The 72,089-nt window shown below is 41.4% G+C and overlaps 1 protein-coding gene across 1 annotated transcript; it reads right to left on the minus strand.

Annotated features, from left to right (window-relative positions):
• Nucleotides 1–35,869: 35,869 nt before the first annotated feature.
• Nucleotides 35,870–55,066, minus strand: irs2b (insulin receptor substrate 2b). Its single transcript, XM_017704694.2, has 2 exons — nucleotides 50,740–55,066; nucleotides 35,870–38,416 (listed from the first exon to the last, which is right to left on the minus strand). The coding sequence occupies exons 1-2, from the start codon at nucleotides 53,972–53,974 to the stop codon at nucleotides 38,412–38,414; spliced, it is 3,240 nt and encodes a 1,079-aa protein (XP_017560183.1). The 5' UTR covers nucleotides 53,975–55,066; the 3' UTR covers nucleotides 35,870–38,411.
• Nucleotides 55,067–72,089: the final 17,023 nt, after the last annotated feature.

Here is a 72,089-nt window from a genome sequence, read left to right on the forward strand (position 1 = left end):
GTAAAATATAGTTGAACTTACTCAGAAAGCAACAGTAGATGTAGTTGTAGATATAGTAGATATAGTCATATGCTTACATTTCTTGGTTGCATTTTAACTCAGACCATGCCCCCAATTTAGTTAGTTTGCCCCTCCTTCCTGCAATCTACAACTTCTCTCACACAGTGCCCCCAAGCCTGTGGCTCGCTCCTCTCAGACTTCTTATCACTGAGGGTTGATGCATCACCAGGATTTGAACTATTGTCTCTTGATGATCAAGCAGTCACAATACTCTGTGATTTTTAACGCTTTGCTCAATTTAAATGATTGATTTACACATTTAAATATTCTTTATATGTGCATAGGTACCTGAGTACTTGGTTAACCGTTCAAAGTACCAGCATTTGAACACTGAAATAACTATTTAGTTAGTCATTGTAGTTCATTTGGTGGCCATTTTGTAGCTGAGCTGTTGTTCCTTCTACACAGTTCTATTTCATAATAATAGCACTTACAGTTGACTGGGGCAGATGTGACTTGAGCCAAAGGTGGTATCCTATGACAGTATCATATTTGAAGTATCATATTTGCCAGTGTTTGTCTGTAGACTATGTGCATGATTGTACACACCAAATAGCATTGAGTTTAACTGCAACACATGAACTGAATATGATGGAGAGATGTCCACATACTTTTGGTAATATAGTGTATTTCTCAGATAAAGAGATAAAGCCAGAGAGGCCAGGTTGAGATGGTTTGGACATGTGTTGAGGAGGAATAGTGGATATATTGGTCAAAGAATGTTGGAGATGGAGCTGCCGGGTAGAAGGAGAAGAGGTAGACCTCAGAGAAGGTTTATGGATGTAGTGAAGGTGGACATGGAGATGGTTGGTGTGAAAGTCGAGGAGGCAGTGGATAGGGCAAGATGGAGGCAGATGATCCACTGTGGCAACCCCTAAAGGGAGCAGCCAAAAGAAGAAGTAGAAGAAGAAGTGCATTTCTCAGACAAATTATTGTGTTGGAATATCCAGTGAGGAGAAAAAAGAAACAGCTGTGGAAAATTTCCATCAGCATTCAGTGCTGTACCTGGAGTTTTAGTTCATCTGAGACATTCTCTCTTATTGTTACTCATCTGACATGAGAACATACCAACTTCCCTTGGCTGTTTTTGAATAATTAAACATGTTTTGAAATCAGCAAGGGATCATGAGATTGCAGGAGTTTGTGAGGAGGAAGCTGTCACAGCCTCCAAATTTTATTTCTATTTTCAGGATAAATTCTGACTAAACTACATTCATAGAATGTTGACTTAAAAATTAAGTAGACCATCCTTCCATTTTTTTTACAAAAACATTTTTTTTACAAGAACATTACACGGATCCAGAGTGGTTTTGCTTAAGTATTGAAAGGCACAGAGGAATTAATGCAGCCTTCACATGCTTTCTGCTGTAAATATGAGATCTTGATCTGAACGTTATGCAAGAATGTCCATTCAAATGGTAACTAAGTCAGAACTTCAGAAATCCAGCTTTCTGAACAGCCAGTAATAGTACGTTTGAACAGGTCCTTGTAAACTTGTGAATTTGAAGTTCCACAAGAAAAGCAAAGTCAGACTGTAAATACAACTGGTAAATAGCAAGTTTCACGTTCCATCACATTGTATAATATAAACCTACAAGTGTTTGAGCTCAACTCCACTGTGTTTGGAACGCAGTTGGCCTGTTATGTTCTATCACTCTGTGTTCTAGATAATAATCTTTCCCAGGAAGCCTCTAGCCTCTGTCTCAGCACTGGCACTCCACAGCACACTCCGTCCCTGAAAAGCAGCTCTGGCCTGTGCCACCAGCTGGCAGCCATTTTACTATGTTCCCTGCTCAGGAACAGAATGCAGTGCCACCGAATGCTGCTGTCACTTCTGTTAACTTTTCACCTATATGCTGGTACCATCTGTTCGTCAGATGTCAACAAGCAAACTTCTAGAAATCTTTTATATATTACAAAGAATGTGGCACAGGGGTTTGGAAAGAGAGTTTTCCTTCAAACAAGGAAAGATTCCAATTAGTTGCATTAGCTACTTTTTATGCATTACCAGACACCACATTCTGTAATGCCACATGGACACAAATAGGCCAAGCTGGTGATGTATATTTGATACGTTTATTAGTTGCTGATTACCACACAAACAACTGGTGACATGACAGTTTTTTGTCTTGAGTTGAAAAGAATCACCCGCATGCACCATAGTTCTGCCTTTATGTGCTATCAGTATTATGGTAAATGCAAGTTCCCTGTGTCAGTTACATAGAGAGGAAAGAGAAGTTACATGTACATTTCCAATGCAAGTTACCCCTGCTTGAAGTTTATTACAGTTCTCTACATTTCATATCCAATTCATTGTCAGACAACACTGCTGCACTTTACAGAAAGGGACAGAGCAGACTCTACCTGCTCAGGAGACTGAGGTCATTTGGAGTGCAGGGGCCACTCCTGAGGACCTTTTTTGACACAGTGGTGGCATCAGCCATCCTCTATGGAGTGGTCTGCTGGGGCGGCAGCATCTCCACTGCAGACAGAAAGAAACTGGACTAACTGATCAGGAGGGCTGGCTCGGTCCTAGGGACTCCTCTAGACCCAGTGCAGGTGGTGGGAGAAAGGAGGATGCTGAACAAGCTAGCATCCATGCTGGAGAACTACTCCCACCCCATGCATGAGACTCTGGCAGCACTGGGCAGTTCCTTTAGTGACCGGCTCCTTCACCCCAAGTGTGTGAAGGAGCGCTATCGCAGGTCCTTCCTTCCTGCTGCTGTACAACCAGCACTGCTCCCAGTAGACCACACACACATACAATATACACTTACATTCAGAATGCGAACATTTTTCATTGTGCAATATGTTAAGTGCAATACAGATTCCTATGCAACTCTTATTTTATTTTATTATTATCCTTATTTTCCTGTAAATAGCCTAGAGATATAGCTTTAATTGTTATTATTTATAATGTTGACAAGGTTTATACTGTTTCCCATTTCTATTACTGAGTGCCTTACTCCTGTTACTCTGCTGCTGCTGTACTACTGTGAATTTCCCCATTGTGGGACTAATAAAGGATCATCTTATCTTATCTTATCTTATCTTATCCCAGATATACACTGTGTGCGATCTGGTTTCTTGGCCTTCATTAAGCCTAAAGAGACAGCAGCACTGGTATATCTTTATTTGCTGGGTAAACTCCCTTCTTATGGTATAATTTTCTATCACATATTAACAGCTGCTATGATTCCCATTCCTCTAGAAGGCTCTTCAACAAGGTACCTAAGTTTAGTTCTGAATTGGGGAGAAAAGCTTTCTTCTGTTTTGCACTTTGATCATGAAATGATCAGAATACCATACATCCCGGTGATTTTGTCTCCTTGTGTGAGTCTCAAGCTTTGATAAAAACTGTAACAATTGCTATTCCTAGGCTGGATTTTGTGTTTTGTGTTATGTATCTGTTGTTTTTCGTCCATTTTGAACATGTTACATGTTCATACGTGTTGAACATGTTTAAATTGTTCCATGTCTATTTTGTTATGCTCAATGTTATAGCTCCAGTAACTGGAAACTGTGTTCTATCTTGGCCAGGTCTCTCTTGTAAAATAAATTTTAATCTCAAGGGACTTCCTGGTTAAATAATAATAATTAAAAAAATAATAATAATAAAAACCACACGAATGACCCGTCTAGTTCAGATATAGGAATTCTATTAGTTTTGGCTGTTTTGGATTAAATGCAGGCATTCACAGACATTCCATCTTATCTTGAATAACCTTGTAAAATGCATATTAAGACACATTTTGCCCTATAGCAGCTTTACAGTGACTCTTTCAGTAAAGAGTTACAGCTGCCTCTGTTTTCCATTTGTGCTTGTAGTCAGTGATACATGTAGGAATTCCAGAGGGCCTTGAGCGAGGTGCTTAATCCTGGTCCTGATGCAGATAATGAAGGGCATCTGATTATCTGAACTGTCCACGGTGGTAATTCACCAGGACCAGGATTGGGCACCCCCTAGAGTGATGTTTTTCTGACAAAATTTGATTTAGGAGATGAATTTCCATTACGAACTTAAAGTTTTCCTCTTTTATTTTCAAGCAAGAGATTTGAGAGATTTCCTCCTTCTTGCTCTGTGGCTGGGGGCAGGGTGCTGAGATCCAGTGCGCTGCGGAGCATGGAGGATAAATCCTCTTTTCTCTGCTTTATTTTCTCTGAAATCAACATCTAGAGAGCAGGCCTGCGGTTTACGGGTCAGCCAGATAACGAGGACAGCCCGGCTCGCCACGCTCCTGCTAACACACCCGTAGCCATGACAACAGGTGCAGTGCCACTCGCCCCGCAGTTAATGCAAGTGTTTACTGTTGGAAGAGTACTACAATGACTCTCTCACACGTGGTCTTTACACAGAAACTGCTCGTTTGACATGTTTGTGTGACCTGAGACTCAAAGTGACCTCCAGCACACTGACTGTTCTGGGTAAAGTTTACTTTTACCTGGTATAGTAGGACATGAAAAGGTTCATGCACTTAAATATACTGTTGAAACACTCCTACCTTGTGAGTACAATAAGCAGTAATATCACATTACATTGCAAATATAAACGATTTGTACGTCCTTAAATGGCCCCAAAAATGTGATTCAAGCATAACCAAAGACAAAAACATTACCCCACGTGGTACCCCCCCCCCTTTTTTTTTAGAGAATATGTGTCCTATATACTGTATGTGTGGAATGTAGAGGAGAGTTGTTTTCGTATGCGTCTAGCTGACGCAGGTGCCTGCAGAGACAGCTGGCGCCCATCCAGGTATGGATTACATGAATCACACTGGAGCAAAACAAGGGAGAGTCAGGCAAAGAGAGAGAGAGGAAATGAGGAAGAGAAGGGATGACAAGAGAAAGACAGAGAGAGAGAGAGAGAGACAGGAAGAATAGATTGATGGTCTAGATGTGTAATGGAGGGAAGAGCTATTTAGAAAAAAAGCATCATATGCACAATAACCCCCCCCCTCCCCTGCCCCACAACACCCCATCCCAACACACACACACACACACACACACACACACACACACACACACACACACACACACACACACACACACACACACACACCTCTTTCCTCTTTGCCAGGGCTTGGCAGACGGACTGAAATGCATTAGCAGTCTGGCTAAAAATAAAGGACTACTCAGATTCCAAGCCTGTCCTCCATTTAACTATTCATTGTATTGACACCCGCAGTCACAATGAGCACATAGAGCTACACTGAGTTGAGCTCATCTTCATCTTATTTAGTATAATAATCTTCTTCCTCCTCTCCATCTTTTCAGCATCACTCTGTATTACTCAGAGCATCACAGTGAGATTAATGTTTGGGAGATTAGACTAGAGCTCTTATTCTGAGTGTTCAAGGACAGTGCAGTTCAGCATTTCATCGCTGTCCAAAGAAAAACATGTCCATTCATTCCAAGATGAATTGAACCGAAACGGTTCTAAATTAGTAGCAATCAAACCTTGTTCCATTAAAGGGGAATATCATATATTTTTTTAGATAGTGTTTTATTCAATGGTTATGATGTAAACAAAGTGAGTTATAGTGGTTTGACGTGAAATGCTCCAATCTAGAAAAAGTCTGAACTGTTTACAGAGGAGGTGATAGGAACCAGATATCTGAAACATTTAATGGCTCATTATGAATATGCAGCCTGTTGCCTGAAATGTTGTTTTTCATAGTTCTGACACAGTAAGCAGTTTCATGGTGGAGAGATGCATGCAAAGCATTGCATGAAAAAAATACCCCCGACCCTCCAATAAATAAATAAATAACACATTTTCTACTATAATCATTATCAACATAAAATATAAGAACAGAAAACATGTACATTCCATAAACATTGCCCCCCAGGTTCCTATAACCACCAGTGTAAAGACATCTGGCTCCATAATACTCTCTACCATTAACCACTGAATGACTTTACAGCTCAACCACTGGATTATTTTAAAATAATAGGAGAAACTCCCCTTTAACATACATTAAAAGTTTCTTCAACACTATGTCTTTTTAACAACATAGATGACGTACGTGTGATAGCTTGTGTGAGTTATTGCTTAGACCTAACAAAAGCAGGTTAATTTACTTGTGACCAAGCTGTAGGTTTCTCTCAGTGGAGCTATTTCAGTGAAGGCAGGAGAGAGCTAGTGGTAAACATTGGAAATCAATCTGGTCTCATAAAGCCAAGAGCTTTTACCAAGGTCCAAGTGCAAAGGAGACGGGGTGGAGTGGAGCCTGAGAACAAGGGGAGACAAGCAGAGCAGCTAAAGAATTACAGACACATGGATATGGGAGGTCAAGAGAGGAAGGGTTATCAGCACAACTTTATTAGCCCCATCAGCAGTGTGATCACTTGTCCAGCCAGTGTTGTAAAAGCAAGAACAAGCCTGCAATCAATCAGAGTGGTGAAATAAAGCTTGGGTAAGCCATCATATAACCATCAGACACTGTTAATCTAGCAACTGAAGCTAAGGAAAACCAACTGAGTATGCATTGTGTAAAAAAATACATAAATACATGGTGAGGTTCATACACTAAAGACTACATGACACAATATACATGATGCAAGTTTTGATTTCCTCCATGCTGATGCTGTGAGACCAGGAATGAAGAATGAAGCCTGGGCTATTCTTCCATCTCCTATCTCTCCCTATCCAAAGCATGTTCTCTTTTCTTCCCACTGGAAAAGCTTGTGTTAACAGCCTAGTGAGGCACCGTTCCAATACACTACTGCTTATTATCTGTCTCATAGTCACACGACTGAGATCACCATCATGAACGGGAAGGGGTTATCAGTGTGGTTCAGCTGCACCGCAGGAAACTCCAGCACAGTCTTGGGAATGCCATGATGCCTCTATAAGTGTCTATTGCCTTTAGAGTCAGTATTGCAAACCATACTGGATAAAGGTATAAGAAACTGTATCTGTCATAACAGCATGAAGGTATCTGAATTAGAAAGAATGAATTAAAAAACATTTATTTTTTCAATTTTAAGAGTGGAATAGGAGATACGCATATCAAGGCCTTCAGGGTGGGGCAATTTGATAGGTTCATTGGTGCACTGGATGACTTGAAAAACAGCTAATATTTCTGTTCTAATTGTGCAGATAAATCTTTAACTGCATTACTGAGATTCTTGTGTGGACATGCTGATGGTGTTAAGCAGGCAAGTCACCCAACTGTTTTGGATGTGACTGCTTTATATGGAAATTACCTTAGTGTCCCCTGTATTATAGTCACTTAATCCAGAAAGCATGGCAAATGATCAAGCTGTCAATGCAGAAAATACGTCCTGCTATGTTCTGCTTATTCCCAAGTACTTGGTACAGATCTCGACTCAGTGCTGTGGGAAGACTTTGTACAAACTGTATGACATGCTCTGTTGGACTGAAGTCTTTTTTAGCTTTGATCCTCATGTCTGTCCTGAGCTCCGTGTGCCCTTTTCTGACAGACAGGAAGGTCTTGGATGTTTACATAAGAGTTGTTTGCTGCTAGAATAATACCGTAAGTGGCATGCTGCTGTCTCCTTAGCTCCTTTAACTCCTGCTGTGATCCAGCAGTAATGCAATAGGGCTAGCCTGGCCAACAAGTGCCGCTGGAAAGGACAGATAAGCCAGACAAATTAAAATTTGCTGTACCAGACAACCAGGCATGGGTGAGGGAGGGCACTCAATGACAAACACAAATGACTCCCAAATGTCAGACATTACGGCACAGGTCAGATGACTCTGATATAAAGATTATTTTCTTGACTGGTTAAAGACTCAATTCCAGGGCCTTTATGGATAGTTTAAAAAAAACTGACACTAATAGTCACACTTGTGCATCTGGCTACACAATTGAATGCTTATCTCAGGCAAATCAAAAGCCCTGTACTATTCATGAAATCAAACCAGTAGGACTAGCCTAAATAGGCAACAAGAGGAATTGTGTGTGTGTATACATGCATGTGTCTTCCTCTTGCTTTAAAACTAACTTTCTGCCCATAATTAGCATTTGACATGATATTTGCCATATTATGCAGCATTGAGGAGTGTGTTATCTCAGGTTCATTGACTTAAGGAATTCATGGTTGTATATCATGTTTTCGCTCATCAATGTTCTTACATTATAAATCCCAGCATGCATTATGTAAACACATCATACTAGCCTAGCTAGTGAGCTATAGGCCAATAAATGCAACCAAGCTAGTAATGATATAAGTTTTACCTTAGACGTCAAGCAAAATCATAAAGATTGATTCTATTTCAACAGAAAACAAATGGATGCCAGAGACAAGTCTGTTACTCTTTCAGCCAAAGAAAATAAGTCAAACTTAGCTTAGGTATCCAGTTGAGTTATTTCTATCATTTGAGTAATCTATGTTATACAATTATTTTTGGCTGTCCTGAAATTGCATTGACTATCGCTCTTTGTTCTACATTTAAAAGCCAGTAAAAAAAAAAAAAAAAATCAAAAACAGCTCAGAACAGCTCTATACCCCAAAGCAGTTTTTTTTTTCAAAATATCCAGAAAGAGGTTTTCCTTGTCTTTAACCGGGAAAGCTTGCTCTAGAGCACCGCTATAGGATGTGAGTAAACATGTTTACGACAGATGTAGGGATGTTTACATTTTTTTATCCCTTTAAGTTAAACTTGTCTAATCACAATAAACGTAGCTCCCTCCTTGTCATGGATCTGCAATAGGCACTTTTACAAGCTCTGTTTCAGACACACACACACACACACACACACACATGACGCAGGCCCACACAAGCAGCATTGTGTATTCTAACAGACATAAATCACAGAGATAGCACCTAAGATTATTACTGTAGTATCTCTACTCAAAGCTGACAGCTTTACTGATTGGATGTAGAGTCTTAAAAGCATTATGGGTTTGTGTGATTAAAGGCTAACATTTGCTGTTTTTGTATTTGTGGGTATGTGTTTATGTGCTGCCTTCCTTAGCAGCATTTGAGCATTCACAAGGCCTACTCTCATTTGGTGATTCATTCTTTCCATCTTAGCTCTTGGAAACAAAGTTATGATATTTCAGGGGTTATGACATTTTATGCATTATTGACTAAGCTCAAGCCATTCTCAGAAGATCAAACCTTCAGCTATGTTTGATAACAGCTACGTCAGGGCTTTGTTGCCACAGCAACGAGTGGTGCGTCTATCTCGCTCAGTGCTGGCTCAGATCCATCCAGAACACAGCACACAGCACCACAGAAACGCTGGTAAAACACCATAGTAACACTATGGCAACGGCAGGGCAGTGAGGCTTACAGTGTCAGAACGTGATCTCTCCTTAACGAGCTGGGAGTGTTATGTTGATGTGTGCTCTGACGCATATTAAGAATGTGTACACACACTGGGACATAGGTTATCAGTCAACCACGGTCAGGGCTCGTCATTCTCAGTAGGAGAGGTCATAGCTGGGGAGTTAGAATACCATGCGAATTCCTGTTTTTTCATCCCTATGTTACAACATGCCAAAAACTACAGTTCATTATGAAAGGTCAAATCTAACAGAGTCACCTCATGTGCAAAAAATGAGGAAAATATAGAACCATGTGTTCTCCTGTAAGCAGAACATCCTTCATAATGGAGCTGCAGTATGAAGTGTTGAATCCAACTTAGTCCATATGCTCACTTTCATGAGTGTCTAAGTGAAAACCAAATGGTATATACAGTATAACTAAACACTGTCTGGCTAATTCTTCATGCAGTGACTAACAAATAGATTGTGTAGCGCAAAAGGCAAGAGACAAAATCACTAAGACATTAGGTGAATAGACAGGGAATACAGATATGTGCATGAGCAATAAGTGTAGGTTAGAAGGCAGAGGTTTGGAAATAAAATATCTAAGACTGAACCCTATCTTTTGCACAGTACTGTATTCAAGAGATGAACAACTGACATGTAAAGTACTTACAAAAAAACCTTTTTTATTTCTACAATAAAGGTGAAATCAATTATTAAATTCTTCTGTGTAAACTTCACCCCCAACAATGTATATCACAAATTCACAAAAATGGCATACAATGTGTTTTGAAACAAAACCCACATATATTATATGTGGGACAATATATGACCCCATGTCCTGACATCATGTTAAAACTAATGTGTATATATGTGCAGGTGTGTGGCAGTGTGAGAGCAGTAAGTGGTGTTGTTCTGGAGGCAGGCCAATTCCCTACAGCTCACTTTCCTCTCATTATTCCAATTGCTTCCTCCAGATGTGTTGAGGGAAAGAAGGGAGATGGGGTGTCCTTGCTGCTCCGCCAACACAGGCACAACACTAATAGCAGCATCTAGACACTAGGCCCACGGTCCTCTTAATGCATCCTAGCATGATATTACATTACATTACATTACATTTACATTTAGCAGACGCTTTTATCCAAAGCGACTTACAAATAATGAGGTACATAGAACAAACATAGTCAGGCCTTAAAGGAGGCCAAAGGGTAATAGCGGGGTAGAGAAGGGAAGGAGGGCAAGAAGGAGATGAGGTTGGTAGTGGTTAGATTTGCAAGAGGCGATTAGAGTAAGTGCTCCCTGAAGAGCTCTGTCTTCAGGAGTTTCTTAAAAATAGCGAGGGACGCCCCTGCTCTGACAGTGGAAGGTAGCTTGTTCCACCATTGGGGAATCAAGTATGAGAACAGTCTCGATTGCTTTGTGTGAATGTTTGGTCTCAGCTATGCTACGTTCATTGGAGGATCGCAGCGGCCGGGCGGTGCTGTAAGCCTATAGGAGCGAGTGCAGGTAGGAAGGAGCCTGCTCTGTTAACACCTTGTAGGCAATCGTAAGAGTTTTAAATTTGATACAAGCAGCAACCAGTAACCAGTGGAGCTCAATGAGCAGTTGGGTGACATGCGCCCGTTTTGGTTGGTTAAAGACCAGACGTGCTGCAGCGTTCTGAACCATCTTCAGTGGTTTTACAACACAGGCCGGGAGGCCCGTTAGTATGGCATTGCAGTAGTCAAGGCGTGAGATGACCACGGCTTGTACCAAGAGTTGGGTGGCTTGTTGTGTTAGAAACGGCCGTATCTGTCTGATGTTGTACAGCGCAAAGTGGCAGGACCGAGCCTCCGATGCAACATGGTGCGTAAAGGAGAGTTGGTCATCTACCATAACCCCCAGGTTCCTAGCAACCTTTGTCGGGGAGAGTGAGAGTGAGTCGATGGTTATGGTGAAGTTGTGTTGAATGGATTGTTTAGCTGGTATAACCAGAAGTTCAGACTTGGACAGGTTTAGTTGAAGGTGGTGTTCCTTCATCCATGCGGATATGTCCGAGAGGCACTGCGATATCCGCACAGAGATCAACGGGTCATCAGGTGGGAATGACAGATAGAGCTGGGTGTCGTCAGCATAGCAATGGTACGAGAAGCCATGTGTGCGGATAACCCGGCCTAGAGAGGTGGTGTAAATAGAAAAGAGAAGGGGTCCCAGTACCAATCCCTGGGGAACCCCAGTGGATAGCAAGTGGGCTGAGGAGAGCTCTCCATGCCATGACACCTTGAATGAGCGCCCAGTGAGGTACGATCTGAACCATAGTAGCGCATTGTCTGAGATACCCATGTTTGATAGAGTAGATAGGAGAAATTCATGATTGACTGAGTCAAAAGCAGCTGAGAGGTCCAGCAGAATGAGTACTGAGGACTGTCCTGCAGCTCTGGCAGTCTTTAGTGCCTCAATCACAGATAAAAGAGCCGTTTCAGTGGAGTGCCCTTTTTTAAAACCTGATTGATTTTGGTCCAGGAGGTCATTCTGGGAGAGGAAACCAGAGACCTGACTGTAGACTGCTCTTTCTATAGTTTTGGAAAGAAAGGGTAGTAGTGAGACTGGCCTGTAGTTATCAACCTGGGCAGGGTTGTAAGAAGGCTTTTTAAGCAATGGTGTGACTTGGGCTTGTTTAAAGACAGTTGGAAACACACCAGTAGTTATGGAAGCATTGATGGTGTGTGTGATAGCTAGGATGATAGCAGGTGCAATGGTTTGTAGTAGGTCGGTAGGAATCGGATCAAGTGGACATGTAGTAGGACGGCTACATGTTACAAGAGTCAGTGCCTCGCTCTCAGTGAGAGGAGTAAACGAGGAGAAGATGGCACCTTTGGTCGAGGGATACAGAGGAGCAGAGCATGTAGTAGGACCGCTACACGTTGCATCAGTGAACTGGCTGGGCATTGGCAAGGGCATTGGCTGTAAGGCAGGTAGCCAGAGGTGGAGGTGGAGGATTGAGCAACGTATTAAACGTTGCAAATAGTTTCCGGGAGTCAGTGAGAGAGTTGATTTTGCTGTGATAGAATTCAGCTTTTGCAGTAGTGAGGCAGGTTGAGAACGAAGCCAGGAGCAGTTGGTAGTTCTTTAGGTCTGCATGTATACGTTTTTCTTTCAGCAGCCTGGAGCCTGGAGTGAGGAGTACTGGTCGGCCGAGAGGTCTCTAAGATTGCGGCCGAACGAGACCATAGTTGGAGCAGCTTTTGGTTTTTCCTCAATACGCACATTTAGTTATATGAATTAGTGATCCGAGAGGTGCAGAGGGGTGACAGTTAGTGAATCAGTGTCACAGTTGCGAGTAAAAATTAAATCCAGATTTTTACCAGCTTTATGAGTTGGAGGGCTTGGAACCTGCTCCAGATCGAAAGAGTGCATGAGGGATATGAAGTCTGTGGAGCACGGACTGTCAAGGTGGATGTTCATATCACCTAGAATGATATTACCAACAGATTCCTCTGTAACAAAGCTTGTGTGAATTATATGGTTGTTTTCATGCATTTTTCAGTGAATAAACACTGTTAATGTTTAAGCATTAGTTCAAAATAGCTCATGATAGCAATGTTTTTGCTCTCTCTCTCGCTCTCTCTCGTTTTCTCACACTAATGAGTCAAATACCCAGTATGAGTGTGAATGGTACTTCATATCTGATCCCAGACTTGGTGATTCATCTACCACTGTAATGGAAATTCCACCAATCTTTCAAAATTTCTGCAGAATTTGATCACTGAGATGTAAACAGGGTCATTCATAGTGGTTTGATGTGAAGTGGTTCATTGTAAAAAACTTTTCTGACTCTGTGGTGCTGATAAGAACCAGGGGTCACTGCAATGCAAATACAGCCAATTTCTTTTCTATCCAACAAGTGAACCTAAACATGTGCTCTGAGTTATGTTGTTTATTATGTTGATGATGGCAAAATAGAGGTAAATCTGGAAAAAAAAGTTCTCATAATGGAATATTTTCCTCATAATATACTGCATGGTCCTCTCTGTCGTGAAAAAATGTAAAAAATACATTTTAGTCCAAAACTTTAGTTTATGAAACAACATCTCAGGCATCAGGTAACGTATTCATAAGCATTTCATGTAATAACTTGTAACATTTATTACTTGCTTCAGTCACCTGGTACCCTGTTACCACCATTGTGACCAATTCTGACTCTTTAACTTTTTCACCTTTTTCAACTTTTTTATCTTGATGATTGAATTATGGAGAAATGAGGAATTTCCATTTACATTATTGGGATCTCGTGTACATTGTTCCATTTAATCTGTCCTTATTCTTCTCTCTCTACAGATAGTAGAAAGGACTAGTCAGGGTCAGTTAATGAGGAAGTGTGGCGTATCTTCTGAAAGCAGAAGAGAGAATAAAAGAGAAATCATAGGAACTGAAATATTTATAGTATGGGGGAAGGCTGGGGTGGCTTGTTACCCCATCACTCAGGGGAGGTAGCCGTCTTTTTTTCTACAAAACTATCGATACATAGTAAAATTTCTGGATGAAAATGACTGTGAAGCACAGCTTTAAATAATTCACAAATGCAACTTGTCAGAGTGACTGAGATTTACAGTGGGTGCACTTTCACTTCTCTGGCTTTTTTCTGCACTTGTCCTCCTCTCATACTGTTTACATGCTAAGAAATGCATATCGTCACTGTCAGAAGAAAAATGTATCCATTTTTTTTTGCCTTTCTACATCATTTGAGCATGACAGCTGTCATTTACAGTTTGAAAAATGTATGATGACTGGACAGTGAAATGGGCCAAAATTGTTTGGAATAAAATCTGTTTACATCAATTTTGAAAGTAAAGAATGTTTTTAACTTCTTCTGTATTTTGAAGATACTCGTTTTGTTTTTTTTTGATAGCAACAATGCACTTGTGGGCTAGGCTGTACTGTGTATACAGTGGGGCAAAGAAGTATTTAATCAGCCACTGATTGTGCAAGTTCTCCTACTTAGAAAGAAGAGAGGTCTATAATTTTCATCATAGGTACACTTCAACTATGAGAGACAAAATGAGAAAAAAAATTCAGGAAATCACATTGTGGGATTTTTAAAGAATTTATTTGTACGTTATGGTGGAAAATAAGTATTTGGTCAATAACAAAAGCTCAACTCAATACTTTGTAACATAACCTTTGTTGGCAATGACAGAGGTCAAACGTTTCCTGTAAGTCTTCACCAGGTTTGCACACACTGTAGCTGGTATTTTGGCCCATTTCTCCTGCAGATCTCCTCTAGAGCAGTGATGTTTTGGGGCTGTCGCTGGGCAACACAGACTTTCAACTCACTCCACAAATTTCCTATGCGGTTGAGGTCTGGAGACTGGCTAGGCCACTCCAGGACCTTGAAATGCTTGTTATGGAGCCACTCCTTTGTTGCCCGAGTGTGTTTGGGATCATTGTCATGCTGGAAGACCCAGCCACGATCCATCTTCAATGCTCTCACTGATGGAAGGAGGTTTTGGCTTAAAATCTCACGATACATGGCCCCATTCATTCTTCCCTTAACACAGATCAGTCATCCTGTCCCCTTTGCAGAAAAACAGCTCCAAAGCATGATGTTTCCACCCCATGCTTCACAGTAGGTATGGTGTTCTTGGGATGCAACTCAGCATTCTTCTTCCTCCAAACACGACGAGTTCAGTTTTTACCAAAAAGTTCTATTTTGGTTTCATCTGACCACATGATATTCTCCCAATTCTCTTCTGGATCATCCATATGCTCTCTGACAAACTTCAGACGTGCCTGGACATGTACTGGCTTAAGCAGGATTTGAGTCCCTCTTGGTTTAATGTGTTACTGAGGATAGCCTTTGTTACTTTGGTCCCAGCTCTCTGCAGGTCATTCATCAGGTCCCTCTGTGTAGTTCTGGGATTTTTGCTCACCGTTCTCATGATCATGTTGACCCCACAGGATGAGATCTTGCGTGGGGCCCCAGATCGAGGGAGATTATCTATGGTCTTATATGTCTTCCATTTTCTTACAATTGCTCCCACAGCTCTTTGGTCCTGGCCATGGTTGAGTTTGGAGTCTGACTGTTTGAGGCTGTGGACAGGTGTCTTTTATACAGATAATGAGGTCAAAGAGGTGCCATTAATAGAGGTAATGTGTGGAGGACAGAAGAGCTTCTTAAAGAAGTTACAGGTCTGTGACAGCCAGAAATCTTGCTTGTTTGTGGGTGACCAAATACTTATTTTCCACCATAATTTACAAATAAATTCTTTAAAAATCCTACAATGTGATTTCCTGGATATTTTTTTCTGATTTTGTCTCTCAAAGTGTACCTATGATTGATAAAAATTAAAGACCTCTCTCATCTTTCTAAGTAGGAGAACTTGCACAATCAGTGCCTAAATACTTTTTTGCCCTTCTGTATGTATATGCATGTGTGTGTGTGTGGGTAATAATCAGTAGGGAATCAATAGGCCTTATATTTTAACTATAAGTATTACAGTAAACGTCTTATTTCAAGTTTTGGTTGGAAACAAGAGTTAAACACTTAAAATGCCTGACAGGAAATTATCCATTCAGGATTTTTTTTCACTGTGGTATCTAGGTAGATGCAGCCAACCAAGCTCTTTCATTAGTTAGGCCTTCAGGAACTGAATAGAAAGCCTAATGTGTTAGATTTACCGCCAATATAATTAGAAACTGACAGTGGAACCAATCAGTCACGATTTGGTTTATGAGATATCTACAGACAAAACGTCAGTCTAAGCCCAGGTCCTAGATATTGTCGTTTTCCTGATTAACAGTCCACTAGAAATGCTTTGAAGTAATGTCAAGTAAACCTTCTTTACATTAACTTGCATTGAAAGTTGAGATAAATTTCGTCTTTCTTTCAACAGCAAAAATATATTAATATACCTGTTATAAGCTTCAGATAAAACATGGAATGGCTTTTACAAGTTTCAAATATCTGTGTTTAGTCTAGAATAACCAACCATCAAATGTGAAACAGTGTTAGTTATCTAACATAGCATTAGAAAACTATAGGGGTGCTAGCACTAACCTCCTACAGTGATTGAAAAAAGGATTTGGTATCTTTAAGTAAATTATCACTTTCCAAACAAACGTTTGCATCTCCATTTTCCCTTGCATTTCTCATTTTTTCTCATTGAAAACATCAGATACTTTTTACTTTCATGATGAATAGACTAATAGACACTGTCCAAATTTGCTTAACAAATTTCATATTTAACTTAGGAATATGTTAAAAGTGTATTAAAGAGAGTAGAGTGCTAGAGATGTTTTCCAAAAAGAAGCTAAACTAGAATATGAGCTCTCTCCCACACTTTGAGAACACATGTGCATACCCGCACAGAACCATAAGTGTCAAGTTAAATAATAAATGTGGATGATGATGTTTTTATTGCCCTTCATGCTGTTTTTCCTGCTTCAGGAATGCTGAGTGGAATTTGTTTGTGATCTGCAGACTCTATAAAAGAAACTCACATTAAGGGAGAGAGAATGATTTCGTACTAAAATAAATGAAATTATATGGACCAAGTCTGGGACAGTGATCAAAATAACCCATTAGAGAGAGAGAGAGCGAGAGAGAGAGAGAGAGAGATATGAGTATCTGTGTGAGTAGATGTGAGCGTATGTGTCTTTGTGACTGAGTGGAATTCCAGCTGCACTTTTCTGCTATCTGCTTCTCATTAAAGTTTGTTTTCAGGTCGGACAAAGATATTATGCAATTCTATTCAACCTGTTGCGATCACATATTCTCTCTCTCTTTCTCTCTCTCTCTCTTTTTTAGGTTTGGTCCACTGGACCCTTCTGCCCGAGAGATGAAGCAAATTGTTTTCAACCATCATTGGAACTGAGGTTACATTTTACTACAAATGCAGAATCCTTTTGTTTGAAGTCTCACTCTCTTTTTCTTGTTTCTGTCCATGCTCCGTTCACTGACCTGCACTCAGAGGATGGGAGTGTGAAGTGGTGATCTTAGTTCAGATCAGGGTCTGCAGAATTGAGCACAGGAGAATTAATTAAAAGGAGGTTAATTCTAACCCCTTTTACTTCATTAACTGGCTTAGAGCTGAAATTCAGAACTCTTGTTTAGACTAAGCTCTGCTAATATAGGACACATTTTGGATTCTGGAGGCCAGACACTGTTAGCTCCAAACTAAGACATGAGTTCTTGGGCACAGAATCTGTCACCTCCACACACACCTGCCATTACTCTGGTTGTTTTCTCCTAGATTTTCCTGGGCTTCTCCATTTTTAACGCTACTCTCATCTGAATGGTTTCTAATGGTTCTTGCAGATTTCAGAACAGCTCACAGTGAAGAGACTGATACCCAATGTATATGTATAGCAAAGTTAAATGTGGATAATTGGTCCATCCTATCTATGAAAGCTAGCAGAGCAGCCTGTTATAAACCTCACAGCATTTTGTTTTGTATGTGTTCATTTCTTTAATGTAGTTAATCTATTTACATAAATAACATAGCAAGCATGAAAGAAAGGAGACATGGAGAGCGAGAAAGAAAGAGAAAGAGAGAAAGATAGAAGGGGGGACGTGCTCTGCAGGTCCATTAGTTAAAGGTGAGCTCAGCATGGGTCTATTCTTCACTCAGAGAGCAGAGCGAGTGATTTGTCCCTGCCAGGTCTGGACGGCTGAGGAATGGAGGCGTACGGTCGGCCTCTTTTGTCTGCCACCCCACACAGAGGACAGTGCAGATGGACGAGGCAAGGGGGATGGGGGAGATAGAGGCTGTGTGTGTGATCAGTAAGAAAGGAGAAGAGAGTGAACTTTCATTTGATCCATCATTCTTACACCATTAGAGCATTTATAATCACGCACCGACGTGTCCGTGTATGCATATATATGTTTTACTTCTTTAAAATGATATGATTAGTGACAACAGTAGATTTACATTTAAATTACAGCGTTCTGTAAAACTTTACAACGGTATCTTGCTATGAAGAGAATGCATTTTTGGGCGAGGCATTTGTGGATAGTTCAATAATTTACATTTATCTGCAGCCAAATTGGTTTCATATCCATTAAAACACTGATTCCTGACTTCTGAACTGTTATGTACTCCCAGCACCTTCAGATCCTTCTCTTCTGTTTGATATTCAGTTTGTGTTTGAGCATGAGCATCCTGAAGGAAGTGCTAGGAGATAAGAGTGCGATAAGAGGGAGCAGATGGTCTTGGCGGCTTTCGCGGTGTGTGTGATCCGGCCTTCTCAGCGGTGCTGGAGTCTGTGTGTGGAAATAAATACGCATCTCTTTATTTTGCTTGTTCTGCCCCATTTGATATCCAAACATTGGCAGGTGACCCCCCCCCCCCCTGTGAGCAGGGCTCGAGAGAATGTCAACAGCGACATGGTGTTGTGTCCACAAAGAGCAGTCAGGCGAGCAGTCCACACCCTAAACCTGGCACACATTCACAATAAACACTCCTGAATACACTAAAGAGATGCGACAGGTCAATCCGTCATGAGAAGTCTGGCAACAACATGTTGAAAATGACAGCAGCTGAAGGTGATAAGCAAGAAACAATGAAACAGAAAAGCCCAGTAATGTGTATTTCAATCAAAGGTCCATGTGGATAATCTAATTTGTAATCTAACTGTTAATCTATAATCTAACTGTTTGTATTTGATATATGTGGTAGCACAAAGTGATGATTGTTGATCTGTTCTATTAAACACAGAAACTTGATGTTCCTGAAACTTCTTGTCCTTGTTCTTGTGGCTTGGTTTCATTTCAGCTATGGGACAATCATGACATTTCCCCCTGAAGCAATGCAAAATCACTGAATCAAGGCCAAATCTGGTTAGAACATCCAGATCTTTCCTTAGAGCAGCGTATGGGGAAACTTTCATGATGGAAAATACTCTTTTAGCTCTAAAAGCTTGTTTATACCATTTTCTAAGAAAAGCAGAAGTGTGATCACTTTCAAAGCTGAAACTGGTAGACGCAACAAAATACTGATGACAGTGATATCCTGATTGATGACCTGAATAGTGAGGTATCTTGAAAAGTGGATATTGATAAATGGTGCTTTTCTATTCATTCACTCCTTCCTATAACAGAGTGTAGATGTTGTTATGTTCTCCACTGGGGCAGGCTCCTCTGTGCAGCTGCAGGCTGAGTTTACCTAATTATTTATTTAGCCCCCTTCCCCCTCCAACCACGGCCTCACACAATAAAACATTAATTCCCCAAAGAACCTCATTCACCCAGCCCCCTCCCTCACTGTGTGTACGTGTGTCTCCCTGCCTGTGAGACTGCTTGTCTCTCTGTCTCTGGAAGTCTATTATAACAGATGACATCACTTCCTGTAGCGAATGTAGGTGTATGTAGTTGGAAAACTGGCTGTGGAGATATACTTCCTCAGTGACATGTGTCCATCTATCTGTTTATATCTATCTCTATCTGTCTTTCTATCTGTTTCCCTGTCTGTTTTATGCCTATCTGTCAATACATATTTCTCTCCATTTGTATGTCTGTCCTGTCTGTCTGTCTATCTAAGATCACAGACTACATTAGTGTGTGTGTGAAAGCTCACAGGCTGAGACTTCTACTGAGCTGCAAAACACCTTAATGAGATGTGGGTCATCAGTTTGGCAGGTCAGCTCTTACATAATCAGCTATTGTGCCACCCAGACTTACATATACATGATTACACTGACTCACACTCATCCACAAAAGCTGCAGTGAGATGGATGAGTGCTGTTTGTGCTGTCTGTACCATGCAATGAGACATTACTGTAGCACGATCAGTACTAGCTGGTCTAATTGACTGTCTGGTAATACATGGCAATATGCACCTTTCAGCTATCAGAAATAATACACCCAGATGACATAATGTCCATTTAAAAGCACATGACCACTCATGAGCCCTCATCAAATCACAAATCATTGCTGGATGATTAAAATCAGTGTAGAAGAGAGGTGAAGCCTGTACTCCTCACAGGGGCTGTGACCTACATTCTTTTCCCCCTGAAATCCACTTACTACATCTGTGTGGGTTTATGTGTCAAAACAGTCATAGTTCATATGTACATGACCATTTTCCAACATCTCTTTATCCCTTATAATTGAACAGGCTGTATTTGTTACTGTGCCTTTAAGAGTGGCATATGTAAATCTCTTGTATGATTGGCTGCCTTGTATTGTGCCTCATTCAGAAAGCAGTCTTGACTGAAACACTCCTTGTAACGTTAACGTGAATAAGCAGGGCTAAGCTGTTCTCTGTCTCTGTCTCTCTCTCTGTCTCTCTCTCTCGTCTTTGTCTATGCCTCTTTTCATTTCTGTCTCACAAACACTTGTCCGGCTCCACGTTACACAATCTGACCCAGATGCTCTGGGCTGTCTAGGAGGTACGCGCTGTGCCGAGGGCTGGAGGGGACCATGAGGGGGTGGAAGGAAGAGGGGAATAGATTAAAAGGAGAGGAGCGAAGTGCAGAGAGATGGAGATAGACAAGATTGTGGAAGGAGAGAGAAATAAGGGTCAAATAGCAGAGGTCAGGGAAGTATGGAGACTGTGGACTCATGAATCTCATGATTCTTTAGGCCTTATTAGTACATGTTCTTTGCTGGATGCTAAATTAAGAGGAACATTCCCATAAACACATAAACACACACATACACACACACACACACACTCATTGATACCATCAGTTTTATTTGACACTGTCAGAGTGAGAAAGAAAAAGAGAAAAACAAAGACAGTGCCTTGTGCTACAGTTTCACAATCTGTCGGCTCAAAGACCATAGTAAACAACAGGAACAACATCACTTTCAACATCCTTTCATCTGTCTCTTTGGCTTATGGTCCATCTGATAGTACATAAACAAAGGAAACACTCACAAAAGCTTCCTTTCTATTACACACTCAATGAAAATGGAAAGATTTCAACCCCCAAAAAAGAGATTAAAAAAATTGAAAGGGGGGGGGGGGCTTATTTTAAACAATAACCATTAAAATATGCTAAAATAAAATAAGCTGTCAGAAAGATTCATGAGCATTCAGCGATACTGAGTATCCATTTACTGTTAACACTAGGTTTAAATCCATATTCTTATGTGTATTCAGACATATCAAATAAAAAAACTTGATAGAATTAATATTGAATCAAATCAAATTTTCACTACAGCTTGTAGTGAAACTCATTTAAGGTGTGTAAAGTTTTTGCATGAGTAATTGTGATGGAAATGCATTTGCTAAATAAATAATCAAAATGTGAATAGTATAAAGGCATGTTATTGATCAAGTAGTCTTGTTATAGCCCAGCCATAGCTACAAAACATGGCACAAGGCAGCAGGTACAAGTGGAATGACAAGAAGTTATAAAATATATCTAATAATGGTTGATTAAGGGAATTTTCTGTGCCATAATGTTTGCCGGATCGTTCAGTCTCTGTGAGCTTATGATAAAAAAATATCTAAACTCTGAAACTGAAACGGTGTAAATCTATTCTGTGGAGTGATGAATCACGCTTCTCTATCTGGCAGTTTGATTTGGGTTTAGCAAATTGCCAGGAGAATGCTACCTGGTGGAGGAAGGATAATTATATGGGGTTGCTTTTCAGGGGTTGGCCTTGGACCCTTCATTCCAGTGAAGGGAAATCTTAATGCTTCAGCATACCAAGACATTTCAGACAATTGTTCTCCTTCAACTTTGTGTGAACAATTTGGGTAAGATAATTTTCTGTTTCAGCATGTCTGTAACCCAATGCACAAAACAAGGTCTATAGATGCATGGCTGAATGAGTTTGGTGTGGAAGACCTTGACTGGTCCTCAGAGAGCCCTGAATGCCTGTGCCTGACCTCTCAGATGTTCTTCTGGATGAATGGGCAAAAATTCCCACAGACACACTGCAAAATCTTGTAGAAAGCCTCCCAGAAGAGTGGAAGCTGTTATAGTTGCGAAGGGGTGACCAACTTCATATTAATGACTACAGACTTAAAATGAGATGTCATAAAAGCTTCTGTAGGTGTCCCAATAATTTTGTCCATATAGTGTATTTGCAGAGCTAATGGAAACAATTTAATTCAGTTTTTTTTTTGACATTTATATTATTGGCTTGAAGTCAATTTGACATCTGGCTACTGTTATGTTATTTGAGTCAAGTTTCTATCTTGAGACTGTACATTTGCAGTCTCAGTGTTCATTTAGTCTCATCTCAGTCGTGGGGTAAGGTGGACTATCTATCATTAGCAAATATCATAAAACTTTAAAACTGAATAAAACAGCCTTTTTCTACAATATTCACTGCTTGTTGAGAATTGAATTGCTCCTATTGATGACTTAACTGGTTGTTGATGTTCACTGATTCCAAAACTCAAACTAAATATCCTGAGAACAGAGCACTATGCTATTATTACTACACTGCTCAAAAAAATAAAGGGAACACTTAAACAACACAATATAACTCCAAATAAATCAAACTTCTGTGAAATCAAACTGTCCACTTAGGAAGCAACACTGATTGACAATCAATTTCACAGCTGTTATGCAAATGGAATAGACAACAGGTGGAAATTATTGGCAATTAGCAAGACACACCCAATAAAGGAGTGGTTCTGCAGGTGGGGACCACAGACCACTTCTCAGTACCTTTCTGCTTTCTGGCTGATGTTTTGGTCACTTTTGAATGTTGGTGGTGCTTTCACACTCGTGGTAGCATGAGACGGACTCTACAACCCATACAAGTGGCTCAGGTAGTGCGGCTCATCCAGGATGGCACATCAATGCGAGCTGTGGCAAGAAGGTTTGCTGTGTCTGTCAGCGTAGTGTCCAGAGGCTGGAGGCGCTACTAGGAGACAGGCCAGTACACCAGGAGACGTGGAGGAGGCCGTAGGAGGGCAACAACCCAGCAGCAGGACCGCTACCTCCGCCTTTGTGCAAGGAGGAACAGGAGGAACACTGCCAGAGCCCTGCAAAATGACCTCCAGCAGGCCATAAATGTGCATGTGTCTGCACAAACGGTTAGAAACCGACTCCATGAGGATGGTATGAGGGCCCGACGTCCACAGATGGGGGTTGTGCTCACAGCCCAACACCATGCAGGACGCTTGGCATTTGCCAGAGAACACCAGGATTGGCAAATTCGCCACTGGCGCCCTGTGCTCTTCACAGATGAAAGCAGGTTTACACTGAGCACATGTGACAGACATGACAGAGTCTGGAGATGCCGTGGAGAGCGATCTGCTGCCTGCAACATCCTTCAGCATGACAGGTTTGGCAGTGGGTCAGTAATGGTGTGGGGTGGCATTTCTTTGTGTGCTCGCCAGAGGTAGCCTGACTGCCGAGATGAGATCCTCAGACCCCTTGTGAGACCATATGCTGGTGTGGTTGGCCCTGGGTTCCTCCTAATGCAGGACAACACTAGACCTCATGTGGCTGGAGTGTGTCAGCAGTTCCTGCAAGATGAAGGCATTGAAGCTATGGACTGGCCCGCCCATTCCCCAGACCTGAATCTGATTGAGCACATCTGGGACATCATGTCTCGCTCCATCCACCAACGTCACATTGCACCACAGACTGTCCAGGAGTTGGCGGATGCTTTAGTCCAGGTCTGGGAGATACCCCCTCAGGAGACCATCTGCCACCTCATCAGGAGCATGCCCAGTCGTTGAGGCCACACACAATACTGAGCCTCATTTTGACTTGTTTTAAGGACATCACATCAAAGTTGGATCAGCCTGTAGTGTGTTTTTCCACTTTAATTTTGTGTGTGACTCCAAATCCAGGCCTCCATTGGTTAATAAGTTTGATTTCCATTAATGATTTTTGTGTGATTTTGTTGTCAGCACATTCAACTTTGTACAGAACAAAGTATTCAATGAGAATATTTCATTCAGTCAGATCTAGGATGTGTTATTTGAGTGTTCCCTTTATTTTTTGAGCAGTGTATTTCCATTGACAATAAAGTGGATATTTGTTGTTTGCTTTATATTTACTTGACTTTAGGTGGTGACTCTGAATAAGTGTTAGAGAAAAAGGGGCAGATCATCATCTGCAATCATTTGCTTCCAAACGTTACAATGCAATGTTGAACTACGGTAAAATAACGTAAGAATAATTAACACTATTTTTAGTCCATATTTAATTTAACGTTATTTTTGTATATACTGTATTAAAAATTTTGCTTAATGAATCAGTTTTTTCCTTTCTTTAAATTTTTATATTGTGAAAAAAATCTTAATGATCTCAGTCTTACCTCAGATTTGACTACTTCAAAGCCTTAGTCTTCCCCCAATGCTCCAGGTCTTAGTCCTGGTTGCCTCTAGTGGTCTTGACAACACTAATATACATGAATTATGAAGTGTAACCAGCAAGTAAGCAAAGCAAATTAATGAAAAAAAATGTTTTTCTTTTTTCCATAGTTGCCATCAAAGAGCTAGCTGGCAAGAACCTGTAGCAAGTTAAATCTGTAATCAATCTATTAGCTAGCTAATAACCTAACACCCAACTGCTCCCTGGGCACTGTGGATAGGGCTGCCCACTGCTTCGGGCAAGTGTGTTCACTGCCCCCTAGTGTGTGTGTGCTCACTAGTGTGTATGTGGTGTTTCACATCATGGATGGGTTAAATACGGAGGTGAAATTTCCCCATTGTGGGACTAATAAGCGTCACTTCATCAAATTAATTAAACATTTAAGGAACAGCAGCACAGGAACCTGCCTAGAAAATCTGACCAGTGTCCAAGTTCAGTTCAATGAAGTTCAGTTCACTTCATCCATCCATCCATCCATCCATCCATCCATCCATCATCTTCCGCTTCTCCGGGGTTCGGGTCGCGGGGGCAGCATCCTAAGCAATGAGGCCCAGACCTCCTTTTCCCCAGCCACTTCCACTAGGTCTCCAAGGGGGATTCCGAGGCGCTCCCAGGCCAGCTGGGCGATATAGTTATGCCAGCGTGTCCTGGGTCTTCCCTGGGGTCTCCTACTAGGTGGACTTGCCTGTGACACCTCCCGAGGGAGGTATCCAGGAGGCATCCTAACCAGATGCCCAAACCACCTCAGCTGACTCCTCTCGACGTGAAGAAGCAGAACTTCTCACCCTATTTCTAAGGGAGAGTCCAGACACCCTGCGGAGGAAACTCATTTCAGCCGCTTGTATTCGCGATCTTATTCTTTCGTTCATTACCCAAAGCTCATGACCATAGGTGAGGGTGGGAACATAGATTGACCGGTAAATCGAGAGCCTTGCCTTATGGCTCAGCTCTTTCTTTACCACAACAGACCGGTAAAGAGCCCGCATCACTGCTGACCCAGCACCAATCCGCCTGTCAATCTCCCGCTCCCTTGTACCATCACTCGTGAACAAGACCCCGAGATACTTGAACTCCTCCACTTGAGGCAAGAGCCTATCTCCGACCCAGAGAGGGCTCTCCACCCTTTTCCGCCTGAGAACCATGGTCTCGGATTTAGAGGTACTGATTCTCATCCCGGCCGCTTCACACTCGGCTGCAAACCGATCCAACGAAAGCTGAAGTTCGCGGCCTGATGTCCCCAGTAGGACCACATCTGCAAACAGCAGCGATGTGACCCTGAGGTCACCAAACCGGACACCCTCCATCCCCTGACTGCACCTAGAAATTCTATCCATAAAAATTATGAAAAGAATTGGTGACAAAGGGCAGCCCTGACGGAGTCCAACTCTCACTGGGAACGAGTCTGACTTACTGCCGGCTATGCAAACTAAACTCCAGCTTTGTTTGTACAGGGCCTGAATGGCTCGTAGCAAAGAGCCATGTACCCCGTACTCCCGAAGCACCTCCCACAGAATACCCCGGGGAACACAGTCGAATGCCTTCTCCAGATCCACAAAGCACATGTGGACTGGTTGGGCAAACTCCCATGAACCCTCCAGAATCCTGGAGAGGGTGAAGAGTTGGTCCAGTGTTCCATGACCGGGGCGGTTCGACTATAAGCCGGACTCTCTTCTCCAGTACCCCTGCATAGACCTTACCAGGGAGGCTGAGGAGTGTGATTTAAAAAGAGGCACCCCAGTCTGCCAATCCAGTGGCACCGCCCCCGATGTCCACGCAATGTTCAAAAGGGGTGTCAGCCAAGACAGCCCCACAACATCCAGAGCCTTGAGGAACTCAGGGCGGACAACTCCTCCCATACACAGGTTTTTGCCTTGGCGACGACTGAAACTGGAGATCGCTTGGCCTGTCGTTACCTGCCAGCTGGCTCTGGTGTCCCACAGGCCAACCATGCCCGGTAGGCATCTCTCACCTGGGGTGTCCACCACCGGGTTCGAGGATTACCGCCCCGACAGGCACCAACTACCTTACGGCCACAGCTACAGTCAGCTGCTTCAACAATGGAGGAACGGAACATGGCCCATTCTGAGTCAATGTCCCCCACTTCCCCCGATATCTGGTCAAAGTTCTGACGGTGGTGTGAGTTGAAGATCAATCTGACAGGTTCTTCTGCCAGACGTTCCCAGCAAACCCTCACTATACGTTTGGGCTTGCCTGGTCTGACCGGCATCTTCCCCCACCACCTGATCCAACTCACCACCAGGTGGTGATCAGTTGACAGCTCAGCTCCTCTTTTTACCTGAGTGTCCAAAACACATGGCCGCAAGTCCGATGACACAACTACAAAGTCAATCATTGAACTGCGGCCTAGGGTGTCCTGGTGCCATGTGCACTTATGGAAATCCTTGTGTTCAAACATGGTGTTCGTGATGGACAAACTGTGGTTTGCACAGAAGTCCAAAAACCGAACACCACTTGGGTTCAGATCAGAGAGGCCATTCCTCCCAATCACACCCCTCCAGGTCTCACTGTCATTGCCCGGCCACCAGACGCTCGCTGGCGAGCCCCTCCCCCAGGCCTGGCTCCAGGGTGGGGCCCCGGTAACCCTGTTCCGGGCAGGGTACACAAGTCCTGTTCTTGTCTTTTCATAGGGGTTATTATGGATCACACTTTGTCTGACCTGTCACCTAGGACCAGTTTGCCATGGGAGACCCTACCAGGAGCTTTTGCGCCAGACAACATAGCTCCTAGGATCATTCAAGCACGCAAACCCCTCCACCACGATAAGGTGGTGATCCATGGAGAGGTCAATGAAGCTTATATTTTGTAAAATCACTGTATAACCCCAGGATAAAATCCCAGGCTTCTGACATAAGTCTCATTACTCAGTAACTACATTCAAACTGGCTGAGCTATTCTTTAGTTAGAAGTGTTTAATAAAACAGTGCCCTGGTCATTTAAGGGGTTAAGTAAAAGTTAAGTTACGCTCTGCCCACTAGAACACTGAAAAAAAATATTACATTGAATTTTGACTGAAAGGTGTACGTTATTTTCACAGTAAAATATATTACTTAATGTTACTTACCTACTGATAAAACTTAATCAATCTTTTAGTTCACTTTTGCCAAACTTGTGTGCTTTAGGCTGCGATGATGTTAGTTATTAGGCGCTATTTGCTGGTGGACTGATTTGGTGTGTCTCAATCCATTCCTTTTTAATGAAAGCGCTTACTTGGAAACAGCATGAGTAAGTCTCAAGATGGTTATGCAAGACTAGAGGCTGTCACACTGTAGGCTTGGGTGCTTTTATTCTGGTATGATGTTGTTTATCAGAGTGGACTGGCTTTCATGAGAAGGTGGTGGTGTGGTTGCGGGTCATCTGCATTGTTCCTTGCTGAATTTGGCTTGGTGAGGTGGAAAAGAAGCTCCAATTTGGGCCTTATAGCCCCCCAGGAAGCTGTAAACATTACCTCAAACCTCAGTCAAGTTAACCTCTAGCTCCGGCTTATGATAAACAAGTGGGAAACACTCAATTCTGTGGAAGAAAGAGAATACATTCCAAGGCTTGTCTGAGCAAGGAGGGAGAGGGAGAGGGAGAGGGAGAGAGAGAGAGAGAAACAGATAATGGGCCCTTTTCACAGAATCGTGATTACTTCCAGTTTAAGCGTTAGCAGGGTAAAACTAACTTCCGCTGAGAACAGAAAGTGAATGGAAGCACTGATTTAACTTTAAACATAGTTAAACAGCAGTCTCTCCGTTGTTGTACAACATGTCAGCGATTTCTGTAATATTTCTGTTTTCAAAAGAAATAAAAGCTCTTCTGTGTAGCATGAATTTGGTAGATGTTGTCTGGCTGTAGCTAGCTGGCTATGCTAGAAGCCATTTCTAACTGTAACTGTATTCCCAAACAAGGAAGCTAGCGTTCATTAGCTGAACCGGTTCTGTGACACATTTAGCTACAGGATGCCAGAGACCTCTGTGACTTAAACGCAAACCAAAACTTTTACATTTAAAGTCTGTTTGACAGACATCTTTAAACTCTCTTTAAGCTTATGGTAGGCTAGCAGGCTGGAGGACCATTAACCGTTTGAGGACCACTAGCTTCTTATGAGTAAAGAGTATGAGTTCTACTTATGAGTACTATAAAGCTAGCTGGCTAGCTATGATAGCGATCTGCCAAACAGCATTATTCTTATAGTTTAATGGCAATTTTTGAAGCAGTACTTGGCATAACATCCAGCTTTCACTGCGCAATCAAAAACGCGACTCCTAGCTAGATAACTGGTATGTTAGCTCGCGGTTATGCTGTGACATTTGAAAGAAGCAGAAAGTTGCTTTATGTTACTCAGGCAGTCTAGTTTGGTTGGCAATAGCTTCTAGCCAACATAGCTAGCTTAATATACACAGAGTCTATAAAATTCATGCTACATATAAAAGTTCTTCTTTTGGAAACAGAATATTACAGAAATTGCTGGTCTGTTGTACAAAGACACGGGCTGTTTGCTGTGAGCAGCTGCAGCAGACTGCAGTGAAAACACGGCTAACCCACACATACAGCATTTTAGCTCTGTTTAAAGTTAAGTGCTTCCGTCCACTTCTTATTCCCGCTGTTTGTGCAGGAAAACTACAATGTTTGAGCATTATACTTCACTACTAATACATTGTCATCGCTTCTGCGGAAGTTAACATGGAGAGGAAATGAGTTTTACCCTGCTATTGCTTAGGTTAGCTTGTTTTTGTTATTGTGAGCTTCGCAGAAATCTTTGAGAAAAAAACATTCTGTGGCTTCTTCAGCTCAGCTCAGCTCATGTTTATCACGCACAGTCATGAATGCTATTCCACTCACATAAGCCATTTTTTGCTGTCCTAACCCACTTGGTGTATGTTTATTAGTGGATATTTGTTTTTGTGGTCGTTTGTTGTGGTTTATTTGTTTGTGTATCGGGGTGGATGTGTGTGCCTAAATGTTTTCCAGCTGTAGCAGGTAAGTCTCTCACCATTCATAGTGTTCCCACGATCCATCCACATCAACTGGGCCAAAGGGTGGAGACAAGCATGCACACCTGCGCACACACAAACACGAACACCTGCACACGTTCATACTCACACATGACACAGCGGTTGTTTGTGCGCTGGCAGAATAGGTGAGGTATGAGTGGATCCTGGCGGAGCCACGCCCCTTCCTGCTGCTGATGCTAACTTCTGGGAAAGACAACAAAGAGCAGAGAGAAAAAACAGGGCAAAGCAGGGAGAGAGAGCATGAGCTCACCTTCTGAATCCCTGCCAAACGGACACTGACTCATCCCACACAGGACCTGCGCAGGTGTGTGTGTGTCTCTGGAGGTCTCTTTGTACCTGTCTGTGGAGGATTTGACTTGTCTCTGTGTTATTGCCGTGCCTCACTTCAGAAGCACTGTGTCTTTATAAAAGGCTCAGCCCCCCTCAGTAACTTAGTTTGACCCCTCTGAAGCTCTCTCTCTGGTTGTGTGTGTGTGTGTGTGTGTGTGTGTGTGTGTGTGTGTGTGTGTGTGTGTGTGTGTGTGTGTGTGTGTGAGTGGGGGGGGGGGTGTCGTGTCAAGGTGAGGCAGAGGACAGAGAACATGTTACCTCAGGCCGAGAGAGAGAGAGAGAGAGAGAGAGAGAGAGAGAGAGAGAGAGAGAAATTGTCACTTTTGGAATAAAAACTTGTATCTACATTTTTGTTATTTTTATGTTTTTACATAATTCAAAAATACCAGCTTTACATTTCATGAAAAATATGTGCCCATTAACAATGCATTCAAAAATGGAATTTAGTTCATTTTCAGTGAAGCTAGTTTAAAAAGGGATTCCACCAAATGTTCAACATATTTCTGCATAATTCATTCGATAAGATAAATACTCATTCAAAGTGGTTTCCTTTGAAAAGCTCAGTTCTAGACCAACTAAATCTTACAACCCCTGGTCACAACAACTTTTCTGTGTATCTGTCTGTGGCTATTTTGTATATTTTCCCTCTTGTTACATCATGTGCAGGTCACTGATTGATGAACTGTGTGATTTCTATGAAAAGTACAGCATGATTAACTTTTCTCGTGGTTTTAAATCAGAGAGATAGGTTAGCTTTTTGTATTTCAGTGTGCAGTCCTTCTGCCTCAGTCAGCGCAACAACACCCAGCATCTCACACACTTTCATCTCCATCCCAGTCTACATTCAGTCACCTCACTTCATCCCAACCATTATTCATCATTCATTTTCATACGCTTCATAAAAAGAGCTAGAAGTTATAGGTAGCTGCATGAGAGCTGTAATCCACCACTCTATTCAAATTCAGCTTTAATGTAATTGAGGCTTCATGGTAAAAATGATTGAGGTCTGAATTTTTGACCCTTTGAACTTATAACCGGCTAGAAGAACAATAATGCCATTGGAACTGTAGATTTCTGTGAATGCTGACTGCCTTCTTTTTATATTAAATCTACAAAAGATGTAGTTGCATTAGAATCAATAAAGATGAAAACATTAAAGTTGCAGTTAAATAGAATTCTTTTCATGCTGTGTTTTGACAGCTGTTTAATATGATATTCAGGGTCAGCACTCTTCTCTTTCTGGAGTGCAGCTGATTATTATTTGTTCCTCAAGCCACTATTGCGCTCACACAGACACTGCAAATCCTCTACTTACCTCCGTCAAGGGGGACAGAGCGCCTACTGAGGTGAAGCCACATATTTCCAGTAAGGTGTGTGTGTCTGTGTGTGCATGCATGTATGTTTGTGTGTGTTTGTGCACCCCAGGGACATAGCTGTCTCCATGGTGATGATGTGGCTTCTGAGCAGCAGGAACAGTGAATAAGTGAGGCAGGCCACACACACACATACAGTCCTCTTCCACTTCAGCTTCACTCCATCACCATGTGCTGCACACGCACATACTGCCACTCTAGTTTAATAAATTCAAGCTCTCTCTAATTTCAGGAAACATCCCATTTCCTCGTGTCTCCTCCTCTGCTGACAGCTCCTGAATCCCCAGAGGGAAGAGATCCCAGCTCTCTGTCTCTCTCTCATTGTCTCTCTCTCTCTCTGTCTCTCTCTCACACACACACACACATCTGCACAGCTCACATCGGTCTGAGCACACACTTCATGCTCCACAATGCCGGTTCCAAATTCTGGTCCTAAACATCCCAATTCCTGCATCTTTGGTGTTCCTGACTGATGCAGCTCATCATAATTAATCAGCCTTTCCTCAGTTGAAGTGGGTGTGTTCAACTATAAAAACAATAAAATATTGTTACTGTCCCAAAGAAATGTGTATCTCCAAAACAGTAACTTTGTAAGAGAAGGCAAAAATATTCTTAACTTTTAATCTATGTTAATATTTTAATATTAATATTTTAAGTTAGTATTTTATTCACATTAACGTTGGAGCATTTCTATTGGTTCATTTATCATCATTCATCTCTTGGCTCATTTATCTTTTCACAAGGTAAAGGAAAGTTATGATATTAAAACTTTTCTATTTTTTGCTTCAGAATGTGCCAAATGTTTTCAGTGGCTGGTAGGTCTGGACTGCAGGCAGGCCTGTTTAGCATCTGGCTCTTTTTGCTTTTGTAATACATGCATTACAATACAAGAATGTGCTGTGGCCTTCCCTGAAAAAAATTCTCGTCTGGTTGGCAGCATATGCTGCTCCAAAACCTTTATATATATCGTTCAGCATTAATGATGCCTTCACAGATGTGTTGTCACCCATGCAAAGTACACTAATGCACTCCAATACCAGGCTGGATGGTCCCTCTCAACTTTAACCCGGAGGATGCAGCATCTATTATTTCCAAAAAGAATTTCACATTTTGACTCGTTGGACTACAGGACACTATTCCACTTTGCCTTAGTCCCTCTTAAATGAGCTCAGGCCCAGAGAAGGCGGTGGTGTTTCTAGATTCTCTTTATAAATGGTTTCTTCTTTGCATGAGAGTTTTTACTTGCATTTGTGGATGAGGTGATGAACTGTGTTCACACAGTGGATTGCAGTGGATTGCAGTGATTTCCACTACAGAATCATGTCTGTTTTTAAGGCAGTGCCACCTGAGGGCCGGGATATCACTGCCAGCAAATATTGGTTTTTGGTCTTGTCCCTTGCATACAGACATTTCTCTTCATCTTCTGAATGTTTTTAATGATGATGCACTGTAGACGATGAGTTTATTGCTATTTACATTGCCTGCACAGTCTTTCACATAGTGGTGAACACCCCCCCCCCCAGTTTTTTATTAGCATTAGCCTTTTTTGCACTAAAATACATTTCCCAGTTTCAACATTTGATATGTTGCCATTATACTATTTTCAATTAAATGTAGAGTTTAAATAATTTGCCCATCATTGTATATTTTTACCTACATTTTGTCCCAACCTTTTTGGAAATGAGGTTGTAATTTTGGGTGCATAAAAGCTAAAAGCAGCTTCCTCTTTTATTTACATTTTGTGCTTGGGACAAAATCGTTAGCTTGACGTTCGAAGATACTGTTATGAGGCAGACTTGTCTTTTTAAAATCAATCAAGTAAAAGAAGTTTAAATTATACTTTCATTCTCAGGTTGTCAGAAAACTGTTGCCAGTACAAGACCAAGAGGGTCATTTTTTCATGTTTGAGTGAGACCTCATGCTGCTGTATTGTGTATTAGTTACAATTTGTCTGTGCTCTTTATGTGTAAGAACAGCACACAACAATGTTCCAAATAAGAAAACAAAGCTTTTACCACCGTCCATCATACTTTTAAAGCAGCAGGATAGACGATCACCTTTACAGGTGCATCTGCAGCAACACTGGCTTTACCACTGCCTTTTCTCTATTTCAGTATGCTTTATCACACTCGAGCACAATGCAGGAAGACTGGTAAAATCAACTATTCCATGGGCAACATCATCTGCCACACAGTAGATGATGTGCATAAGTGAGATGGAGTGAGCAGTCTGAAAGATTTCTTTGTGCTGTTAGTTATTTATCTTCTGTCCTTCTCCAGATATTGTAAATGACTGCCCTGAGTGGCTACAGGGCCAATCCAATCACCCCTTACCTTTTAGTATTTAATAGGATCAATTAGTGTGCTTAATTGGCCCAAAAGAGCAACTTGCACTGGAGGAGACATGATGAATGATGGGACTTGTTGGCACATTCAGAAAAACCTTTTCCCTCGTGGACTGTCTCACAAACTCCTACTGAAGAGCTAATGAATGTTATTTAATCTGCTGTATTAAACCCCTTTTAAGCACATTGAGCCACTGTTTCACTTACAGGCACAGACAGACTTTTGCAGTTGGCACTCACATAGACAACTGTGTAATTTAATAAGACACAGGGATGAGAAAAGTCAGGGCTTATGCAGCTTCTGCATTTTATTGCTGTGCCACTTCACTCCAAACCTTTTTTTCTCCAAAATGTTCACATAGAAGAAAGAGATAACATTCTTAAATTTACTGTGAGTTAACATTTTTGCTGCTAGTAATTCTTTAGTGGTTTTGCTAACACATCCATCCTTAAGGGCAGCTGTTGTTTGCAAATAAAATAGAGAAGCAAACAAAAAAAATAGAACTAAATATGCACTATATGCCCAAATATATGTAGACCCCTGCTCAGAAAGGTATTTTCCCTCTTTTATTGCAGTAACAGCCTCTGCTCTTCTGTGAAGGCTTTACACTCAATGGTGGAACATTGCTATGAGGATTTGATTGCGTTCAGCCACAAAAGCATCAGATCCTGATGTTGGAGTTCTGGATCACAAACATCACTCCAACTCATCCTAAAGGTCTTCAGTGGTGCTCCATCAATCCAGAGAGCTATGTTCACTCATCAATTATCAGTCACAGTTGAATTCTTCTCAAGGCATGATCAGTAATGGTGAGTGCAGTTAAATTTATGAGATCTGATTTGAAAAGCACATTTCAGCTGCCTTGAAGCTTACAGCTAACCTAAATAACCAGTATAGCGTATGTAATATGTGACACAGCTTATTGATATAGCTTATTGCTACTTAAGATTTAAAGTATACATGCAATAAGATTCAGTGATGGATCTGGAGCAGTAGAATCTACCAAGGCTGTAAAAAGTTATTATTTTCCAAATAAAGTTGATCATATAAACTATACATGCTGCTTGCTGTTGTTTGGCTTTTTTTTGATATTCGTTTATTGGACAATGGGCTTTATGTATAGCTAACTAACAGAGAACACATTTCTGTATATTTTAATGCATTACTGTGTATTTGCTGGGAACAAAAAACAATAAAATGTGTTTTCTCAGCAATACTCAGCAAATAAATAGTAATTATGATGTAAATTTAGAGAAAAATGCCACATTTAAGTTCCCTTCTGAGGGTGTGATAACTTACTTTCATTCAACAAAACGTACTGTTCAAGCTTTTGTGTACAACCTTATGTATTTTGTTGTGCAAGTAAAATACAGGTACTGGCACATACGTATATGAGGTACATTCAGTGGTGAGTATGGATAGATTGTTATTATAGCAATACATATTGTCTCTCTTGTGAAATTTGTCTTAGACATACAGAATGAAACCCTCCCCCCCCCCCCTCCCCCCCCGCCAACCACTCTAACCCCTCGTGCTACTACCCTGCCAAAACTCCCTGCCACCTCTTTGCTGCCCTGATATAACTTCCTAGATCAGTTACCGCTATAGAGTTGCTGAGGGAACTCACACATCCCATACCTAATCTCAGCACAATCACACACTCACATGCCCTCAGGAATCCCAGGCTTGCTGTTCCATTCTGATCTGCCTTTGCCCACCTAATCCACACACACTTCCACATTAGCCTCTCAGAAGAGACCAGACTGAGCAATTTCATCTCATTCCAGACTTAATTACCATTTTAATTAGCATGACCCTGAGAATTAATAATCCTTCAACATATGTCTTAAGACAGAAAATGATAATCCCGTATATATTCTGCCACAGGCTGGGGCGCGATGTAGATCAGACTGGAACAGCCATAATGACCCACTGTGTGCTGTCACTGACGCTTACATTCATTTAACTGCACTTCAGTTCACATCATCTTCACAGACCTCACACTGTTTAGCTTAGATTAATCACAGACAGAAAGACTGAACCATGTATACAGTGGCTGAAGTGTTTTTTCTTCAGTTCTCATGATGTACAGACTTCCCTGAGAAGAAAAGCTGAATGAAAACATCTGACGCCTGCAAGGCCCAGGCTGTTCTTATAAAGTCTTCCTCCATGTAAGCTCACACAAAACAGAGTAGTCATTCATAACCCACTTAAGAACACGCAGACTCTCGACGTTTCTTAAATAACGTTACCTTTTTTATTGCATGTGGCTATTCAGAATCATTACAGTTTCTAAAGCAATGCTAACTACACTAAGTTTAAATTATCTCTTAATAGCGTCACAATGCGCAGGATATGAAATATGTACAATGGAAGACACAGCAAAAAAAAAGGAAAAAAATCAACCAGATCATCAGAATAAGAACACTGCTGAAAATCACTGCTAAGATCCAATAGCAAAAACAAAATGTCTTCGTTTTTTTTTTCCAAGTTGGCAGAAAAAGTGTGTACAGCAAAAATCCTTTTAAAGGTTTTAACAAACATTATGAACACAGTATTTATACATTTTGGTTTCTTTCTGTAAACTAATTTGTTTTAAAAATGTAAATATTGCATATGCCATTTGTGAATTGTACCTATGTAGCTAGATTTTTTCTCTCATAGTATAAAGTATTATTCAATTAGATCTTCTGTTTTTTCTTTAATTTAATGTTACAGCATTAGAAAATATTTCCTTAGTGGCGTATTATCGTACAGTGTGCATACTCTTACAAACCTACAGAAAAATTAGAAAAAAGAAAACTTCCAGGCCAAACGTTTGGCGTCTGGCAAGTACCTTCATTAGTGCTTTAACTGGTTGGGGAAATTCATTCAAATGTATTCTCCTTATGTACAAAAAAACATAAAAGATTTATCTTTAACTTAAAAACGTTCCAAGATCACAACTGCACATATCTTTATTTACATCTTTATGTACATTATTTACAGATTTTTAGGCATTTCCATATGCTTAAAAAGAGCCATGCAAGTTTGTGTTTTTTCAGTTTGCTTGTTTGTTTCATCTACTTCATTTTGTGTCTGTCTTGTTTTGATGGGGTTTTGTTTCGCTTTGTCCATGCTTTGCTCGTGGGGGAGCGCCAGAATGCTCTACATTCAAACGTGTCTTGTGTTTACAATCTAAGGAGTTTGTAAGTGCAAGACAAAGCATTAGTACTGACACTGTGTCCTCGTCTGACACTACGGAGCAGCAGTGATGGTCTGGTCTAAAGCCTCTGGATACGTTCCCTGAAAACGCGTCACTCAAATTCAACCGCCTGCTCCACTGGAATACCTCAGAGCCGCTCAGGTCCTGCTGGAGGCTCGTTGGTGGAGCAGACGCTGAATAAAATAAAATGGAAAAAAAAAAAACATCCAGCCAACTGTGCTGATCTAAGGCAAAAGGAAGGCTGCGGTTTCAGAGTGAGGATATTAGTGGTGAACGAAATGGGAGGCGAAGTGGGTAGAGGCTTCCAGGACATCAAGGACCAGAGGTTGTGGGTGCAGGTGTGCCTAGGCTTCTCCATGTTGTGTTCTCATAGGCTAAGGTGCACACAGTTTGCGTGTGTCTTGAGTGCGCACGATGCAAGTATCTGTTTCTGGCTGGCTGGCTTCATCCCAAGCTAACACTCCTTTCTCTGGAAGCCTGCTTTGCATATGTGTGCATGTGAAAGGCAGCATTGCGCTGCTCCTCTTGACATTTACCAGCACTGATAAATAGAATTATATTAAAACCCTTTAAATATCTCTGTAATACTTAAAATAATAATAATAATAATAATAATAATAATAATAATAACAATAATCGTCATCTTTGATTGCAGAGGAAGGTCACTGTCATCCATGGTGGGCTAAAACCCCACACCTCTACTGCACTTACAGACATTCAGGTTCAGTTTCCATGGCAAGCGGTCTATCTTTGATACTCTCTGAATAAGTCTAGGTCCATAAACAAATGTCCTCAAAGAAAACACTGTTTGACAGTACAGTCAGTAAGGCTTTGGATTGGCATTTTTTGTCTTACGAAAACATTCAGTACTGAAAATAAATAGTTTTTTTTTTCAATATATATTTTTTCATATGCAAGTCAAAACCTGGCTTAATCTGAGGTAGGGTTTCTTTTTTCAAGCAACTGGTTCTTTCAGTTGGTTGTTATGAAGATGTTGATGAAATGCCACCTTGGTGCAGTGCTGCAAGCATCCATACGCATTACTCACACACACACACAAAACACGCACGTTATACTGCACACATATAAATAAATAAATACGTACCACGTGCAACAAGTGTGTGAGTGTGTGTGTGGTTGTGTGTGCGTACGTATGCAAGAAGGTACGTGTTCAGATGTTAAACTCCAGGTTTGGTTCACAGATTTTGAGGGTGAGGGGACACTGGCCTCTCTCAAAGTCCAGAGCACTTAACAAAGCCAGTGGGAAATAAAACAAGAAGAGTAGAAACTACAAAGTCCATAAGGAGGGGCATCTGGAGTGACAACCAGATAGATGTAGAGTCCAGCCTTTGTGTTTGTGGTAGTTGTAGTTTTTCGGAGCAGCAGAGAGAAGGGTGCCAGCGGGGCATACAATGAGTGGGTGGGGCCGGAGGTCAAGTGTCCTCGTTGCCAAGACGATGGCCATTTGAATGCATCCAGGGTTCAAAGGTCAGGGGATACGAAGCAGCAGCAGGAGCGCTGTCCATCTGTCTGAATGGAGGGGACGACGTGGACGTGCAGTCTGGCTCTGTTTAGTCTGGAGAGGAGAGAGAGGAAAAGAGAAAAGGAGGGAAAGAGCGAAAGAGGCAACAGATTAATGTGATGACCATAAACACATACAGACACAGACAGAGACATTCCCCCACTTCTCTTGGGTCAAAAAACCACAGCAGGACAAAACAAGCAATAAAACCGCATGCTTGTCTGCTGAGAACAATAGTGATGCAACACCCAGAACATGAGGAAGGCTGTGCAGCTAACATGCGAGTAATTACCAAAAAGATATAAAATGTAGTCCATAAATGGCATGAACTAGATGAGCATGATGTGTCAATCATCTAGTTCATGCCATATACGGCCTACTTTTTCTACAATTAGTTACAGATTGTTCACTCTTTTCTATGTATATAAGTTATCCACAACTGTCTCTAAGTTATTTCTATCTAAGAAAAGGTTACACACTCTGTCTCTTTCTTCAATATCTCTCTTACTCTCTCCTTTTACCAAGTAAGGAATGTGTGCGCCTTTGCTAGGGGCAACTGAAGTGGCAGGTGCTGTGAGAGAAAACAGACGCTGGCATTTAGCATTGTGCAGCTGACGGTGCGAGCTTTCCCATGTTTTACAAACACTGGGATACAACACACACCCACTTTCTCAGGCACACGCACACCCACAAGAGAACACACATTCACAGACACACCCACATAATCAAAGACAGTTTCTCTGACTCTCTCTGAGACATGGAAAAACTGTATCTGTAACATGAGCCCGAACGTTATTCACCCTTAGCAGATGCAGTTATAACAAAAGCATGTTGCAATTTGAAATTAATACAGCGCAGACACAGCACAGAGTCCATACAACATAATTGAACACGATGTGAATCAGATTAGGTATTGTGGTGGGTACAGTCCCGCTTTCTTTGCATATGCTCAATGTGATTTAAATGGAACCTTGCTTAGCAGACAGTACAAAGTGCAGCTATACCACATAGAATGTGTTGTAGTGAGAGTACTGATAATCATAACGTTCACTGTCATATAGATTTAATGGAATAAGATTGAACTAACATCATTTAGTGAATTTGCCCAATTTTATATCAGCTAACTCTCAAATATACAGACAAATGTTAATTGTCTGTTACCTCAGCTAGCCTGACCAGCCTGGGCACTATTTCATCTTGTACCTTTTTGGCTTAAAAATAATAAGTCTGTAAGGAGTTAAAGACTTCAGACTGACTGCCTTTCTGTATGTAAATTTCAAGTCACATGTTAGTTTTGTGGTCTTGTTCTGGGTTTAATGTAATATATTAATAGCAAAATAGTATTAAAATGCTAAAATGCTATAAAAAAACAGCATGCTGTGGTGCTCAGAGCAGTTGAGTAGTTCTGGAGGCGACAGAGCAACGAATACTAGATGTGGTGCGTGCACCTTCCTTCAAAGTAAGAGTTTAGAATTTTTGGACACTGCCTTAAATACAATTTACATAATTTACATAATTATGTAAGTATTTTAAACTTTATAGCAAAAGGACAAAAATAAAAGGTGTTTAATTCCAGAATGCTATATATTCATTTATAATAACTTTGGATATAAAGAGTTTTTTAAGAGTATAACAGTTGATATTAATGGACAAAATATTTATTTCTCTAAAGAAATTGTATTAATGGTAATACAACATTGATATTTCTTGTATGTGTAATTCCCACTCCTAACATCATGTGTCATTAAAAAAGAGAAGCTTCTTTAAAGTGTTTTTTGATGTGTTTAGCAACAAACTCCTTCAAGACTTGAAGTTAAAGCTCATAATGCACATGACCGTTGCACGCAAGTATAATTATGGGGGATTAAATATAAGATGTTATATATAAATAAAGGGATGTGATGCACAAATATGTAACTGAATCCAGTACTTAATAACATACATAATTTGAAAATTTCCAGCTGCCATTTACATTGTATGAACTGTTTATAATGAATAAAACTGGCTAAATTAAATGACATTAAATGTTAACAGACTTTTTCATTCTTTTTTTATAATAACGCTTTTCAAGATATGAAGTTTTTGCTCCAACAGCTATATGCTCCTTCGCTGACAGTGTGTGCCTGAGTCTTTGGTGTGGGGAGGGGAGCTGGCTTGATCTTTGACCCTGTGTACTTGTTTGTGAGGTTTCATTAGCATGAGGTCCTTGTGCGAGGCGGAAGTATCCATTCCCCCGGACCCTCCGTGCTCCCCCCACCCCCAACAGTATTTTTTTTCCATATAGAACAAGAGCTGTTTTCACTGAGCTGGACTCTGACACACTCCACAACCCCTCGATTCAATGCCTTCGGCTATACGGCGGGCCACAATTCTGGCTATTATTTCGCCCGCCCGCATGCTGTCTACACACTTCTACGTGAAAGCCCAGCATCACAACATCCACACACTGCAGGCCAGGCCACAGAGGAACTGCCTGTACTGCCTCAGTAATAACTACCATTAAGCCCATCAGGACAGCACAAACACACATCCAGTTGAGCAATCAGTCAGGCTTGGACAAAGTATTCAGATAGAGGGTGGAGGGTTTACTCCCCCAGTTCCCTCTTTCTGGGCTTGTAGTAAAGAGGGTGACTGATGTGTTTGCTAATAGCAAGGCCGGAAGAGAGTGCGTGAGAAACTGATTTTTTTTTTCGTCATTTAACAATGGGAAAATATCCTTGGTAAGAATGTGTCCCTTTCTGAGCTTCAGCTGTGTTTACATCATACATTATGGTCAGTTGTTGTCTTTAATTTCAACGCAAAAAACAGCCATATCTGCATTTAATTAAGTATTGTATTGCACCATATTGTATTATAATGTAATCTAACAAACTGTAACATACCAAAACATGCTGTTACATATCATAACATATCATATTGTGGGTTAGCTAAGGGCTAACATACTACCTTATGGCTAGTACATTAGCTCACAGCTATAGTTTTCAGCCTCTTTATTCATGGTGTATTGATACCTTATTTAACTGAGAGAGCACCATACTGACACTAATTATGAATTTCGTGTATTTTTACACCCCTAGTTGCCTTTATTGTTACTCCCATGAATTCAATCAATAATAAGGTCTTAGTGATCTGAAGTCTTAATTCAATAAATGAAGAACTGTGCTTCTTCTAGATAGTGATAGGAAAAACAGCAGCATAGTAATAAAGTCGACACCAACAAATTCTCTGAATGTACTGCTGGGGATACATTACATAAGGCCTGACTACCTTCATGTGTGGCCACAGAAGGACAACAGCAAGCCACAGAGCAGAGAAACAAGATATCTAAACATGTAACAAACAGCACTGAAATACTACCTCAACCAACTCAAAAAAGAGGATGACTCTCATCTTGGGATAAACTGATAAGCATCCTGATGCTGAAAACACAGTGGCAGGTGGTCTTGTTTTAGTCTTCCTTATAAATAGCCATGAGCCCTAACACAGACGCATGGACACAAACACACATATAGCCACACTCACACTACTGACGTCACGGAACAAGAGTCATATGAGTGCCGGTGGCCTGTCTGTTTTTCTGTCGTGTGTGTGGTGGTGGTGGTGATGGGGGGGCAGGTCAGGAGGGCAGTTTGAATTTCACAGAGCTAATTAAGCAAAAGGAAGCCCAGCAATTCCACGGATGCCCCATTCCGCTCCAGAGAGGCGGAAAAAGCAGTGAGGCGGAGGGGCAAGAGGGGGTGAGAGAGATGAGGTCATGGGACCACTCTGCGGAAAAACATCAAAGAGTTGGTCAGGGCTGAGAGTGGGACAGAGAGGAGATAGAATGAGAACAGTGAAAATGTATCCATCACCTAAGTCTTAAATACTCTATAACTCACTCTGGCCATCGCTCCCTCTTTCTCTTGCTCTCTTTTCTCTCTCTTTCTTTCTTGTTAGCCTTTGCTGTTGTTTCCTGACCCTTTCCAATCTGTGGATCTTCTAGACTAACCAAGCTGTGTAAGTTCACACGTCTCATTATGAATATGCTGAATAGAGAGGATTTCAAGGGGAGGCGGTAGAAGGAGGAGCGGTATGTGTGTGTGTGGCGGGGGGGTGGGGGGGTGGGGGGTGTCTCAGGACAGGCTGCCACCCCCTTTGAATTTTGACATAAAGGATCATGTTTTTATAACATCACACACAGACACTACAAAGTAAAAAGTGTAATACATTAAATTCAATTGAAATCAGGCACATAGATGAAGTTCAGGCCCCCTCAATTAAATATTACCAAGTCACCAGCCAATGGACCCAATGGCCTATTTCTATTAGCCCACAATAGACTCCATCACCATCAGTCACCAGCTAGTGAACCCAATGCCCCTAATCCCCCTCCCCCTTCCCAAGAAATACCCCTCTCACACTCACACTCTCATTTCACAGCTCATTTTTTATTTATTTCACATGAGCTAAAATTAGCCCCATGCACTTTGGCCAGAAGTGCCACCTGTCTCACACAAATACACACATGGATTTAACACACTTCGATACAGTTTCTCAGCCACACACAAGCTGTCTCACACATACACACTCAGTTACACCCAGATTCATGCAATATTGTCAGTGGGGCTGTAAACATGCTACTTATGTATTTATCTGCATCTGTTCCACATCAAATTCCACACCATATGTAGGGGTAAACTGGCAATTTGTGGGTATAGGCAGGATAGAAGGGTGTAAAAATGAGAGAACATGAGTCAATCAGAACAAGGTCAATTACAGTGGTAGACATGAAATGCATCAAGTCAGAATTGTTCACAGTGGTGGTGATAGGAACCTGATGTCTGAAGCGAATGCTTCTAAGAAACTTCTCACAGAAAGGTATTGCATGAAATAGTTACAAATATGCGCCTGATGTCTGAGACACTGCTGTATGACAGTTTTGAGAGACATTTTTGGCCTGAAATGTGTTTTTTAAAGAGGTGCATGCTGTGCATTCTATTTCACCATTATCAACACTACATATAAAAAAAGAAAAAGTTTATATTCATGTGTCATTTTAGACAGCAAATTACAATAATTAATAAAAGATATTTGCATTTTGGCTATATTATACATTGAGACACCTGGTTTCTATCACTTCCATTGTAAAGAAATCGCAGCTGGTACGTTCCTCTACAATGCACCATTTCACATCAAACATCTCTAAATGACTTTGTTTACATCTCAATGATTGAATTATATCAAAACTTTGAGAAATTGGTGGAACATCAATCAACATTGTCAGCTGTATCTCCATGTATGGGTTTGACTTTTTCACATTAAAAAGCCATTAACCAGGCCTTCTCTTCATAGAGATTTCCTCTTTCTCTCTCTTTCTCAACCGAGAGGCCCAGAGAAGAGCAGCTCATGTCCTCACTTATTGTCTCTCAAACACGTAACACATACACGCAGTCTACAGTTGCCAACTTACTTAAACATTGTATTCAGATTCAGTGTAATTACAATATTACACAATTTATACACAATGACATAATAGCATAAAACATGATGCAATGAACTGCACTTCCTGCACTTTTGACAGAATTTCTCCATTAGTTTCAATGAGTTACATGTAAGAAATAATTAATATGCCATTCTTTTGTTATTGCCAGCAACTAAGGGTTAAAATAAATTATTTTTGGTAGAGATAAGGAAGATGTCAGAGAAAATTTTTAATATGCATGCTGATATGATGAGATGCACTAAATGCCAAGGCCTAATCCACATGTCAAATGTCAAAGCACATGCTTTTTTCCTGATCAGCCACCATAGAGAAACAACACAAAAAAGGCCCAATGAAGGCTAAGACTAATATTCATTTATGAGACAAGTCATTGCAATTCATGTGATGATGTTAAGTCATCATCACACATTAGCCCAAGCAAGTACATACACAGACACGTACACACATACACAACCAGACCGTTCAGCTCGGAACTGGAAAAGAAGCACCATTCATTCACAGTCATGTCACATGCCGTACAATTATTCCCACGCATGGCATCCGCTGTTAAAAGAAAGCCTGTGCACACTCTTTCCGCCTTATCACACCGGCACATGCTGCTCATTTGCTACATTTTTCTCATACCATTATAACACTCACCCAGCCACATGCTTCAGCCACCTAGACACAAACACACACACACACACACACACACACACAGTGGACTGAATCCCTTCCCTTTACTCTTAACCTTAAAGTACCAATCTAACATGCTCCAAGTCTGGGTAAATCAAGTCTACAATCTCTTCTTTAAAGGAATGGCTGCCAGTTTTCAATCAATGACATATATAGTATTCAGTTTCTTTTGACAGACAATGTTTTAGATGCATCTCTCTGTATTTAGTGACTCTGTGTGTGCTTTGTATTGTCTTTCGTGAAGTTTTCTGTTATTTTCTATATGAAATGCATTAAAATTCCTGTCCATGGTAAGCAACAAGAATGCACAATGATGGAATCATATAGGTATCAGCAGATATTTGCTTTAAGAAAAATAACAACATCCAACAGATGCTTAGATTGTCTGATATTTCAAACCAATATTTGATAATGTATATACTGACACTAGATTATGGAGTTATAATATCTGCATTTTCTTACTTTTTACTGTATTTGCAACCCTCTACAAGTAAGTGTTACATTTACTTGTACTTTTACTACTGCTAATAGAAGTAAGTCTAGTTCCAATTTCAACATACATGTATCAGAAATGTGTATCAACATTTATGTATCGGCACATGCACAAAAAAGTTCTTTAGACAACTGAAAGTGGTTCTGATAAGCATATCATTAATATTAGAAGTAAAGAGTCATGACCTCAGTGATTTCAGCCTTCTCAGATATGCAGACTTACAGATATGGATGGATGTGGAATATGCTGAATATGTGGAAGAAACTTCAGTGTTTGCTAGAAATGACCGCAGCTTGGTGTCTGGATTACACAGAGTACAAGAGCACCTCTCACAGAGAGTGTGAGTGTGTGTATTGTGCTCATGACCCTTTCCTCGGACACCAAACCAAAGCTGCTCAACAATGTGTAATCTGTGGCCATATGTAAACCGTCTTACGAGTGCTGCTAAATGTGGGTAACAGAGGGGTGTTTTAGCAGAACATTTTGGCCTAGTTTAGTTCCACCACAGGCTTACCTGCTTCTGTCTCACACCAGCATACAACAACAACAAGCTAACTGAGGGGAGGGTAGAGAGATACAGAGCAAAACAGAGAGTGACAGACAGAAAGACAGAGAGAGAGAGAGAGAGAGAGAGAGAGAGAGAGAGAGGCTAAAGAGCAAGGCAGGGAGCAGGTAAAGCAAATGAAGGGGTTAAAACCTCACTCAGCAACTGTAAACAGAGATGACTGAATGAATAATATACAGGGATTTTTGGGCCAATGCAAATATCTATCTGCGTCTATCTGTAGATGCAGGTACTGATGCTGATACATAAACAAAAGCTGTGGCACTAAACTGACCTGCATTTAGCATTACAGAAAGATGTAATATTTATATAAGGCGATTCAAAATATTTTTAAAATCTAAACATGTGCAATGTACAAAAACTGTCCAATTCCAATGGGGTCCCAATGTGTATACATATGGTATTTAAAAGTATATGCTCAGTTTCTCTCTCTCTTCCTTTCTCTCTCTTTCTCTGTTTCCATGTTCCTCTCTCTGTCTCTGCTCTTGTATGAGGCAGCAGATGGTCTGTAGTCATTAGTGTATTGTCAGTGCCTGTGATGGGCTTGATAACCACTGAGCACTGCTTGGAATGACAGGTGCATGACCGTGGCCCCCACCATCTGCTGGCCCTGCCCACACACACACACACACACACACAAATGACTCTCAAGGAGGAGCCTTCTCCACAAGACCTGCCTCTAAATTTTTAATAGGAAAGTGTTTACTCTTGCCCCTGCTCTGCATTCACTAAACCCTGTCCCCATCTGAGCTGAGGATCAGTATCTAGTCACAGAAATAAGAGCTCCCCTTCACATTTCAATATCAAACAATTTAATTTCTACTGGGATGTACTGATGAAAGCAACAAAAAGGGGAGGGGGGGGGGTGAACCTAAGAAAGGAAGCCAAATACAAAAAATAGATGTGACAAAAGAGGAGGAAATATTAAGCCTGCAGCTGTAGCTGATGTACAGTCATATCCTTTTCAGGGTGGGCGATATGGCCAAAATACTATAAAGACAAAGACACAATACTTAAAGACATTTTATATCTATGACATGTATTACAATGTTTAGGTTTTTGATGTTTTAAACAAGCTGTAACAGACAAAATATGCCAGTAAAACATACTAGAACACAACAGTGCTATAAAACCTATGAGTATTAAAGATATGATATTATTTTTCTGATATTGAAACTTCGAGTGTCGACTGTCTTTTTTTCTTTAAAAACTACTAGGTTTTAAAACGAGCTATCCAATATTCTACCCAACATTTTCATATCAGCCCAATACTGATATTACTTGTTTGTAAACATATTCAACAAGAAACGGGAGGAGAGCAAAGTAAGATGTCATAATTTACTGACATCAATCTTCTGCATGCAGACAATACTGATAATATGATGATACATTCAGAAGTACGGACAATTCCCACAACATACTCAGAAAAATACATTGTAACATAAACTATCACAATAACAATAGCATAATTGTCATATCGCCTACCCCTACATCCTGCTTTCATCTCTTTAAGCACCCAGTGGCTGAGAGAAAACAATAAAACAGAAAACTCATAAATATAATTACCCCTCCCCTCATAGACCTGCTAAATAATTTTGAGTTATGCTCTCTGAATGTATTTGTGTATCCTTGTTTATTGCGCACATGAGCTTCTTTAAAGCTCTTTTTAATGTTCATAGAGAACTGAAGGAATTGATTTGCATTCTCACTACAATCTCCTTTGGTGTGTGTGTGTGTGTGTGTGCTGACAGGGGAGGAGCTAAGTGTGTATGGCTGTAGTAAACAAACTGCCTATCCATGTTCTTATCTCTACTCAATGGAGCATGCTGATTAGGCCGGCACTGGCACTACTCCCTATCAGGCTTTTCCGGAAAAAAATAACAGCACTGTGTTCTTTCACTCCGACTGATCTTTTGTTTTTGCGGAATGCTGGCCCTAACCAATCACAAAGCATGCTGGATAAGCATTAGTATACGTGTGAGTATGTGTGTGTTTTTCTGCTACGGTATCCGCCCACTGTTCCAAAGGTTCTGTAGCCGTGGGCTATGTCTTTCTCCTCGGCCCACTTCTCTGACGTAAACAAGAGTACTACAGGTACACCTGCTCTACCAGAAAGCCAGCTCTGACAACACACAGACCTAAACAAACACAACAAAGCCTCACACACCCACACACACAAACACTGTACAGGAAATCAGCTCTGTGTGAGCCTTTGATGGATCACATGTGAGTGTTATTATGGGTATGCTGTTTAGTTGAGAGGGCTACCTCTTTAAAGGCTCATTCATCACAGGCTCTATTCTGTGAGGGTATACACGTGCTCACTTAATTGGATCCCACTCCACAAATGTTTGTCATGGTTGTGTTAAGAGCGTTAGTCACTCGCTACGGCCTGGGGTAGTCCCCATGCAGACTTGATGCACCCCACATAGTCACGCCTACATGACCGAAATAGGGGTGGCCAGACATTTTCATGATACATGGCACATTTCACTATATTTTATTTTAGCACTGGTACTTAAGTGCACCAAGGGTATGAGTATAATGATTTTAATTCCTCATTTCACATACTAATTCCAGGATTCATTCAGCTTTTTTTTTTATTTCAAAACATACAGTCAGTCAGTGCAGTAGTAGTAGTATCTGCAATATACCTCTGTATTTACAAAAAAATACTGAATCATTATAAAAATGATAATGTATCATCATATTGCCCACACCTACCATTTACATATATACTCAAAGGTTAGCATTTATACAGTGTAAAACATTGTCAGGACATTGGGGTCATATATGTCCTAGAGGTGATCTGATGAATTTTGATTACCAATTCCATTTCCAATTCCTTTCCAAACAAATTGGCTGATTTGTATTACCCTGATTTTATTAGCCTTATTAAACCTGAAGCTCAGACTGTTTTTGATTAGCTAAAGGTGTAAGATGACATTATTTGTTCTTTAACTGGCCAACTTTCATTGCATTTTATATTTGAAAATTTCAGAACTTTCACTTTTAAGTAGGGAAATGTAACTTAATAACATAGAGCTTTTAAACTGCGTGTAGATGACTTACATCAATCAAAAGCAAACACAACATCAACTAACTGGCAGTCTGGCACAGTGTAAAACGTGAAATGTCTGGTGTTCTTGGCCAAAAAACAGGTCTGGATCTAATTTATTAGAGATTAATATGCAATAAGATGCATATATTCTGGTTAATATATTGATCATCATAAAATTGCAAGACAAAATAATACATTTGTTTGTGTTTGGAACAAACATTAGCCTATTCCAATTGTGCACTCGTAATATATACAGAAATACAATAAAAGTGTCAATTTCAATGCTACATTTTGATTAAAACCACCTTGAATACCACCTCAAAAACCCAAGAATGTTTCTAAGTACAGTGTTATGGGATGAAACCCTTCAAATATTTCTTCTCTTTTAGTTTAAAAGAGAAATCTGTAGATTTTGTAAAAGCACTGTATAAAGTCAGTAATGTTTGGCAGCCCTAACATTATAGGCTTGCTCTGCTTTTCTCTACTTTTCCTATGAAGTGAGGACATTTTGTCCTGAAAAAATACAAACACAAACATACAAACACTCTCTCTCTCTCTCTGACACATACATACACACACACACACACACACACACAGAAACACACCTATTGAAGAGTTCACTTCCCTATCACTCTGTTTGGCTATGACTGATAATTAAATTAAAATTACTGATATGTAAACATAAATCTGACCTTCTACAGTGTAAGAGTTACAAAAGGTAAGTTCCTATCAGAAAAACTGTCAGGTTGGGAAAACAAGCATGCATTCACTTGTCTGAGCTACTGCTGTGAACAGACTGCATTCCTGCCCTGAAACCCAGTACCTGCCAAATGATAAACAACAGACTCACTTGTTTCTCTGGGGGGCCAATAGTGAGCAACACACAAACACACACGCACACACACACACACACACACACACACACACACACATACACACACACACACAAAATGTGAAACAGAGAGATGAAGCAAGAGAGACACTGGGCTCAGATTGGACTAAAACTAATGACTGCATTAAAACAACTGCAACAGATATCATGTTCATAGCACCTTCTCTCTACAGTGCTGTTCATTGGACCGAAAGAGCATGTGTGGTGCATACAGCGCCCCCACACACATATACTCACTACACAGTCCTGTGTAAGTCTCACCGTTACGGCATGATCACTCCAGCCTGTATCATGCACCAAGTACTACACTCGGTTTCATCCCATTTCTTCACTCACCTTCCAGACTGGCTTGCAAAACATGCTGAGATGTACTGCCCAGCTCAGAATAAAAACTGCACTATAATTCAACAGCGATTTCACCAGCGTTTATCTCCGTTATTACCCAGTCGACTAAACTGTATCACAGAACCTGAGGAACATCTGAGTACAGGTACATTAGTCTTTGACCTGCTGGAGAAAGCAGTGCTCTAACACCAAAACCAGAGTGTTGAACCCCTTTAAGCTAATTCAAACATCGCTGAATAAACCAGATGACATAAATATGTATTTGTTATGAATACCAGGGTTAGGGCACGCTAAAGGTGTCAACCAGGAATACTGCGGGTATCTGCTAAATTGCATGCCAGGGGAATCAGAGGGATACCTTATAATCTTTAAACATGAGATGTTGACATTTTTATGTTTTCTCATGTCATACCGCCTAAACAAGCCTCAGAAGCCTTAAGGCTGTCAGCTAAAGTCTTACATTAGAATAGTCTAGCAACGGGCAGGCACTGGGAAATGATTAAAGAAGGCGATTGAGGTTTTTCCCACGTGAATTGGGAAATCTGAAAAGGGCGCTGGCATACTGACAGCAGTTTACAAATGCGCTAAGACTGAAAGAGATACAGCAGCAGCCACACACTCTCCAAACTGGTGTGTAATCTAAATACCACGCCACTTCATTCACCTACTCTCCTACTATTTCCCAGTCATTTTTATGCATGTGATATACAAGAATCTCTCTTTATACTTGGTCTTTTAACCTCTGTAGTTTCTTGCAAATATTTTGTAACATCCATAATAGCATAAGCATAAAATACAAACCTGTGACATTTACAGTATGCAAAAGAAAACCTACATAATAAGCAAAACACAAAGCCACCTCACCTTTTACTGCTGTTGCAGTCTCCTTGAACCCAAGGCTGACGTACGGACTGGCATGTATTGCGTTGATGCCTCGTTTGCAGCAGCTGGCAGCTTTGAACCTGACAAGAGCATCGCAACTGGCCAGCCCCTCATCCATCAGGTTTAAGGCAATGTAGTTGAGTCCATTCTGGAAGCCCGCCGATGTCTCCCTGCACATGGGGCTGCCGTACTCATCTTCAGAGAATTCGCCATTCCTGGCCAGAGCAGAAACGTTCTCTACGGAGGCCGAGCCAAGGCGCCGGGTGTCGTGTGCGAAGGAGGGGAAAACAGGTGTGACAGTAGTGGTGGATGAGAAGGTTTCTGAGCTATGCCTCCTGCGCCCTTGGGGATCTGCGCGGATCACCTTGGCACCCCGGTCTGGATCCAGTGCGGTTGCGGCAGGGGCACCCCTCAGCAGGAAAGACTCGACAGGGGGTAAACCGACAGCATCACCCAAATTTAACCTCTGCACGCAGGAGGATGGGCTGGTTGTCTGGGAACATTCAGTGGGCTGAGGCGTGGGCTGAGGAGGAGAGGTGGGCACGCAAAATGTAATTTCTCTGTGATCGTCCTTAGCTGTGGCTGTGCCAGCCTTGCATGAGGGTGCCACCTGTGCTGTGAGGCAGTAACACTCCACTCCCCCCTCCTCCTCCTCAGGTTGGGCGGGGCAGGCTGCCAGCTCTGGCACAGCATCCACAGGGCTGAACGGGGCAGCATCACCAGATTTGGGTGACTCCGAGCTCACGTTAATGTTCATATAGTCTGAAAGAGGAGACCTCCTCTGCTCACCAGAGGAGCTGAGGGATGAGGCGGGGCTGTCTACAGAGGATGGGGAGTGCTTCTGTGAACCAAAATCTATGTTGATGTACTCACCAGGGCTTTTAGGCTCAGGAGGAAGGGGGTGTTCGTTCATGCTGGGCAGCATGCGGAGCAAGTCCAGAGGGAGGCGTGTGGGTCGGCATATCCTGGATCTGTGGAGCAGATCAGCCCTGCCTTGCCTCAGAGGAGAGGGAGCATTTTTGGAAGCTGTTTTCGTCGGCTCCTCCTCTATCTTCTGACTCTGAAGGCTCATAAGGACATACTGATCACTGTCTCCATTCTTGGGGTTCTGCTGGGGCTTGTAGCAGCGGGGCAGAGAGCTGTAAGAGCAGGGCTGTCTGAGAGGAGGAGGCTGATCCATGCCACCTGCGGTGGTAAGAAAGTAATCTGGAGGAGTGACTGAAACACAGGGGTCTACCGGTGACATGTTAAGGTACTCACTGTTGGGCAGCTTTCCATCTGAACTCTCCACAGAGAACCTGGAGCCGCACAGCATCCTCATATAGCCACTGTCGTCCAAAGAACAACTGCCGGGCGAGCTGGTCCTGGAGCCATTGGCCACTGTGAGGGGGTGTGTCCTGGGATTGATGATTTGCTTTGGTGCTGAAACACACATGGGGCTCATGGGCATGTAGTTTTCAGTTCTGCTCCCCTGCGGGGCCATTGGCATGTAGCCATCGTCTCCCAGGTTGCCACTGGAGCTTTTCTGTAAGGAGCCAATTTCAATGTCCCCATAATCCTCAGGGTATGTGACTTTTGGGGAAGCAGCGTGCGAGCTGCGCCCCGAATGCCTTCCATTTGTGATAGTGGCCCTCATGAGCGTGTACTCGTCCAGTGAGGCAGAAGACACTTGTGACGGCCCCCTCTTCTGGTGAGGCATGGTGAGAGAGTATGTCCTCTTCCTATACGCTTTCTCCAGGTCCCCAATGCCCTCGGGGGTGCGTATTCCGTGGCAGCGCTGGAAAAGGTTCCCACAGCTCTGTTTCTCCATGATCATGTATCCATACAGGTCACTGCCATCCTGCGAAGGCGGCGTGTTTGTGAAGGACTCTGGAGTATTGCTGCGGTGAGTCATAAGCAGATGGCGCAGGTGCTCCGCCGGGCTGGAGCTACACTCCTCACAGGAAATGAAGCCGGCATCACTGGGTGATCCAGACACGGATGCTGCAGGCCGGGGGATGCTCTCCAGATTTGCACTTACAGAGGGCACAACCACAGGGCTGGTGGCTGATAGAGGGGAGCGGGAGGCGGGCAGACACATGGACCTACTGTGCTGGAGGGAGGAGCAAGAGGACTCAGGTGTCCTGCATGGGCGGCCAGTCACGGTGTTGGAGCGGCTCAAGTGCGTCCGGTCCATTCCCGGGCTAACGGGACTCCCAGATCCTGACCGCGTCGTCGTCGTTGTCGCCCCGTCTCCCTCGCTGGCCGTGCGCCCCCGACAGGCGGCGCCTCTGCCCGCCGCGGTAGCCGCGCTCTCTGTGCGCGCGCGCCGCGGCAGTCCCGTGCGGCTTGGCGGCGCGTTATGCAGGTGGTGGCGCCTCGTGGGCACCGCGACCGGGTTGGTTCCCCCCGATGCTGACGACGTTGACGACGACTGGCTTTTGCTGCGCGGCCGGAACTCGCACAGCTCCTTCATGGCGCGCATTGCCTCGAGCACGGTCTCGTGGATGCTCTGCGCCACCACGGCGTCGTCTGCCTGCATCCACAGCTCGCCTGGTCCCGTGGCCGCCGAGCGCCCCACCTCCACGAAGAAGAAACTGTCCGAGTGTCCGCAGCGGCGCACGTTCATTAGCTGCAGGCTCACAGCGGCAACGTCCGAGTTTAGCTTGACGAAGCTGAGCGCGCGGCTCGACAGGCACAGCCGGTGCACGCCGGTCAGGTTGCGGCTTTGGCCGAGCCCGCGCGGCTTCACGTTCACCTGCCACACCTCCCGGTAGGCGCCAGCGCCCGTGCCCTGTGCGATCACGCCGTAGCTCGCCTCATCGAAACCCACGAGCGCAGAGGCAGAGTGAGCGCGCGCGCCGCCAGCGCACGCCCGCCCCTCGCTCACCGCTTCGGCCAGCAGGCGGAACCAACTCTCCTGCTCCTGCTCGTTTTCGGCCGCCACGGCGAAGTACTCGTCCTTGGTGTAGAGGGCGATCAGGTGCTTGTGCTTGGCGTCCGCGCGCTTGTTGATGTTCAGGCACGAGTCGAGCGCCACAACGCGCCGCGCCGCTGCCCGGTTTCTCCACTTCTTCTCGCTCTCGTAGTACTCGAGGCGCGGCGCGCAGCCCTCGCCCGGCCCGCGCAGCACGAAGAAGCGCTTGTGTCCGTGCTTCTGTTTCCTCAGGTAGCCGCACTTCTTCACGCTCGGGTCCGAGAGCGCTTGGCCGCCGTCGGCTGGAGGCGGACTCGCCATCCTCGCGTCTCGGGGAAAGCTCGCACCTTATTCGGTACTGAAGCTGAACGAGCCGAGCCGGGCAGAAGAAACACGCTGCGAGTCGGTGAGACTGTGAGACTCTTTTAACGCCGCTCCAGCCTCACGAGCGCTCAAACGGTAAATAACACATATCGCCTACTGACTGGAGGGAAGAGGGGGTAAAACAACATGTGACGTCTACACATCCAGCTAGGGTTACAAAAAATAGGAGGAAAAAAATACACACACTCGTACACACTCACTCACACACTGCTACAAGGCGCTGATACCGTAGGGGGAGGCGTAGCTGCCAATCCGCCCCATCTGATCGAGCTCTTTTCATTCATTGGTCGAAGCGGGTGAATGGTAGTGAAGCACGCGCCTCACGGAGGCAACAAACCACGCCCTCCTGTCACGCCCACCAACCGCCTCAACTCGAGTGCAGACTACGTCGCCCTGGCTCTCATTTAAAAACACTTCGTGTTTTTCGTTTAACAGGTAAAGGAGCTTCGTGGTAGAAAACGGCTCTTTTTAGCTGTAGGTTCTACTAGTGCTTCTCGCCGTCGACACAGTTGAGGTGGCGTTAGGTTTGGCTAAGTCGCCACTGCTAAAGAGCGCTTCATACGTCCGTGTGCAGTGTGCAGGGCGATGTGTAATGGGTAACAGAAGGCTAACTCGCAGCCACTCGTCTGTGAAAGCCGACTACCAGCTTCATTTTACTCACTAACGAAGGAGTTCAAAACACTTACAAAGCATCAGCATTTTTATATTTTCTCATATCCCAGGAACGTCACGATACAGTTTCGTTTAATATCTGTTAGACGTCATAGCTGAAAAAGCTGAAAGACGTCTTGAGGTGGCTCAGCACAAAGCAAGTCCATGTCGCCTCTGCCACTTTGTAAACAAGGATCAGCTCGTTTCCCACATGGCTCCTTCCAGCTGCCCCGCCTTTGTGCATTAATGCAGGCAGCTCCTGCTCCTCCGTCCTATCAGCCCTCCACCCCGATGCAGTCTGCGCGGCTGTTTTACACGCCTTTGGCTCGCAAGAACTCACGTCTCTGTGAAGCTGTACAGAGCCCTGAAACCTCACAGCTGCGTAACGCCAGCCGTACTCTGCGTTAAAGAGAATGCTGCCTCTAGCGTTTCGCTTTAGAGTTGCAGGCTTTACAGAGATGCTGTCCATGTCCAAAAGTTTGGAGACATCAGCTTCCCAACGCTTCCTCTGAAACCATTTGCATTAATATGAGTTTGTGTTTCCCTCTGCTGCAGTATCAGCCTCTACTCTCGGATGAAGGCTTTACACTAAATGTTGGAACTTTGCTGTGAGGATTTGCATTCAGCCATAAGAGCATAAGTGAGGTCAGGAACTGATGTTAATTGATTAGTTCTGGATCACAAACTCATCTCAGAGGTACTGGGTGGTGCTCTGTCACTCCAGAGAGCACAGTTTCACTGCTCCACAGCCCAGTGCTCAGGGGCTTTATATCCTTCTAGATGACACTTGGCATTGGGCCTGGTGACCTTGGGCTCATGCGCATATGCTCTAAAGCCTCCCATTCTGTTGTCACTGAACGCCTGTTTCAGCAATGGGTGCACCTTAAAGTAGCTGAATTCACTAATGAATCAATAATTCACTAATTATATATTATATTAATAATTTAGTAATTGCCTTCATGTAAAAAAGTAAGTACACCCCATGAAAAACTTCACCTTTTCAACATATATGGAGATGCAGATATCAAGTCTTCACCTAAACAGTGTTGGTAGATAAGTGATATAATTTAACAAGGAACACTTATAATACATATTTTTGTTTATCCTTTATCTAATTGAAATAAACAGCAATGCAATTTTCTAATGTGGAAAAAGTAAGTGCCCACCTACATATATGACTACTTAAAATGTGTCAAACTGAAATCAGGCGCACCCAATCAAGTGCTAATAATTAGAGCACCGTTAAGGCATTATTTAAACCTCTGGCTTGCTTTTTGGTTTTGGAGTGTGTGGTATTATTATACCTAGATTAAAAAAGCTATGTGAGACCTTCAGAAATAAGGTTTAAATGCCTATAAGTCTGGGATGGGGGTTAAGAACATTTCCATAATATTGGAAATCAATTATTCCACTGTTGGAAAGATCATCTACAAGGGGGAATTTTAAAAATATTGCCGACATGTTCAGGCCAGGCTGACCCAAAAGAAGTCTCTAAGAGCCCCAAAATGTCATCATAGGATCAACAGGTAGCTCTTGCCACTGTTAATGTAAAAGTACATGCATCTACCATTTCAAAAATACTGTGCAAATTTGATCTACATGCGACTTGTGCCAGGAGGAAGCCTTTGCTGTCTAAATGGAACACTGGGGACTAAAGCTTGCTAATGAAAAGTAGTCAATGATCAGAACTTCTGGAACAATGCACTATGGACAGATGAGTTAAAGATGGAGAGGTTTGGCCTCAGTATCAGAAGCTGTGTTTGACAAAAATCAGCATTTACTTGTTGGAGCCGCTTTGCAGCCTCAGAGGGGGGCCAACTTGCAGTAATAGAATCGACAATAAATTCTGTTTCACATCAGAGAGTGCCCAAGGAGAATATGAGACCCTCTTTAAAAAAGCTGAAGCAGACAGAAAAGATAATGATGCCAAACATACAAGTAAATTCACCAAGGAATTGTTCAAAAGGAAGTAATGGAGGGCAGTGAAATGGTGCCAGAGCCCAGATCTGAATCCCATTGAAAGGCTGTGGGGGTTTGGAAACAGGCTGCACATGCAAGAAACCCCTCAAGCATCATTATTTAAAAGACTTCTGCATGGAGGAATGGGCAAAAATTCTCCCTGTAGATTTCAGAAACTTGTCAACGGTTATAGGAAATGCCTGCATAAAGATGCTTCTGCCAAATAGGACAATGTCAGTTACTGAAGACCATGGTGTACTTGCTTTTTCAACAGACAAAAATAACATCTCAGTTTTTTAAATAAGTGATTGCAAAGTCAAATTTCCATAGTTTTTTATTCTATTCCATAGCATATATCTATACACAGTGTTTAACTGAAGATCCACATAGTGTCCACATAGGCCAAAAAAAGTTCTTGGGGTGTACTGACTTCTTTACATGACTGTAGGTGCATCAACCTCCCCAAAAGAGTGTCATGTAAATATCAGCTGAAATCAGAGTAGGTTCCTTAAAGTGTCCCCACATGACCTGATGGCCTAGAAAACTGTAAGTGTCCTTTTCCCCTGCAGTTATGAATTATTATCTCTCAGCCCTGTTTCTAAAGGTTCAGGCTGTTCCTTTGTTGTCTGATTTATACAATAGTGTGTTATTGTTCTGTTTGGCTTTTGTAATGTCTTTTGATTATTTAGCACAAAAACTAATTAAACAGTTTTAATAAAATTATACTTTTTGTAAAACATCCAGTGAATCACATGCATCATACATTTGACATAATACATTTACATAGTATAAAGCAGGAATGTACAAAAGTGAACAAAGTGTAAAATATATGTTTATCCTCTAATATAAGATCTAATCCTACAAGATTTAAGAAATAATTTAGAGAGAGGAGAAGTAATTTAAATGTGAATAGCTGATTTACGTCTTTACTTTAAGTCCAAATTTTATATCAACATTTTACAGAGTACTAGAAGCACCTACTTTACCTGACTACAAATGCAATTCCAAAAGAGTTGTGACAGTGTGTGAAATGCAAATACAAAAAATGATTTTTAAATCCACTTTGATCTGTATTTAAATAAAAACGGCCTTGATGAGTCTGGAATTTGTACTGAAATTGTACTGAAATTGCCTGCAACACATTCCAATAAGTTGGCCCAATTTAAGAGAAGGAACATTGTTAAATGTTCAGAAAACACTTTAACCCCTTACATTTCCAGGACCATTTCATGCTAAGCTCATTATTCAGTAATTACAGGGACTTAGGAACGGCCTACATTATATCATCAGGAGATTCAGGGAATCTAAAGAAATCTCTGTGCGTAAAGGACAAGACCAAACACCACAATTGAAGGCCTACGACCTTTGACCGTTTCTGTGATAATATCGCCACATGGGCTCAGGGCTCAAATACTTTTACAAACCACTGTCAATAAACACTGATCATCACTGCATCTTCAAACACAAGCTAAGACTGTAATATGCACAGTGGTAGCAATATATCATCAATGCTGCCAACTTCTCTGGAATCGGGGGGTGGGGTGGGGGGGGGGCTAAGTGGGCAACTTTCTCATCTGTGAAAGTATGATCAATGCTGAAAGATTTCCAGTTCATAAGGTAAAACATCATCATTTACCAATAACTGCGTTATGTTTTCCTTTGTTTCTATTCTGTTCCGCATTTTACATACTGTCCCAACCTTTTTGAAATTGGGTTTGTACTTTCAAAAGCAATTTCAGTAGCCCACTATTAGCCTATTACATATACATATGTGTTTAACAATGCAACATGTAATAGGCAAAAAACATGGCACTTGTGTATTTCATGGATTTTTAAGTGTAACTACCTCTACTTTGAAGCGTTTGAAATGTCCCATGGAGAATACAAATGTTTTAAACACTCAGGGTTTTGCTGGCTCAGCTCACCATATCACCTGCTTATTCAAAGGCAAGGTCAATTAAGCTTGAATTGTGCATGGGTCAGTTAAACCAACAAAACCACTGATTTAACCGGTACGGTGGTGGAAATGGAATCAAATTATGGCATGACATCGCCCATAATGCTGCTGTCCAATGGTCATGAATAACTCAATTGTGTTGGAGTAGTTTGGTGGCCAGCCATATAGTCTCTGAGGTTACCAAGAGCCAAGGGAGGCTTAATTAATCTATCTGATTTCCACACTGTCACTTTCAAATGGTAAGACTGAATGATGTGTTTGGTTAACCCCCTTAATAGAGCACAAAGGAGACCGTTCAAATCATTTGTAATTCAGTGTCCTTCAGAAAGGTTGTTTTGATGGCTTAATACTCTTTTTTTCATTGTTCACTTCATTTCTTGTTCATTTATTTCTTTGTAGTAATATGTATAATATTAATCTGGGCTCCCATAGACAGTCCATTGTTAGGCATTCCACAGTATCAGAAGTATATTAAATGAACATTGCAAACTTGATTCTTTTGTTACAGAGGTCTGACCCACATCTGTCTTGCATTTAAACAGGAATTCCACTGATTTTTCAAAATTTCTGCATAACTGAATTGCTGAGCAATTCATTTAGAGTGGTCTGATATGAACTAGTGCATTGTAGAGACAGTGGTGATAGGAACCAGGGGTTGCAATGTCTAAGACACAAATATAGGCATTTTATTTACTATCCAAAATGACTAGTGAACCTACATGTGATTCTTTTTTATTAATTTATTTATTTTTTGCTGAATGCATTTTTTAACATCTTAACAATGTATTTATATAGAAATTCTGGTGGAATCCCCCTTTAAAGTCAGGTGACCATAGTCCGATTTAATAGCATGTTGAGTCCAGTATGTACGCCGTTCTGTTTGGGTTTATCTAAATAGTAAAGTAATGAGGGAGGGAGGAGTAAAAGTACTCCCCTATGTGTTATAATCACAAGCACAGTGACCCGTGACACAGCCTCTTCTCTCTCTGCCTCTATCTGTCTATCTCTCTCCTCTCTCGCTCCCACTCTCTCAATAAGGGGAGCATAAGAGCGGGTGTGTGTTTGTTTTGCACTTTAACCACTCCACTGCAAAATGCAAATCAGGCCTCCATAAAATTACAATAAGGTGCATGATTCTTTCGCCCATGAAACGCGCTGTAAAATGCAAACACACACTCACACGCCTAGACACACACTCACAGACCCACACCATAAGGCCCATCTCAGGTCCATCTGCTCATCCCCCTTGTCTTTGTGTGTTCTTTATTGAAGCATGCATATGTATTGGCCTGATATTTGCACACCATGATGCATTAATTTATGAGTCCATTAAATGGCCATCAAACTGTTATTTATAAGGCTGTAAAGAAGGCTGTCGTGAGGTTCTGTGTGCTCCCATTAGATCTCCTCTCCATTTACCATCAAACTAAAGGTGTGGTGTCAATCAGACACAGTAAAACTGTAATAGAGAAGTAAGTTAAATATTTCAGCCTCATGCCATTATTTCTCAGGTGTCTGCTGTATTTAAACTCTTCTTAGACTCATTAACTCCTAATATGAACCTCCTAATTTGACATCCAGGGCCTAGGGCACTTGCTCTTGCATTCTGAATGCCTAATATCACAAACCTTGACTCCAAAAGAGCTGGGGTAGTGAATGAAATGCATTTAAAAAACAAAAAACAGTAATTTGTAAATACAATTTGACCTGTAATATTTTGAAATTGGGACAGAGACAAGTTAAGACTTGAAATGTTGTGAGATATTCATAAATCATCTTAAACAGGTGGAGCATCCTTTATGAGCAAGGATGGGTCGAGATAACAATGTTACTCAATGAGAGATGGAATTATATCATTAAAAGATTATGATAATCCAGACGACTCTATGTGTAAAGGACAAGGTCCAAATTCACAACTGAATGGCTGTGAACTTCTATCCCTCAGGTGCCACTGCATTAAAATAATAATCAATAAACACTGTTCACTGTTGCACCCACAAATGCAAGTTAACACAGTACTATGCATAGAGGAAGCTGTAAGTCAAGAACATCCCAAAATGCAGCCCACTCCTCTTGGCTCGAGCTCTTCTAAAATGGGCTGATGTACAGTGGAAATATGTATTGTAGTCAATAATGTTCTCATGCTCTCCAGGCCAAATAAGAAAAATACCATACAGATTGTTGCCAGTGTAAAGTTGAAAATCCAGGGTCTGTCATGATATGTGGGTGTATTAGTGGTTAACTTGCACATCTGTGAAGGCACAAATGACACTTAAAGATATGTACACAAGTCTTTTTCAGGGACATCTAGGCTTATTTCAACATGACAATGGCAAGCTACATTCTGAAAGTGTTACAGTAGCAGGGCTGTGCAATCAGAGAGAGTTGGTGCTAGACTGGCCTGCCTGCTGTCCAGACCCATCTCCCAATGTGTGACACAATATGAAGTGCAAAATACCACAAAGAAGGCCCTTGTATAGTTGCATAGATGGAGACTTGTACACTCTCAGAAAAAAGCTTCCAAGCTGTCACTGGGGAGGTACCCCTGTTCTCACTGGGGGGTACTGTTAAGGGTATGTCTTCAGTACCTTTTATAAGGGAACATAATTGTATCATAATCCATTGCAATTATAGTTTTTAAGTTGTTTATTGCTCTTTTTTAAAACATTGGATTATGAATAGGTACAAATATATATTTTTGGCCTGGGAAAAAAAAGGTACATAAATTGGCAAAACTATTGTTGTACCTTTGAAGGTACATTTACATCGTTTGTACCTTAATGAACAAAAAATGTACCTGCACCTGCATGTTAAGAGATGTTGTATTTTAATACAGGTCAAACTGAGTTTACTAATCACTGCTTTCTGTTTTTATTGGCATTTCATAGAGTCCCAATTTAATTGTAATTGAGGTTTGTACAAAATAAAATGTACAAGCTTCTAAATAAAGTATCTGACAAGCTAAGCTCAAATGTGTTTGTGTGTGGGTGTGTGTGTTCATAGAGATGAGCTTGACCCTTCTTATACCACCTCTCATGCCACTGTAGACCCCCATTCTAAATGAACAGTTACATGCTTGTGTCCCAACCCCTTCCAAAACCAGATCAGATTGAACACATTTGTGTATAAATGGTGTTGACAGCAGACTAGCAGCGTACTGTTTTCTACGGAGCCCCACTGGTGACATCCTGTATAAATAAAAATACCAATCAACAAAGCGCAGCAAAACAAACAGAGGCAAAACTGTGAAATCCTAATGGCCACGACTTAGTGAGGCATGGGAATGAGATGATTAAGTCATGGCCAACGAGATCCTAACGCATGGCCATGACTTAGTAAGCCGCGACCTTGTTCCCGCACCTTACTAAGTCATGGCCATGACTTAATCATCTCATTCCCATGCCTTACTAAGTCATGGCCATGCATTAGGATTTCACAGTTTTGCCTCTGTTTGTTTTGCTGGGCTTTGTTGGTTTTATCTTGTTGTTGTTTTGGACAGCTCATATCTTCTTGTTTTTCAGTAAGGTGTCATAAAGCCATGGATTCATATGTGTTTAGAGGATCAGGGATTTAAGTTTGAGTCAGTGTTAAAAAAGGCAAAAGGGCATTTGCAATATAACTACCTAGTCACTCTAGTAGGGTCTCGTTTGAATGTGTGAACACATGAACACAGTGTAATACGTTATTGCGCTGTTTTGGGAATAATACGGTAATAAAAGCATTTTAATGGGCATGTCAAGGCATTCATTCACTGCTATGATCTACTTTCATGAGGAAGCTCATTCCAATGTCAAAGCTCCAGAATAATTAAATTTTGTCTCACTATACTGCAGACATTGCACATCAATCCTAAATACTATTGCACTTGTAATCTCCTTTGTTCTTAAATAGAACAAAAAACCCAGCAGTACCACAGCCTTCAAAGGCCAGGAGTCAAAGAGAACTCTCTCCAGGTGTGTAGGATGGTCCTCCCTCTCTTTCCACCACCGCATGCAATGCAAGCCAATGTGGGCCTCTTTTAGCTGGTCAGAGGTCAGGCATGTCATTTGACCACTTTTGCATCCAACTGTATGTATGCATATTCATGTGTAAGAATATCATAAATGCGTATGTTTTTTTTTTTTTAGCTGGACTGAGCCAGAGTGAGGCCACTGAGTTCAATCAGCAAATCTGTCTCTGATTTGACTTGTATTGGACACGACTGCACACCTTAACATTCAGCCAATGCACCAGTAATTACACTCTTGATTACTTCAATTAAGTTTCTCACCCTAGACTTAACCTGTTTTAGATTAATCTGTAATGTCCACTCGTGAGGTCTTTCTATCCCTGCATGTATGTAATTGTGTGCTTTTGTATAGACATGTGTTAGTGAAGAGTGTGAGCAGCTCTGAAAGGAGATGAAAAAGGTTAATTCAAGGTTAATTCAGCAAGGCTGGTCAAGCTATTGGAAAAACACTGAATGAGCTCCTATAGTGGAATCTGAAAAAGTTGAATAGTGTATTTAAGCAGTTTAAACTTAAAATTACAGGCATCTTAAAGTGTATAACTTGAATAACAGGTCTGCACTATTATTTATTTATTTGATTTTTTTTTTTGAGCAACATGAAGTATAAAGCACAAGGTCTCAGTATTGAAAGGGCAAAAATATGCTGGTTAACCTGAATTTCCCACACATCACACAGCTCTCTGCGGTTAAAGAAAATACTCTTTAAGCATTTAAGCAGGTGTTAACCTTTCCATTGATGTTGTTATTAATCGTTTTTAGATGTGTTGTCAAAGGGTGTGCACATTTAATTATACTATAAACGCAACCACTATTGAATATGTCCTCATTTAGGTTTTTCTATTATATAGCTAAACCTAGACTTCACAATTTTTGCCCTGTGATCTAATAAAAGATCTTATCAAGAGCCTGCTTTAAAACTAGCTGACCACTACATGCCATGTCTCATATCATAAAACTTTCTATGGAAAATCTTACTGAACGTGTTGCTGAAAGACAGAGCACTGTGAGATTTCTGCCCTGGGAGATTTCATCTTTTAGTTTGTTTGGTTATTTCTTTATCTGTTCATGTCCAACAGCTAGTGTTTTTAGTATGATGTGCATACTTTCCTGATTCTAAAATCATGTTTAATTCATAATATAAGTATAAATCAGTTTCATTCCAAAATGGTGTATATCTAACTGTAATCATTGTAGATCTAATGAGTCTTTGAAAAGAATAACAGCTGGCATATAATAGGAAGTATTTTATTTTTCATATAAAGATGGTATTAATCATAATACAGCACTGATATTTCTTGTATATGTAAAGTCCACTCCCAACAACATACTTCCCAAAAAAGAAAAATTACAGTAAGTGGTCTATAATGCATGTTGCTATAAAATCCTGCACATTTTCAAACTTTTATTCATACTCAAAAATTTGTAGTCTCATCTGACCAAGAGGTTACATTTAAAGGCCACATAACCTGCATTATTCCTGCATTGTATCAAAGTCCAAATAATATGTTTGAGTTTTTTAGTGTGATTTCATGATCATATACAATGTTAATGGGTGGAGATAAACAACTATAAGCAAAATAGTTTGTGTGTGTGTGTGTGTGTGTGTGTGTGTGTGTGTGTGTGTGTGTGTGTGTGTGTGTGTGTGTGTGTGTGTATACGTATATGTATGTATTACAGCCATTGGGACACTAATGTTGTTGGGACCTTGTATCTCCATTTTACACTTTTTGACAGAATTTGAAAATGCCTGTTGCCCTTTACATTGTGTGTAAATGTCATGAGAAAATGGATCAAAGGAAATGGCCCCAAATGACACAAAAGTCTGCTTGCATTGACTTGCATTAAAAGTAAAGAAGGTTTCTCCTGTAACGTTATTATTTTGGAGATACAACGTTTTATTCTGACAACAGTAATATTTATGTATATATTTAAGTTGGTTCTTCTGACATCACAGAAACAATGCAATGAATTCGAAATGGGCTGTTTTGCAGAATAATTTCCATATATGGACCATATGTGCTGGGTGGTGAATGCCAAAAAAGGGGAATTCAGTTTTTCAGAATATGGATCCTTTAATATCATACATTAAGGGATAATATCTTGCTTTTTAGCCATATGGATTTGAAACAGTACCTCAGATTTGTGCTCACGCAGGAACAGAGAGCATATGTACCAAAGAATATTTCAAATGTCAAGCGTAGACATGAATGAGATTAATTATTAGACAGACTAGTATTTATTTGCTTTTTTCATGATTTTTTCATGATTTTAATAGGGCAAGATTTCATTACAGTCCATACATTTCATCCAACTAATCAAATAATCAATAAATATAAATAGGAGAAAAGCTCCTGGCTTTGTGCTGGCCCAGAATTCTCCATTGGGCATGCAGTCATGATATAACACCACTGTGTAGAGTGCACCCTACTTACAGTCACTCATGCTCTTCAGGTAAGCAAGCAAAACTACCAAAACAGCCCTGCTTGGGTCAAACACATCAAAAATTCCTGCATGAAAGAAGCCAAGAAACTAAGTGTATTTCTTATGCAAATTTCACTGACCTTTGTTTCGTCTCTCTTTTTTCTTGATAAACATTGATTCCTGTCTATAGAACACCAGCACATTTGCAGTAAGCAGGCCTGAGGCACAACTAGAATATGCACAATTTCACAACATTGTTACAAATTGCCCAATCTACATGAAAGCGTTCCATTTAGTCAAGAAAGGCATTCTGTGGCTTAGGAATATGCCCAAACAGCCTCAGGGAGCCATTCACATTGTTTTGTTTTTTTCGCCTCATCAGGGCATTGCTTCCCATGGGTTATGGAGAGAACGACCAAGTGTTCCATTCACAATGGTGAAATATGAATTTCATTCAATTATATGGCTCCTCAAGCATTTAGCCCCCTCCTTTCCTCATCAAATATTCGACCAGTGGCATCAATATTCATGCCCCATTACAGTGGCATGTGGCTCCAGAGCAGTGCAGGATTTAATCAATGCTATAGCCATGATTAATTCTATTAGGGGTCATTTGCATTCATGGAGAAAAATAGGATAATGCTTTATTGGAAAACAACACCCCTGCAGTTGCTGATAGAACACCTTCAGGACTCACCTGCTGCTTCTCACGTTTCAGGTCTGTACAACAAAAGAAGGCAACATCTCTGTGTCCTTGAGACCTTCTTAGCTTAAAGTCCTCAGCAGTCTCTGGAGTTCTTAGCTTTTAACCCTGATCTCCATTTAAAGCAGTGTCTCTGACTGAGCCACGTTGTCTCATGGCAGCTGTCCGGATATTTCTGATTATGACCCAATACATGACTGCTGGAGGCTCAAAGATTCACTGCAACATGAATGTCTGCGCCCTGTCCACTTTGGGAAGGTAATATATATTTTATGTGCTCAGGGTGAAGTATGTGCAACACACACACAATACAATCTAAAAAGGAGCTTTCAGTCCTTGTGGCGACACACTTCCACTTTGTTTTTATGATGTTTTTTTGTTTTGTTTTGTTTATTTATTTATTTTTGGCTGTGCTTGATTTATGGGCTCTGGCATATGGCTGGAGAGCACCGGGAAGCATCTCAATACACATCCGTCACAACCTCGCTTACAGTCAGCAGAGAGGGGGGAAGGATAACACCTGTTCTATTGCTCTCTCCTCAGGCTGGGGAACACCTCTGCCGTAACACACACACATACACTAAGCCTAACCATTAGCATGGTCATAAGAATAAGATGTACCCTAAAACCTAAAAGACAACATTTGGCTGCTTTATTAGTCACGTTCTGCTGGGAGTTCCGCGTTCCAATGAGAACTCCAATCTTTCAGTATTTATCTGAGGATACCTTGGGTCAAAAATCAAAGGCTTCTGAAGGCCAAAGTACACTAACTGGACAAACATGGACAAACATGATGTGCTTGATGATTGAAAGAATCTAGTTCTGTCTTCATTTACTCTGGGTTATTTGGCTTGTCTTCTGTTCCTGGACATTCTAAAGACAACTGCTGACTTTCGAATGATCTTGTTTGTTCATGTTTGTCCAGTCAGTGAACTCAGGCCTTGAGGTTAATAACAAAAATGCAAAAAAAAGTTTTTCAGACTGATGTCAAAAAAATTATCACTTTTGGTTCCACAAAGAGCCGTGTATGGTTCTTTAAACTGAATGGTTTTGAGTGAGAGTTTCTTAAAGGTTCTTTAGAGAAGGAAAAGTGGTTCTTCTATGATATAAGTCCAAAGAACCCTTTGTGAAGGTCCTGCTCTGTTTCCTCTGGTAGGTCTTCCTGGCTTGTTGTAGTATCGTTTGTCTCTTTTTAGAAGCCACCGTGTTTCAGAAACAGACACAAGCCGGCTTCTGGAACAGACTCAACTTTTCTTACTCATCAGTGGGGGCGGTTAACTACACCTTCCCCTTCATCCCACTCTCTTCCTCCTCTCCTCTCCTCCTCTGTCCTCTTCTCTCCATCCCACATAATCCCAATCTGATCGATGTGGAGATGACATATGCAAAACATGACTCATTTAGTCAGAGGAAGAGGAAAAGGAAGAGTGAGGGCACAGAAAAAAAGAGTGATCACTGATTGAACTAATGTTCTAAATGTTAACTTCAATCTAGACAGAGGCAGAACACGTCATAGTGTGTTCTGTAGGTTGTTAGCTTGTTTGGCTGCCAGTGGTGTGGTTAGAATGATGTGTTTTGAAAATTCTGTAGGCTGTTGCCATGTTTAGCTGATGTGTTGTAATAAAACTGCTGCAAGGATGGATCATATGAATTTAGGTCACTTATAATAAAACAGGGCAGTTTTTGAGTTGGACTGTATCAAGGGTTCTTTAGTAAAGGCAATGGTTTTATATAGAACCAAGATAACTTAAAGACCCTTCGAATGCATTAATGGTACACTTCATGGTTAAATGGTTCTTTTCAATGATGGAAAACATCCTGTAGTTGGTTCTTATTGAACCTTTTAATAAATGTTTCTATATAGTGCCAAAAACAGGAAAAAGGCTCCTGCTATTGTTGCACATCATAGACCATTTTTGGTAATATATACAGAACCTTTTTTTGTTAAGAATATAAGTGACATAAAGAGAGGTTGGTTCAAATAGTTGGAACAACTAATCTAACCCTTGATTTAGTACATATGCTTCTAGCAAGCTCCAGTGTTATGCTGAGTTTTAATAGATACATAGAAGATTGCCAAAAACGAGATTCACCTCAAACCTACACAGATATCAGAGAGTTCTTGGCTGATTCCGGCTTACCTATATGAGTGTTGGTTGACTTCTTGGCAGATGTTAGGCATGTGGGCAATTCTAGCATGAATGCTGTTGACCAACTATTTGGTTGGGCCAGATTTGGTCTACATCCATTAGTTCTACTTACTTTGCAGTGTGGGCCAGATCTGGGCTGAGGATATGGCCTACAAGTGTTTTTCAGCCACAATTCTGAAAAGAATTTCCAGCAGCCTGGGGTTTTTGCCACTGCTGGTAGACACTTCGATTCACCTGTGAATTCAGCTACTTCCTTTACATTGTGACCTTTAACACTCTCAAATGCAGTTACTCCTTTTACCAATCATTTATATCTGCTTTGCGACCCGTTTTCCACACATTCACTACAATGTGCTAAATCTTCTCAATCTATGAATCCAGTTGCACACCCCACTGAATTATTTAAATCATCCTCATGCCATCTGCAGGAGCCTGCAAAGTACTTCCACTGAAAACATGCAAAGTCACTAATATTTTGTCTGGGGAGCTTAGAACCATTTTCAAAACGATTCTATGAAGAAAAACCTATAGCACATTCATGCACATTTTACATTAACCTGAAGAACCAGTTCGTGAACGCTGATCACTTTAAGAACACTTTAATCATACAAAAGCTTCCTTAAGTGTTCATGCTTGTATATAGAACCATTTTCTTTACTAAAGAACCCCTCAAGCGCTGTCTTTTTTTTTTATTTTACAAATTTTTCCCCAATTTAGTAATTTCCAATTTCATCCACTAGTTAGGACTCCCCCAATCACACAATGCCATCAATGCTAAGAGGGTGAAGGCTAGCACAGCCCTCCTCCGAGACCTGCAAAACCTGCCACCGCTTCTTTATGAACTGCAGCTCAAGCAACGTCATTGGACAGCTAAACGCACTCGGAAGAAAGCGCCAACTGCCAGATCTGCTATTTCAGCTAACAGGCACCTGCGCTGACTAGCATTGCGTTGAGTGATGGAGGGAGAAGCGGGGGGTCATCCTACCCACCCAGAGAGAGCCAGGCCAATTGTGCTCTCTTGGACTCACGGCTACGGACGGCTGTATCATCACCAGGGATCGAACTCACAATCTGATGACAGGGCCAACACTTAGAGGGTTTTTCAAAAAGTGTACATTAGCACTAGTAGTAGGGATTCTACTAATATTTTTTTGCAAAGCTGTCAGCAATTCAAAGAAACATTTGTTTGCTATTCTGTACTGTTAAAATTATGGCTCTTTAAAGGTTGTTTAAGTAAAGGGTTCTGTGTAACACCAAAGAGGGGCTTTCTGTTGTCACATGCCCTTTTTGGTGCTATATTTTGAATAATTTTCAAAAAGGTTTCATCATAAGGAACCCTTTAAGCATACAAATGTTTAAAGTGTTCAAGGTTCTAGATAGAACCATTGTCTTTAATAAAAAAAAAAACCTTGAAGAACTATCTTTTCTATGTAGATTACACCTGCGCTATGAACCTTTTTTTGTTCTGTTTGAAAGAAGTAGCATTACTGAGTTAGAAGAAATAAAAACTTGCTAAAATACTGTATGCATGCATTGCTGCTGGTCAACCTGTAAGGCCTGAAATAATGAATTAAAAGTCAAAGACACTGGATTGGATTTTTCAGGGAGTTTTTTTGAACTATGTTATATATCTTGATTTACTTACGTCATATGCAACCTCAAAAATAATGTCCAGCTCAATATTTGGGTCTCAAATACAAAATTAACATTATACTGATGAGTAGATAATTCACTTGCATTCTCAAAAGATGTGTTCTTCACCAAGTTTTGATTAAGTTCTGTTTGAAATTATTAGATTCACCTGCTTAGGGAGGGTATCCAAAGCACAACTAGCATTACAAATATTTTTGTGCATAATACACACATTTACACATTTCTCCACATCCCAAATCTTACATAGAGTAGCTTTAAATGGGGTCATTTGAAACTTGCAAAAGACAGTACATGTTTTATTCAAAGCTTTTAACAGACATTAGCATATTTCACTGGGTTACAGTTTTACAATGACTTCTTGAATAAGGAACCTTGGCATGCTGCTGCTGCTTTCCATTTGCTAACAACCTATTAAAATTGGGTTTGACTGCTGCTTGTAAAGGAAAAGTGATCACTGATTTGAACTTTTTAAATGTTCTAAATCTTAACTTCAATCTAGACGGAAGTGGAATGCGTCAGTGTTGGACTGTGGGCCTGAGTGGGAGGCTGGGAAAGTGTGCATGTCAACGAGCTAGAGGAGCGGAAACATGCACTCAGACAAGAGTACGTTTCTGTAAGGGAAGTCATGAAGCTGTAGTCAGTTTGGTGAGTAACAAGCTAACAACCTACAGAATTATTAAAACACTTAGTTTTCACTGTGTAGTTTTCAGCTAAATAAGGCAACATCCTACAGAATCTTCAAAACACTTCTAACCACACCACTGGCAGCCAAACAAGGTTACAACCTACAACATAATTAAAACAGTCCATTCTGACCACACCATCTGCAGCCAAACACGGTGACTACCCACAAAGTAATTAAAACACTTTGTTCTGACCACACAATTTGCAGTCCAACATTAGTATTGAGCTTGTTTGTATTTCCCTGATTGGATTCCACAGATTGGCCATATTCCACCCAGTTCACGATCAAAGTGACAGAAAAGCTCTGGTTAGCATCCAATTAACCTGAAGCTGCTCTTTATACATTAAAAAGAGAAATGAATACAAGGTTAGACAAACACTATTTGGTACTATTGCCATGGTATCCTCCCCTCTGCAATTAAACTCCTATTTCCCTCGAGGTCATCGAGCCGATAAAAGCCATAAATCAAGAGCATTTGCTTGGAGCTCACGTGACCAAAGACAATGCATAATTATGAAAGATGATGGATGGCAAGTTCATGAAGCCCAAGCTGGACCCAAAGCTTTGTCCCCTACACCTCATGTTCACACAAATCATTCTAAGCAAACTCATGTCTGACACTGCAAATTGCACATTTGTTCAGTAGCTTTTTGCATCAGGAGACTGAAGAAGCTCAGACAAAAGGTGCTTTGAGGAGATAGCAGTGGACAGATAAGAGTGAAGCAGCAGCATTTATAAAATCTGTCTGTGACCCATCTACATTTCATGGTTGAGGGTTCCTCATGAATAAAGCTTGGTTTGCCTCAGACACTCTGAAAATGATATGAAAATTAATAGCAGAATTGAATAAATCACTTTCAGTCTGTGACATTTTCTTTGAGACAGGTCTAGTAGGTCTGACTGAATCAGTAATGATCTCTAACTGCTTGACATTTCATCAGTGTCTCCATTAATATAACTCCCAACAGGGCATGTGTTTGTGTGCATATGTATGCATTTGTGCATATGCAATGTGACGTTATATTTGTTCACATGTAATGTGTGAGTGTCAGTGTAGGCCAGCTGGAATTATAGAGGGGGATATGGACAGTATAGAGAAGGGATATCAAAGTTAGGTATGTATACCCCAGTATACAGTTCAGATATGACCTATCTGCCTGGATTTGTGGATTTGTGGAAACTTCACACATAGCATGTTTGTATTGGTTGCTAGTGAGGATGGAAGCTCCTCCCCAAAGCTGACCTTTCTCAGGAATCATATGTGCTAATTACACAAGGTAGGAAATGGTGCCATAGAGGGGAACCAGGGCCAAATTGATCATGTGAATGTGGGTCTCCTCTGATACAATGGGGTCACTGCAGTGTTTGTGGGGGGCTTGTATCAGGATAGCTGAGTAAGTAAGAGAGTAAGAGGTTGAATGTAATATTTCAGCTTTGGCTTACCTAGAATTGTGGTTGAAATGATCTAACACTGTTTTAGTGTATCTTCTAGTGTATCAAACTCCAAAGCCCAGTTTTAAAAATCGCATGGAAGATCCTTAAAAGGATTTTTACCTCAAGCCTACTGTCAAACAAGCAGTATAACATTTACTGGATTATAAGAAATTGTACTGGAATATTTTGATGCTACACAACAATTTTTGGTCTACACTCTTAAGAACCATAAATACTCTAAAGAACCCATTGTATGATTAAAGGGTTCTTTTGCATCATGAAAAGGTTCTTCACTTTGATGTAGAATGTGCAGTAGATGGCTCTATGTAGAACCTTTTGAAAAGGATTCTATGTACCACCAAAAAGGGTTCTTGTATTTTGACGATGTCAAGCATGTAACTCTTTTTGGTGCTATATAGAAACCTTTTTA

This window comes from Pygocentrus nattereri, chromosome 6, assembly GCF_015220715.1.
Source record: "Pygocentrus nattereri isolate fPygNat1 chromosome 6, fPygNat1.pri, whole genome shotgun sequence".
NCBI classification, from domain to species: domain Eukaryota; kingdom Metazoa; phylum Chordata; class Actinopteri; order Characiformes; family Serrasalmidae; genus Pygocentrus; species Pygocentrus nattereri.

Excerpts from the sequence above, each read along its gene's own strand:
- irs2b (XM_017704694.2), bottom strand. The coding sequence starts at position 53,974 with ATGGCGAGTCCGCCTCCAGCCGACGGCGGCCAAGCGCTCTCGGACCCG.